The 72,089-nt window shown below is 39.2% G+C and overlaps 1 protein-coding gene across 3 annotated transcripts; it reads right to left on the bottom strand.

Annotated features, from left to right (window-relative positions):
* Window positions 1–50,611: 50,611 nt before the first annotated feature.
* On the bottom strand, window positions 50,612–62,663 carry LOC104612499 (transcriptional activator DEMETER-like). 3 transcript variants are annotated; one of them, XR_016082898.1, is made up of 19 exons: window positions 61,744–62,663; window positions 59,448–61,529; window positions 58,998–59,330; window positions 57,658–57,748; window positions 56,085–57,561; window positions 55,827–55,906; window positions 55,643–55,727; window positions 55,442–55,533; window positions 55,297–55,365; window positions 55,122–55,158; window positions 54,943–55,025; window positions 54,147–54,487; window positions 53,018–53,054; window positions 52,865–52,922; window positions 52,461–52,600; window positions 52,292–52,357; window positions 52,065–52,179; window positions 51,935–51,973; window positions 50,612–51,013 (listed from the first exon to the last, which is right to left on the bottom strand). XR_016082898.1 is itself a non-coding variant. In XM_010279934.3 (19 exons), the coding sequence occupies exons 1-19, from the start codon at window positions 62,270–62,272 to the stop codon at window positions 50,871–50,873; spliced, it is 5,997 nt and encodes a 1,998-aa protein (XP_010278236.1). In that variant the 5' UTR covers window positions 62,273–62,663; the 3' UTR covers window positions 50,612–50,870. The 3 variants fall into 3 exon arrangements, 2 of the variants coding, with proteins under 2 accessions (XP_010278236.1, XP_010278237.1); XM_010279934.3 differs by having other exon boundaries at window positions 54,047–54,487; XM_010279935.3 differs by having other exon boundaries at window positions 54,047–54,487; window positions 59,481–61,529; window positions 61,744–62,597.
* Between the last annotated feature and the right edge of the window lie 9,426 nt (window positions 62,664–72,089).

The raw sequence follows: 72,089 nt of genomic DNA, 5'->3' as shown, positions 1-72,089 counted from the left end.
CTTTAATTTAATACAAAATTATATCTATATAAATGAGTTCATTTTGTAAACGTGACAAATTATTTCAGGCTGAGATTTTTCTTTTCCATGAGAAAATGGTGGGGAGAGAAACTCAGAGATTTCAATTTAACGGCCTAATTCCTTGGTCGTTTAGGTAAGCTCCCTGAAACGATTCAACTTGGAAACCGACTTCCACTTAAAAAAAACCCCAACAACTTTTCCCATCCAAAATTCCCAATTCCTAAATCTTCTACTTTTCTTAATAGATCTAGGTCTACACAGAGTGGTAGGATTGGAATAACTCTGATCGGATAAATAGAATATTCCAATCCATGGACTCATAGGCTTCACGCATCACCAGATTCCGTTTTTACGGCTTTCAAGCAGCATCTGGAACTCCCTTCGTTACACACACTACACGATATGTATATGTGATATGTGTGTCCAGTCCAACACCTCACATCCCTTTCGCTTCCACCCCCGCGCGTAACGCAGGGGACGGATATACATGTGAGTGAGTCGAGTGACAAGCCTAGGAACGCCGAACGCATTACTTCCTCGTGTGGCAGCTAATTCCATTCCCACCAATAATAACTTAACACGTCTGACTTGATCTGGCAGGTAATGACACGTCAGAGATTTAGCAACAGCACGAAAAAATACTAAAAAAGAATACCAATAAAAAAATAATAAAGCAACGGGTTATTAAAAGGCCAAGGCATCGGGTGTCCTCGGGCTTGTCTTTCTCATTAGTATTTCCCTTTTCTCGCGATTGCATTTCTCCCACTCTCTCTATCTGCTTTTCTTCTGCTGTGTTTTTATTGTTTTCTAACCTCTCGATCCCTCGCGATCCGCGAAAATCCTTCGTCGCAGAGCTCGAATGGCGAACAGAGAGGCAGAAGCAGAGAGGTGAAGCTGAAAAAGTTTGGATTTGGGCCAGCAATGGCTTCGTCGTCTCCCTTGTTCAAGCATTCGAATCAGGTAAGCTCTTCAGTCTATTATAAAATCCATGGCCGTTCCACTGCTCAAATGTGCTTGAAAAAGATTATAGATATTATCTCCTCTCGGTCGTCTCTTTCACCCTGCGGATTCTCGAAGGAACCGTCGTTGAATCCTCAATTCCACGATGGATTAGAGCACGAGGCCAACGGTTCCACGGGAAAGACTAGGGCTTTGTTCTCAACCAAGCGGGGGTTTGATATCGATTTAAACCTCAGATTAGGTCCTCCTCCGGAGGGTGTAGAATCCGAGACTCCGACGGACAACAGAGGCTTTAGTGCGTGTAGCGCCGTCGGGGAAGCTATTGATGATGGCAAGACTTGCAGAATCATTGTCGACTGTAATTCTTCGGCGGCTTCCGGTGATGTTTCGACGGTTGATAAGAGCTCCGAAGGTGAATGCGATCCCAAGGAAGCCGGGAATTCGTCGGGAGCTTTTCCGGCGGGGGAAATAAATAGAGATGAACACGATGGACGAGAAGCAGCCGGAGAAGAAACGAAAGAATTTTCGGAGATCACGAATCTCCAAGCTCGAAGCTCGGAAATCGGTAGTAAGCGAGTTCGTGAAGAGACGGAGGATGTAGAACAGCAGAGTGAGATTAAAGCGGAGAAAGCAGACGAAGAAGAAGAGCAAGAAGAACAAGAACAATCACAAGAAAAACGACAGGAAAAAGAAGACGACGAAGAAGCAGAAGGTGAGGACGGAGAAGATAGGAGGTTGTCATGGAAGAGAGAATACAAAAGCGAGGGTTATCTAGGTTTGCTTGTCGAAGCAGCAAGGCTGATTTCCGGCAACTTCGAAGACCACGGACCGGAGCCGGAGAAAACAAGCCAGGACTGTAAGCTCAGGCAAGAAGCCGCAACCGAGATTCGGAGGAGAATGGAAGTCGAAATAGAGACGAAAGAATCAATAGGATGCAGATCAAAACGGAACGGAGAGTGGACGTTGGATTTCTACGAAGGGTTCGAGGACATCTCACCGGTGGTGAGGTCAAAACGAGGGAGGAACCAAGTATTACCGTACAGATACAGAGACTCTGTTCTCGAGCCATGGAAACGTCTCTCCCGACAGAGATCAGCGAGGGTTTCTGCAAGACCGAAGACGAAGTGAAGAATATAGAAACAAATATAAAAATTACTGTTTTCATTCTCGAGATCCCGACCTTCATGCAACCAAGAGAAATCCGCCATTAAAGTAGTAAAAGGACGGAAGCGCGATGGTCGTCTTCTTCGTTTATTAGCAGAGAGCGTCAGAAATAAGGAAATGCAGAAGGTGACAGAGAAGGGAGATATGCGGAGATTTAACTAATACATAATTTGGACATTAATTAATAATTTTTGTGTCGTAAGCCAATGTTCCGTGAATAGAAAGGAAGAAAGATAGGGAAAATAAAAGCGGAGATGAGTTAAGTTCATGATTAGGAGTTGAAGCGTCTGAAGACTGAAATCATGAGTGGAGGAGTGGAGCTGTTTCCATGCTTTCTGCTGCTACCTGCTACTACTGCTGCCGCTGTTGCTGCTTCTGCCTTTTGTCTTTTCGTCCAACGCCAAACGGTACCCGAGACGGTGAGACTTCAAGGTACTCCAATTCCCATAAAACCTTACACTCCATCTCTGTCTTCCTATCATTAATCCTTTCTAGGGTTTAATTAATGTTCATATTTGATATAGAGACGATCGAATTACATAGGAATTAGGGAGCTTTTCTGTTGCGTTGTCCACTTTGGTGTATTATAGATGATGTGCCCCCTCTGTTGGAATTGTGTGGGAAGGGAATGGTCATCTGAAGATGCTAACATTCTTGTACAGAGTCATCGTATTATTATCTGATATCTCATGTTCATTTTAGATGTAAATTCGACTGCTGTAGACCCTTGGATTCTTCCTATTTGTTTCAACTCTCAAGCAATTAACCTCGCTAAACTAATGTACACTAGGTTAGGTTGGAAGAATTGATGACTTTGGATTCTGGAATCGCCCGAGTGAAAACAGTTTAACACGAAACCAACCAATCGCAGAGTCTCAACTTCAACCCCTTTTTTTTTCATTTATTTTAATAAATATAATAATAGTACCTCATTGTTTGTTTTTTCTTTGCCATGGTTTGGTTTGGTTTGGATTGGTGGGTGTGGGAAATGTAAGCTCTTTTTGTTCTAAAATGACCAAAATGCCCTTACCGTTTCGATAAATCTAATAAGGGTTGGTGACATATCATTATAATAGTCTCCAATTCTCCATTCTCTATAAAAAAATAGCCCAATGGGTAGTTTTAGCTTCGTTACTACTTACCGCACGTGCACCATTGGTATTGTAGAGGAATATATATATATATATATATATATTATATATATATATATTATTTTCTTCTTACCTTTTCAATTTTTGTCCTTGGACCTTAAAACTTAAGTCATTTATTAGTGGATTTTCAGCTGTGCATCTTAATCAATTGCTAAGTAAACGAACAGGCCCTAGTTTAGCTGCTTATCTGAAGCAAAGACATCATAGTTTAGGTAAGGTTGCGGATGATGCTGCGATCTCTAATCGCAAGGGGGTGTTTGTTATTCTGTTCTGCTGCTCAGTTGAAGGAAACAGGAAATGAACAAAAAAATAATTCCAGACGAGGGAGGTACTAATCTACACAGTAACACAAAAGTACTCTCAAGTCCCGATTCACACCCGTCGTGACCAAGAAGATTCGAACCGCAGAACCGCTGCATCTGCGTGGACGTACGACAATAATTTACATGATTTGGATTTGGGACGTCTCGGCAAGTTACTTCCTGTGAGTCTGTGACTGCTCTCTCTCATTTTACCAAATTACCCCTCTGTTGTTCTACAGTCTCGCATCTTCTTTCTTGGTTCTTACTTCTTAACTTCTTACCTCTACTCCTACAAACCCATTTACGGTTTTAGCTTTTTAACTTCTTCGTATCCTTTATCCTGTAAGGCAGTAAGGCTGTGATCCGAGAGCGTTCTTTTATAGATAGAATCCCAGAGTATTGAAGACCCTAAAAGGCTAAAACGTACCATCTTTCTGTGTGTTTTATTTTTATGTATTTTTCTTTTTTTTGCCTCTAAATTTAACTTAAATTTGTGTTGTGCCTTTTTTCTCGAAGTTTGGAACCAATGGTGTGTGATATTTGTTTTATTTCGTCCCTGTTCTTTTTTGATGGGCATCGTTATAACCTGTTCACTGGATCATTGATTCATTGTCTATCCACTGTTATAAAATGTTCCATTAACGTCGACCCTGAAAACATTTTATGCCCTTTGGATGGTTTTGGGCTTCCTCGTCACAAGCTCAATAGAACATCATTTTTATTGATCAGTTGAGCCTGAGTAGCACGTGCAAGAAATGCACGTCCAATAGAGGGAAAATAGATAGAATAAGTTTTTTTGGTATGGTGGCCTGGACGTGAAGCCAAAGGCAAGTAAATGAGTAATAATGATAATAGTACATAGCAGGTGCCAACAACGACATAGGTTTGTCTATCTTAGGTCATGTTTGTAGTGGTTATTGCTTAAGTTAAAAATAAGTGTTTAAATAAGTGCTTAAAAATAAGTGTTTATTCGAATAAGTAATTATTTGTATTTGGCATCTAAATTTTTCAAGTGTTTATTTTTTAAGCACTTATTTTATATTGGGTGTTTGGTAGTCTTTTTCTCTAATAAGCACCTAAATAAGCATTTGCAACTATTTTGTCCTTCATTTTCTCTCAAATTTTTAAAATATATCCTTTGAAAGCACTTTTATTAAATTACTTTTATAAAACATTTTTATAAAAGTATTTTTATAAAAACACTTATGAAAATATTTTTATAAAACACTTTATGAAAGAACTTTTACAAAAGTATTTTTACGAAAGCACTTTTATAAAATACTTTTGTGAAAGTACTTTTATGAAAGCACTTTTATAAAATATTTTTACAAAAGTAATTCTGTAATGTGCTTTCATCAGAGTACTTTTGTAAAAGTACTATCATATAAGTGCTTTTGTAAAAGTACTTTCATAAGTGGTATTTTAAAATTCAACTAAGGGTAGTTTTGGAAGAAAAAAATGAATAAGTACATATTGTATATAAGCTTAAAAAAAACTGGAAATTTGGGCTTAAAAAATAAGCCCTTATTTTTAAAATAAGCACTTATTTCGGGCTTATTTCCCAAATACCAATAAATGCTTAATGGCCCAAATAAGCACTCCCAAACATGGCCTTAATGCTGAAATTTTGCATTAGCTTCTCTCTCTTATTTATTTTTTTATCTTCGGCCACTTATCCCTTTATCCCTTTCCCTCTTGCACATGTCTTAAAAAGAAAATGATTGATTTGTTAAAATAGATTCTAAATTAGGCAAGTAAATCCATGCAATACATAGGCATAGGGTTGAACAAAAATTTGATAGAAGGGCTATAGGAAAAAAATTTGTGTATACTACCTATTAACTAATAAAAGTGTTGGAGGGTTAAGAACGATTTTAATAAAAAGGTCATTTAAGGATTGTTTTATAGTGTTTAAGTAATTATGGGATATAAAATTCCAATAAATGATGATAGATAATTAATATCTACATCACAATAAACAAAAAGCAAACTAAAATAATATAAAAGGGTAAAATACAAAAACCTCCCCTAAGGTTTCTAACAATCATAAAAAATCCCTTGGTGTTTCATTTTAACAAAAACCTCCCCTATAGTTTTGAAAAACCTCCACTTATCTCCCTTCCATTATTGTCTCAAGTCATTACCAAGAAAAAAACAATATTGTCTCCATAATAGAGACTTTGAAGTTACAAAATTGCCAATACTAGTTAAGAAATCTTTTAATATAATAAAAATGCTAGATTTGCCCTTTTAGACTTCACTCAATTATAAAGAATTTACAAAATCAAATTACTTTACTCTTTTTAATTTGATCTAGGAAATTTTTTATTTAACAAATAGAAGTTCTTTTTGGAGTATTTTAATAAATCTCCATCTGAATTGATAGATATAGGGGTAAAATGGGTATTTTCAAAAAACTAATGTATTAGGCCAATGTTTTCTGGATGGGACATTGATGAAAGGGAGGTAATTGCAGGGTTTTTCAAAACTACATGGGAGGTTTTTGTTAAAATGAAAATTCAGCGGAGGTTTTTATATTTTATTCTAAAGAAAAGGTGTAGAACATGAGAAAAAGGTCCTTCAAACCTGGACAACCTTTCAAAGGTTGACTTAATCCATCTAAGTCATTTAAGTTGGGTTTAGCAATAGGAGTGGCAACAGGGCGGGTTCAGGGCATGAACCATATTTTCCATCCCCAACCCCATTCCCTGTTGAGGGTAAAAGTTGTCCTCCATCCCTGATCCCCAATGGAAACTGGTTCCCTATGCAAGTTTTTAAATTAAGAATTGTTTAATAAAGAAAAATTCTAAAATATAAATAATATTTTAAATATATTTTGATATATAATATAATATATATAAATAATATCATATACAAATAAAATAAAATAATAACCGGGGTCAGGGCGGGGACTTCATTCCCCATCCCTGACCCTGACCCCAGTTGGGGATCCCTATTAATCCCCATTACCTCCCCTCTTGCCAAAGCAATCCCCATCCCTAATTCGGTTGGATACCCATTAGGGATGGGGAAAACCGGAAAATTGCCATCAGTTTAGCTTAGGTAGGGTTTGGGTTGTCAAAGTTGGGCTTTTAATCTTGCTGCGGATATGGGCTTGAGGTCATGTGTAAGGTTGGGCTTGGGTTGACCCTTGACCAGATCCAATTCGTCTAATTTATCTCCTACTAAGGCTCAAAGTGTTGAGTGTTGATATGATAATATCCGATACATGGTGTATCATATTAGATTTCAAGGTCAAGGTCACTAATACACTATTTTGGCGGAGTTTGGTAATTCAATCTTTGAAACCTTAAAATCGGATGTGATAGGGTCCCTGTCAAAGTATAAATATAAAAAAGGAGTTTCTATCAACAAAAAATTTTGATACACGAATTATGTGTATCAAGAATATTTACACTCTTTTTATATAAAAAAGAATATTTATACTCCGAAGTCCGAACCATGTCTCCTACCTCATTAGAAAGAATTAGGACGGGGCCAAAGAGATTTAAGAGGACAGAAAGAGAGATTCATTGGGGTGAGGGGAGATGTTACAAACATTACCCATTGAGAGAGAACAACATAGAAAACCTTTTTGGGCTCCGAAAAATGTTGCCAGTTGGGGGATTTGTTCCTAAACTCCTTCACTGAATGGTCCCCAATCCATTTCAGAAGTAATTAGAAATAACCAATGGGTGGATTGGAATTTTATTTCCTAAAAATTTTTGCTTGAGATGATCAATAAAATGTCTTGTAATTCACAATTAGGATCATATATCCTTGTAAAAGAATCTTTGCCTTGTTTTGTTTATTCATATCCAAATAAAGACATAATCCTAGGGTGTGCACTGTATCATAGTGTCAAAAACTCAAAATAGGTGTATTGTATTACTATTGAGCTTGAGCTCTAGTACAGTGTATTTGAAATTGTAGGTTTTGGAACTTATCACATCCTTGGCGATGATTTGTGTTGTCGCTCGGATTGGCTGAGCGCAACACAGTCAATCTGTTCCTGAGATTCGGGATAGATTCGAGGGCTTCGGGACTCAGAGGACTTCAAGAGGGTGCCGAAGCCCAGGGCGGGTTGAGGCTCGGAGGGGTGTGCTGAGGCCCAGGGTTGGAGGCCGAGGCAGAGTACCACCTTGAAGACTGAAGAGGCCGAGGACTAGTGGCAGAGGTGGATGATCTCAGAAGGGTTGGTGTCGAAGTTAAGCTGCTTGTTTCAACTCCCAGAGCCTTCGGCTAGTTCAGTTCTTCTAGTTGCCTTCAGCCTTCATCTATCTTAGGTAACACGTCGAACCAATGTCTTATTCTGATTCTGGCCCCGAGTGTTATGAACTTCTCAATCTCTCGGGAGGGAGCTTTCCTCGAACTCCTACTCCACTTAGTTCCAATTTGGGACTGCTAGCAGCCGAGGTGTCCCCTCAGCGGGGGGTGATGGTGCTAAGGGAGAGGGTAGCCTTCGGGGGTGCCAAGGGCAACTGCCAAGGTGATGATCCTCCCTATGAAAGCGCCGCGTCCGTGATGCCGAGGGAGCCAGAGGGGTCTCCTCAGAACGAGGAGGACCCGGTTCCAGAGCTTAATCATGGGGTGGCAGTCGAATACGTTGCCCAAGGGGTGACCTTGGATCACTTGCCACGTTCGGAGTTTGATAGCGTTCTAGACGTGGACCAGGTTAAGTCCTTAGCGAGGCGGTTCCATATACCTCGGTCCTACAAACTTAGGGTGCCCGGCATTGGTGACCGGTTGTGGACCCTTGAGGAAGGGGAGATTTGTGTCTATTAGCACTTTCTAGAGTTCGGCCTTAGGTTTCCCCTTCACCCATTGATTTCGGAGTTGCTAAAGTGGTACAGGATCACCATCAGCCAGCTTGTCCCCAATGTCCTTAGGACCATAATAACCATGTTAGTGTTGTCTCGGCTTCAGGATGTGGAGTTGACGCCAAAGCTGTTTCGTGCCATGTTCGTGTCAAGGAAGCACTCCTCCGAGGTCGGCATGTACTACCTTCAGCCGCAGAGGGAGAATACCATTGATTACCCCTCGTCCATCCATAACTGAAAGGGCAAGTTCTTTTACATTTCTTGCCCTAAAGGTTGGTCGTTCAGGTCAAGGTGGGGGGAGGCTTGTATGACGGTCGAGAGATGTCCCCCTCTACTTTGGGACAAGGAGGCCACTGCCATAGCCCACCTACTCGTGCTAGAGAGGGTTCGGGCCAAGCCCTTGGTGGAGCTGGAGCTCCCTTTGGTGTTCGTGGGGCTCAGCCCTGCCCCCATCTATAGGAGAGGTCTCGTAGTCTCTTAGCATATTCCCCTTCGTCTTCGACTTACCGACTTTTCTTTTGTTTGTTTGCAGAGGTGCCCATGGACGCAAAGAAAATCCTTTTGGAGATCGTCCGCGCGCGAGCGAAAGCCCGAGGTTGCAGTATGTGCGGTGTGCAGACGCCAAGGAGGCCTGTTGAAGAAGTGGCAAGGGGTGAATGGGTGCTTCCCCCCTCTCCCATGGTGGTTCAATAACAAGTCCCACAACAACAAGTCCTTGCCGGTCAAGGGGGCCGAGGGAAGAGGCCGACTGAGGAGAGAAGGAGGAAGATGCTTGCTGACATAGAGCATGGGCCCCCGTTGATGAAACTAGTGCACAAGGAATGCCCCTTCGAGGGCGCAGGGGTGAAGAGACCCGAGGCAAAGGGTGGTCCCATCGGTCCTTCATTCGCCCAAGCATCAGTACAAAACTTAGCCCAAGAGGGAGAGCACCTCACCTGGTTGTTTTGTCCCCGATGGTAGGTCCGAGAGGGGGACTCGATTAGCGAGGAGGGGGTCGGCAAGGCCCTGATGAGTGGGGTGGTCCCTCTGATGGACCGATACAACATGATCCAGATTGACCCCACGCTCATCTGTGACGACGGGCTCACCTACTTGGTTGAGGTACGTTTCCTATCTCATATTTCATTGTTTTCTTGAATTCTGCTTGCTTTACTGACAATACTTGGTGCAAGTCTACCGTCATTTCGTCGGCCTAGGGGACCAAGTGGGGCTCCTCCAACATTGTATCATGAATATCAAGAAGATAAGTGAGAAGCTCCAACTGAGGGTTGGCACAATAGAGAGCAGCCGGGACGAGGCCAAGGCGGCCCTGAAGGAGGAGAAGCAATTCCGGTAATGCTGGAGGACGATCTAAAGTCCTAGCAGGCTCAGCTTGGCCGGACACAAGAGGCCTTGAAGAAGTCCGAGGAGGAGCGGGCTCGCCTCAACGGGGTGGCGCTAGAGGCCCAAAAGCGGGTAGTGGATGCTGAGGTGCAAGTGGTGGAGGCTGTCAAGAACTGGAAGCAGACGAGGGAATACAAGAAGTGTCTCGCCGATTACTGGTCTGCGTCCTACCTCGAGGGCATCGAGGACACTAACAAGACCATCCTGAAGGTGATGCCAGACTTCAAGGTGGACGAGCTGGAGGTGTACCCAGATTCTCCCACTCCGAAAGAGACTGCCTAGGTCCCCGATAGGGCTGTTGATGGTGTCGAGGACTCTGTTGCTTAGCTAGCTTTTTGTTCCTGTTTTTTGTACTTTGTTATCTCTTCTTTTGTATATGCTTGGCCTTTGAGGCCGAAGAAAAACTTTTTGTAAATGCATACTGTCCTAATGAATGAAATGAAGAGCATTTTTTTGTACATAGTGTTCTCTCCCTTTTCTTCTTCTTCTTCTTCTTCTTCTTCTTCTTCTTCTTCTTCTTCTTCTTCTTCTCTCTCTCTCTCTCTCTCTCTCTCTTTTACCGAGGGGTACCTGCTTTAGGTAACTAGGGGAGGAGGTCGAGGTAGAGTTGTGTGACTGAGGTGCAGCTCACCTAGCTTGTTTCCTCCTAAGTGCTTACTTAGACAAGGCCGAGGCGGCCTGCCGAAGTAAGGGGGAGAGGCCGAGGCAACACTATGCGATGGAGGTGCAACTCGCCTGGTATACTTCCTTCCCAAGTACATGCTTCGGTGAGGCTGAGGTGACCCGGCGGTGTGACCGGGGTCTCAGGCCAAGGTGAACCACTGAGTTAGTCACGGTAGCCATCTTTCTTTTATCGCGCTAAGTGTGTGAAACCAGGAGGCCATCTGCCACTGAGGCGGGTGGTGAGGCATGCGATGCCTCAGCCATCCTAGTATACTTACGCTCAGTGAGGTGTTGAAGTTGGGCATTCATTATTGGCCCAAGGGGAGCCATATACCTTGGTGACGGTCCGACACGAGCGCATGGTCATCGGAGGAGGCTGTACACGTCGATCAGTCACGAAGCCGAGGGGTCCTGAGGACTTAGTGAGAACACACACTAGGCATTGAGCCGAAGAGGAGCTTTGCATTATTCATTCATTGTTTGGCCATCAAAGTTTACAATCACTGGTAATACATCCGGAGATTCTCCGAGTTTGATGTCCGAGGGACGGGTCTTCCATCTAAGTGCTCTAGGCGAAAGGTGCTGAGGCCAACGACTTACTTGACTTTGTAGGGACCTTCCCAATTAGGGCCGAGCTTGCCTACACCACGCTCAGGGGCCATGACCTTCCTGAGGACGAGGTCTCCTTCTCGGTGGTGCCTCTCCTTCACCCTCGAGTTGTAGTAGTGGGCCACCCGTTGCTAGTAGGTGGCCACCCTGATTTGCGCATGTTCTCGGGTTTATTCCAGCAAGTCTAGGTTTGCTCTAAGTGCTTCGCTGTTCACGGCTTCGTCATACGCTTCAATACGGAGCACCGACTAGCCAATCTCTGGTGGGATGACTGCTTCTGTCCCGTAGGTTAGGCCGAACGGGGTCTCTCTCTGTGGCCGCTCGAGGTGTGATCCGATATGCCCATAGGACGTTGCTCAATTCGTTAGCCCATAGGCCTTTGGCTCGGTCGAGCCTGGTCTTTTGTCCATCCAAAATAGTCCTGTTAGTAACCTCGACTAGGCCGTTTGTCTGGGGATAACCTACTGAGGAATATTGTTGTTTGATGCCGAAGGAAGCACACCATTCCTGGAACCTAGCGTCGTCAAAATGTTTTCCATTGTCAGTGACTAACATGTGGGGGAGGCCGAAGTGGAAGATGATATTCTTCTAAAAGAAGCTCTGGATTGCTCGAACTGTGATGGTAGCCAAGGGTTCAGCTTCGACCCACTTAGTGAAGTAGTCTACGGCGGCGACGAGGTATTTCCTGCCCCCGTTGCTTGAGGGAAGGGCCGAGGAGGTTCATTCCCCATTTGGCGAAGGGCCAGGGGCTGCTAAGGCCTGAGAGCGTTGTTGCTGGCCGATGGCATAAGGCGGCATGCATCTGGCACTTGTCGCATCTCCATACCAACTCGGTTGCGTCCTTTTGGGGTGTCGACCAAAAATACCCCTGCCTTAGTGCCTTTTGAGCTAGGGTTCGGCCATCGATGTGGTTGTTGTAGATGCCTTCGTGAATTTTTCGAAGTACATACTCACCCTCTTCCAGACGAAGGCATCAGAGGTAGGGTAAGGTGAATGATCTTCTGTAAAATTTTCCCTCGAGCAGAGTGTAATGGGCTGCTTGATGTCAGAGTCTCTTTGCTTCATCCCTGTCGTCGGGCAGTTGCTCAGTTTAGAGGAAGTTGATGATGGGGTCCATCCACGATGGCTCGACTTCCAGTGGTAAGACTTGTGCTTCTTCTATGGATGGCCAAGGTAGCTTTTTCTACGCGGACGATGCAGCCGAGGGTTGCATCCAAGGTGCTTACCAACTTAGAAAGGGCATCAGCTCTTGCATTCTCGATTCGCGGGACTTGATGCAATGAGAAGAGTAGGAAGTGGCGAGCTAGCTCTTGAACTTTGGTGGGGTATTTGGCCATGATTTGTTCTCTGGCCTCATACTCGCCATTGAGTTGGTTCACCACCAGTTGCGAGTCATTGAAGACTTTGATATGCTGGGAGCCAAGTTCCTTAGCGGGTTACAATTCAGCAAGGAGGGCTTCATACTCAGCTTCATTGTTGGATGCCGAGAAGTCAAACCTCAGCACGTACTCTACTACGACATTATCTAGGGTGAGGAGGACGAGGCCTGCTTCACTTCCCTTGGCGTTGGACGACCCATCAATGAAGATCTTCCATATGGGCTAAGCTTCCTTGTCCGGCCTGATTCCCTTCTTTTGCTTCATTTCCTGGGGCTCGGTTGAAGGTGCATTCTACTACAAAATCTGCCAAGGCTTGTGCTTTGATTGCAGGCTTCGACTTGTACTTGATGTCAAACTCAAAGAGCTCAACGGCCCACTTAGTCAAGCGTCCCAAGGTCTCGAGTTTGGTGAGGACAGCTTTAAGGAGCTAGTTTGTCTACTCACTTTCTTCCCTGTTCCAGGCACCTTTTGCTCCGATCAGAGGCAATATCGTTGACAGCTACGACCGACTGGATTGCACTCCATCAATTGGCGCCGTTTGTGGGAATGCTTCTAAAAGCCTCCCTCTAAAACTTTCGTAACACCTTTTTTTTCCAAGAAACCCCAACACCCATGGCTTCTTCCAGCAATGCCGGACGTAGCACGGAGATGAACGCCACCGGGGAACAACTTCATGTTCCCGTGGTGTGCATCTGACAGTTCATCGTCCCCCTTTCGGTGGATGGGATCCCCAGCCTGAATGCGCTACGAACAGTGGCGCCCGTGAATCTTCCCACCATGAACATCCCCCTTCCTCCCTCTGTTGTAACCACCTTTGCTGAACCAACCATTGTTCCCCCGGCAACTAGCCAGAACCAGCATGATGACCTAGTGCATGGCATGCGGGCCATCCAAGCCCAAATGCAGCAGCTTCAACAACATCAAATCAACGAGCAGCAGATGCTGCACCATGTATCCTAATACCACTACCAGCAGCAGTTCCCCCAACTGCCTCAAAGTCTGCCGCAACTCCCACCTTGGCACCCCGCCGTTAGGCGAGCCAAGCCCTCCCCTCAAGGCGGGCGCCCCCACCAGGAGGCTTCCCAAGCTCAGGCCTCCCAGGTTCGGAGCCCCGCCTCGCCACGCACTGGCGGGCCAGGAACCTGATCCATCAAGTCAGCATCACCTCGGCACTCTCAGGACGGGCCCCTGCACATCGAAAACCGGTTCAACGCCTTATCCGTGGACTACCTCCAACAGTCCAGGCCCATCGAGCTTGGGAACACCGCAGCAAGCAGTGCCAACGTCGGCCTTTCCAAGTAGCAGAGACGCCGCCGGCGAAGCCGCCGAACTGCAACCCGCGTCTTGCCCGAGCTCCGAGGTGAAGAAGCGAGCTCAGACGAGGTAAAGGCTGCCCCTATCCTCTCAGTCCCTTCCCCCTGTCATCAGAACTCCTTGCAGTTCCTATGCCCAGAGACTTCAAACTCCCCCCACTCGACAAGTATGATGGGTCCTTTGACCCTAGCGACCATGTCGATGCCTTCCAGTCCCAGATGCACCTGGCTAGGGCCAGCGAGTCCTGTATGTGCGTAGCGTTCACTACCACCTTCAGAGGAGTGACTTGCACCTGGTACAGAAACCGGGCCCCCGGGTCAATAAGGAGCTGGGCCCAATTCGTGTAGGTCTTCACCGCGCACTTCATCACAAGCAAGTGGTGCCCCCGAACCGAAGAGAGCCTCCTCGGCATGGTTCATAAGGAAGGGGAGCCCATCCGCAGCTACATCAAGCGGTTTAACGACGCATGCCTACAGATCCCACGCCTGGACCCCGTAGTTCAGCTCGCGGCGGCCAAGATGGGGGTGACACACAAGGAGTTCAAGTGGCACATAGTGGCCAACCAGCCCACGACCATTGCTGAGTTCCTTAAGCTCGCGGACAAGTTCATGCGAACGGAGGAGGAGATCAACCAAAGGACTGTGGGCAGGTTTGAAAAAAGGAAGAGAGAAGAACTCCCCAATCAAGGAGACCGCCGGAAGGATCCAACTCAAGCGTCGAAACCAAGCCAGCCGTTCCGAGCTCCCATGGCAGGTCGGACAGACTACACGCCCTTGAACACGAAGCGGGCTGAGATCTTGATGACGATCAAAGACGCCCCGTATGTAAAGTGGCCACCTCACCTAAAAGGGAACCCAAACGAGAGGAACAAAAACTTGTACTGCAGTTTCCATAGAGACCATGGTCATAGTACCGAACATTGTAATAATCTCCGTGGCAAGATAGAGGGACTCATCCGTCACGGGTACTTAAGAAATTTTGTACAGCATAATAATAATAATAATAATAATAATAATAATAATAATAATAATAATAATAATAATAATAATAATAATAATAATAAGACAGGTCGACAAGGGGAGCACGGTAAGGATGCTCCCGAGTCCAGCAGCAGACCGGCCGAACAGTCACAAAGATAGCCTTCAGAAGAGAGGCCAGTTCGGGGAACCATCCACATGATAGTGGGAGGTTCGGTAGTAGCGGGTTGTACTTCGGCAGCGGCCCGGGCGTCAGTTCACGAAGCTGCCCGAGAAGAGCAGAATCCTCCGAAGAGGCCGAAGATGGAGGAACCGATTTTCTTCACGAAAGACGATTCGCGAGGGGTCCACTACCCCCACAATGATGCGCTTGTCATAAAACTAAGGATCAACGACTTCGAACTCAGGCGCGTGCTTGTTGATTTAGGCCGCTCGGCGGACATTCTCTTCAAGTCGGCATTTGATCAGCTTCAGTTGCGGAGAAACGAGTTGAAGCCCGCAAACACTCCTCTAGTGGGCTTCAGCAGAGAGGAAGTCAGGCCCCTCGGGAAAGTTACAGTACCTGTGGAAGTCGGCACATGGCCCTGTGCAGTTAGACTCAACCACGATTTCCTGGTGGTCGCGACCCCCTCCCCATACAATGCTATAATAGGGTGGCCAATCACTCATGTCCTACGGGCAGTGATCTCCACCTACTTCTTGGCAATGAAGTTTCCTACAGACTTTGGTGTGGGAGTAGCGTAGGGCGACCAGCTCGAGTCCCGCAAGTGCTATGTTGCCGCCCTGAAGGGAAAAACCAAGGTAGCTGACGACCTCGAACTGGAGCGGCCTACGGAACAAGGTGAAGAACGAGCTACGCCCATAGAAGAAACGGTCACGATCCCAACTTCAGCTGCGGACCCAGCTCGAACGCTACAAATCGGTGCTTCCGTCCAAGAACCTCTACGATCCAAACTGGTAAGTTTCCTACTTCAAAATTTAGATATTTTTGCATGGTCCGTGGCCGATATGCCCGGTATTGACCCCAGCCTTATAACTCACAAACTTAATACCGATCCTGAAGTTAGGCCCGTTAGACAGAAGAAACGCAACCTATCCCAGTGCGATGGAAAGTAGTCGACGAGGAGGTCACAAAGCTTCTCGCAGCCGACTTCGTAAGAGAAGTCCATTACCCGAGCTGGGTAGCCAACCCCGTTCTGGTAAAGAAGGCCAACGGCAAGTGGCGCATGTGCGTCGACTACACCGACCTGAACCGGGCTTGCCCAAAAGACTGCTTTCCACTGCCCAGAATCGACCGCTTGGTAGACACGACCTCGGGGCACGAGTTGCTGAGCTTCTTAGATGCCTATTCGGGCTACAACTAAATCAGAATGGATTCGACCGACGAGGAAAAGACCTCGTTCATCACAGAGTTCGGCCTATACTATTACGAGGTTATGCCCTTCGGATTAAAAAATGTTGGGGCAACCTTTCAAAGGCTTGTGAATAAGCTGTTTCAACCCTTAATTGGCACGAATATAGAGTGCTATGTAGACGACATGGTCGTCAAGACACAGTTCTCGCACGAATTAATACATGATTTGTGTTCTATATTTCCAATCCTGAGACAATTCAACATGAGACTAAATCCGAACAAATGTATCTTCGGTGTCACCTCGAGAAAGTTCCTAGGGCACATCGTTAACCGGCGCGGTATTGAGGCCAACCCGGACAAGATTAAGGCAATCATAGACATGAGACTGCCCCGGAAAATGAAGAAGGTCCAAAGGTTAAATGGCCGCATAGCCGCCCTGGGCCGCTTTATGTCCAAGTCGGCAGACCGCTGCCTGCCTTTCTTTAAAGCAATTAAAGGCAAATGGTTCGAATGGACCCCCGACTACCAGCTCGCGTTCGACGTGCTCAAGAAATACCTCGCTAGTGTGTCGGTCTTAACTAGGCCTGAGGAGGGCGATGTCTTAGAACTGTACCTCTCGGCAAGCGACGAGGTGGTCAGTTCGGTACTAATAAAAGAAGTAGATCGGGTCCAACGACCGATCTATTATGTTAGTAAAATTTTGCAGGGAGCAGAGACGAGATACCCGCAAAAAGAAAGTTGGCGTACGCACTGATAATTGCAGCTCAGAAATTCCGCCCATATTTCCAGGCTCACACTATCTTCGTCTTGACTGACAAACCTCTGAGGCAAGTCTTACTCTAGCCCGAGGTTTCCGGTTGGCTGACGAAGTGGGCCTTCTAGCTCATCGAGTACGACCTCCAGTATAAGCCACGAACTGCTATTAAGGCCCAAGCCTTAGTAGATTTCATCATCGAGTGCACGTTCAGCTCCGAAGTCCCCAGGCCGGTTGAGCCCGAGATCCCCAGTTCGGGTGAGCCCGGAGCTCTCAAGACAATAGAGTCCGAACCCCGTGAGGTAGCAGCTAGGGTGACATCTCTCCTAGTTAGTCCAAACGCGAACTGGGACGAGGAGCCCTGGATCCTTCACGTAGATGGCTCCTCGAACCAACAGGGCAGCGGGGCTGGAAAAGTCCTGCGTGGCCCGGGTGGCATGAAATTGGAATACGCGCTACGCTTTGAGTTCGCGGCATCCAACAACGAGGCGGAGTATGAGGCATTGATAGCCGGGCTGGACCTAGCGCAAGAGGTAAGAGCGAAACACATAGTTATCTGCAGCGATTCCCAGCTTATGGTCAACCAGGTCACAAGCGAATACGAAGCACGCGAGCTAACTATGATCGCCTACTTGGCAAAGGTAAAGGAGGCTCTACTCAACTTCCAGTCTAACTTCATCAAGCAAATCGCAAGCTCAGAGAACACTGAGGCCGATGCCCTGTCCTGGATAGCCAACACCAGTCACAACGCCATGAGAACCGTGTACATAGAGGACTTACCTCGGCCTAGCATTCTCGGGGGGGCAGAGGAGGTCGCTCCTGTCATTGAAGCAAAGTCGAGCTTGATCGACCCAGACGCGAGCTTCTTGATAGACGGGACCCTCCTTGTAGATCGCAATGCAGCCAGAAGGGTGCAGCGCCAGGCAACCAAATATGTCATAATAGACGAACGGTTGTACCGACGATCCTACACGCTCCCCTACCTGCGTTGCTTGTGACCTGCCGAAGCCGAGCTCGTACTCCGTGACACTCATGAAGGTCTATGCGGCGGACACTTGGGGGGTAGGGCCCTCGCCTAGAAGGCACTTCGACAAGGGTACTACTGGCCAACGATGAAGGCAGAGGCCATCGAGCTCGTTAGAAAATGCGACAAGTGCCAGAGGCACGCCAATATCCACCATCAGCCTGTCGCCGACCTCAAGTACCTCACTAGTCCATGGCCCTTTGCACAATGGGGCATCGACCTACTAGGACTGCTCCCACCAACAACAGGTGGGAGGAAGTTCCTAGTAGTAGCGGTGGATTACTTCCCAAAGTGGGTAGAAGCCGAACCTCTCGCGACAATCACAACTCAAAACGTCTAGAACTTCTTTTGGAAGAACATAGTATGCCGCTTCGGGTTACCTCGGGTACTGATCTCCGACAATGGCAAGCAGTTCGAGGACATCAAATTTCAGGAATGGTGCCAAGGTATGGGGATTCGGCAGAATTTCACATCGGTCGTGCACCTGCAAGAAAATGGGCATGCAGAAGTCATGAACAGAGCTATCCTCCGCGGGCTGAAAGCACGACTAGACCGAGCTAAAGGGTTGTGGGCGGACGAGCTACCAAGTGTTCTATGGGCTCACCAAACTACGGAAAAAACCGCCACGGGAGAAACCCCCTTTAACCTCACCTACGGCACTGAAGCGGTAATCCCGACGGAGATCGAAGTACCTACACTGCGGCTAGAAGCATACAACGACCAGACAAACGGAGATGAGCTACGTACCAAGCTCGATGTACTCGACGAGGTAAGAGACCTCGCGTACATCCAAACCACAACTTACCAGCAAAGAGTAGCTCAGTACTACAATGCCAGAGTAAAAAAGCGGAATTTCCGCGTCGACGACCTGGTTCTCCGTAAGATCATGGCACCCGAAACCGGTGTGGGCAAACTTGGACCGAATTGGGAAGGGCCCTACCGAGTAAAGAGAGCGCTCGAAGGAGCATACAAGCTCGAAACCCTAGAGGGCAAGCAAGTACCCCGAGCGTGGAACCTCGTTAACTTGAGACGATACTACCTATAAATCACCAAGCGAAGTGAACTAGGAGTCGCTACCAGAGCCTAAGGGCTAGAATGCCGAGCTAAGGCAATATAGTCACTACCAGAGCCTTAGTCACCTCTTCGGCATGGGCAAGCAAAGGCAAAATGCTAACACCAAGCTGACAGACAAAGTGCTAACAGCGAGCTGATAAGGACGTCGACATCTCATCATCAGAGGCATATGGTCTGTTCGACAATATAGTCAGTTCGGAAAAAAGAGAGGGTGACAGAACAACACTTAACCAAAAGGAGGACATTTCATTATGAAATACTCTATTTACATTCCAAAAAAAAAAAAAACAATAGAAGCGAGCTCACAGGCCCAGAGGTACATCTTCCTCATCCTCGGAAGGCACTTCAACGATACCCGAGGGTCCTGCCTCATCCTCAAAATCCGGTTCACCGTCAGACGCGTTGGCCATCTCCTGAGTAATGCTCGAAGTGGTTATGGCGCTGATGTCGAGCTTGGGGTACGTGTTCCTAATCATCCACCGGCTCAGTTTAAAACCCCTTCTGTACGAGCCCACCATCAGGTCGTCAAAGCGCGGCGAGACGATATAGTCATCAATGGCCTGCTTCTTGGCATCCTCGATGCCTTGATAAAAGATCTTAGTCCTCTCCCTAATATCCTTCTGAAGGTATTCGACCTGATGCTGCAAGTCCAGCCTCAGGTCCGCCATGTGCTTCACCACCGCTCCCATGGCCTCGGTGTCTCTCTGAGACCTCGCCAGCCTGGCCTGTACAGCACGAGAAGCCGCTTCGGCAGCGCGGGAAGCCTCTTCGGCAGTTCGTGCCTGCCTCGAGCTCCTTTCCGCTTGGGCCGCTAAAGCATGGATGTAGGAGTTCACCTGCCAAAAAGAAAAATGACGACAATGTTAAAAGAGTAATAGCGAGAAAGGTAATGACATGGAGCCCGACAAAAAGTCGTTGACTTACCACCATGGCATAAAGAGGCAGCACGCCCGACTACGTGGTTCAAAGGAAGCTCAGCCCACGCCGCGACCTCCTCAGGGTAAACAGCCTCCTTACTTTTTTGAAGAGCGCGGTTCGGCGACAGCATACTCCTAAACTCACCTTGGCCTCCCGAGCCTGAAGGCCCAGCTCGGGTATAAGCAGCCTCGGCGTAAGGAGCCCCTGTATAAGCAGCCTCGGTGCAAGGGGCCCCTGCCACTTCTGGTACTGGAGGGGCCATCTCGGGCCCCTTGGGCGGATCCATTGGTGGAGAACTCAGTACCTCGGGCTCCGCATCTCGGGGCGGTTCGGCACGAGCCCGTTTGGCAACTCGCTTCTTCCTCTTCATGGCATGAAACAGGTTCCCACTGCGAATCTTTTCTGCATTCATAACACCTGCGAAAAGAGCTCGGCATCAGGAAAACGAAAGAACGGAAAGTAAAACAAAGGCAAGCCTCTGAGCAAGGAACCTACCCGGACTCAGGCTGGCCTGGATGAGCTTGGCCTCCGTCAGATAATGGTGGCATTTTAGCCCGAGCCAGGTCCAGTCCCGAAGGCCCTTCGCCGTCTCCCTATATAGTGTAACACCAGGGTCAGGGGCAGCCAACCCCCACCCGGTTTGGAACGGCCACCCCGTTGCACATCGTACCACGAAGTAGTCCCGTTTCCACGCTGGGACCTTGTTGGGAAGATAGTGTAAAAGCTTGAACCCCGAGCGAGGAGACAGGTAGTACGCCCGCCTACGCCCGGGAAGGAGACCCACTTGCTTCTTAAGCATGAGAATAGAAGAGAAGATCTCTAGGTCTAAAGGCAGAATGTGTTCGCAAAAGAGGGAGATAGTCCCAACCAAATTGCGGATAGAATTCGAGTGGAGCTGACCGACGATGATGCCGAAGTGGTTCATAGCCTCGACGATAAGAGGGTGGAAAGGTAGGCGGCCCAGCGATGAGCTGCTCCCGGAATATCACGATCTCATCCGGACCGTGTTCCCAAGGGAAGTCGCCCGAGGGTATAAAGTAAGTATACTCCCCGGGCATGTTGAACTGGGTGATATGGGAGTAAAGCCCCTCAGGCGTCATGATTGAGGACCGAACTTGTCTAACGTCCGGCCTTGACGGGAGGAGGACGCCAGACTACCCGAGGCGACTCGGCTTACGGGTTTGAGCTCTTCCTCGAGCTCTACCTCAGGCTCCGCCTCGGGCTCACTAAGGCTATCGGAGGCTACAGCTCAGTTCGTGGAACCTGCATATGACCCCCTCAAGAAGCTGTCTGAGCTGTCCGAGCTAGACATCGGGAGGAAAGGAAAACCAGGAAGAAAGTACTGACTCACCCGGAAAAAGCTAACAGACTACAGAAGGTTAACGCAAGCTAAAACTTGGACGCGAGCTCAAGAAGCGAACGCATGAGAATGGCGATGGAAAGCGACTGGGGGTCCCCCACTATTTATACCCACAGTGACCGAAAATCAACGACTCTGATCGAGGCAAATCCAACGGCTCACGATCAAGCTGACCGCATGCCTCCTAAGACTGAGACGTGACTGGCCACACGTCTTTGGAAACTGAAGTAGCAACGGCACACGTCTCCCAGCATTGAAGGCAGCAGTGGCGCGTTTTTTGAATTTGAAAATAACGCCCGCTATCACGTCTCCCAACATTTAAAGATGGATTGGCGCGCTTTCTAACTTTTTGGCACTCAAGGAATCCGGGAATCTCCTGGCATACGCACACTTCACGCCATCAGTCAACCGGTTTGAAGTACGGGTCAAATCCACCCATCCCCTCGCGAACTCCCCGCGCTAGTGCAAGACCCTTAGCGCGAGGAGTGGGGGGCAATTGATGGAGGAAGATTTGGCCCGACCTCTTGGCCACCCAACACGTGGAAGCAACCGAGGGTGACCTGGCAGGAGCGACAGTTCGGCACGGCAGTGCGCTCAAGGCGCGAGCTCCGAGAGGAGGAACCAGCGGTTCGAGCTCCCCAAAAGGAGCCCGAACTCTCCCTTTGACCCCGAGCCTTACGGGGAGCGCAAGTGGCAACAACCCGAACTGGCCCACCCCAAGGCAGTTCGGGCCACACTTCTATCCGAACTCAATACTTCACCTCGCATACCACTCCGACACTTCGTCTCCAGGCCGCCGAACTGAACAACTGTACCTGACACCAAAGGAGTCTGTATCTTGAGGCGACGCGCCTGACTGACTTAGGATCTGACGCTTGACAACCGCACTTCAACGGCCACCTGCCACCGCCACCTCCAGTTACAGAGACGGCTCCGACAAAGAGAGTAGTGGCGGTTGTCTGCCCCAGCAGAGGTGATGACACCCGAACTGGCAGAAGTGCAGAGGTAATGATACCCGACCTAATAGGAGCTTGGGAGTGAGTGCGCGAAGTAGTTATAAAAGGCCATCTTCCCCCCAAGAATGGAGGTACGTGATAACTTTGCGCCATCTGGTTTTTTATCTTGCCTTTGAGAAAATACTAACTGAGCTTCGGAACACTCTCACCGGGTTCCTCCCCGGAGTCTACTCGCTTTCTTCCCCGTTTCAGGCACCTTTTGCTCCAGTCAGAGGCAAGATCGTTGACAGGTAGGACCGACCGGATTGCGCTCCATCAATTACGCATCGGATTTAGTTGTGGTTGTCGAGTATTCATTATCATGCGCAGAGTCTCCATGGTTTCTGGTAAGTGTAGAACAACAACTCTCTTGTTATTCGCTGTTCAATGAGTGATGTCACCGTTTCTTTACCGTTGCAGAGTGATGAATCACCGAAACCCCTTGGTTCAACTGGAACCCGAATCTAGTCGCCGGTGTTATCACCTATTTGGGTAAGCACTGGATAGCCTGAAGAAGCTGAAGCTGATTTTTGAAGACTTTCTTTCTCTCTTTCCTCTGTTAGTGACTTAATGTTATGCTTTCTTTCACATTGTCTCCTATTTTTTGATTCTCTATTTATTTACTTGATAGACTAGAATTGATCGATGAGAATTGGTCCATCGTCTCTGACATATTCAGATGGGTTTTGTTTGAAGTTCTCACTTTCAATAAGATGTTAAGTTTCATTTTGAAAATTTAAAGAATGATTGGCAAAATAGTATTTAGGACTACTGAAACAGTAACAATATTAATCAATTTCCTAAATCTTAGGGATAATTTAAGAAATTTGTCCAAAAGAAAATATTATAACATGACATTGATCGTACTATAGGAAACATGATGACACAAGAGTTACCCAATTGCACTCTGTAAGTCCAAATAACTATATATCAAAATAAAAAAAAAAATATTCTATGAGAAGGTTGTGGAGCGTTCTAACCGATGGTGGCTGCAATGGTTTCTCTAACTAATTGCAGCGAAGGTTCATGATCAAATTCAGCTTTCACCAAAGTTGTCAGGCAGGGTTTATGAGTATGGCAATTAGGGCTGTAAACTTATTGAGTTTAGATCAAATCTAGCTGTGTTTGCATATGAAACTTCTAAACCTGCATCAGAATTTTATTATCATGTCGGATTTTTAATCAGACCCAAATATTAATCAAATTAGATGGGGCTAAATCTATATTCAAATATGGGATAATCGAATTTAAAGTTGAATTGAGTGTTGAACTTTCGGAGTCCATTAAAAGCCCTTATTGGCAACAGGCTACCCTCTCCATCCTTTATGGGCCCATTGAATCAAGTATGAAGACGATATATAAGTAGGGGTGTTCATAGTTCAATTTGGAGATGATTTTAGACCAAACCAGTAAATTACAGTTTATAAAATTCTCAGGCCAAACCAAACCATTTTACTATAGAAATCAAACCAGACCAAACTGTAACAGAATAATTTGGTCTGGTATCTAATACGGTTTGGGCCATTCTTTTGGGCTTAAATGAATATATACATACGTAGATACATACATATGTTAATTGATATTAATTAAACTCATCATATAACTTGAGAGAGAGAGAAAGAGGAGATTTAGATTAAAAATACCCTTATATTAAGATTTATGAAAGAAAGAGAATGGAAGGGAGAAGAAAGCGACAAAAAGAATTACAAATAAAAATAAAAGAGAATAGTAATTACTTCTCGTGGTATTATTGTAATATTTTGAAAATATAAAAGTACACACAGCAATGTAAAAAGAGAGTAATGATTACTTTTGGGGGCATTATTGTAATATTTTGAAAACTCAAGGTCATAAGCATTGATAACTTTTTGGATGGCATAATTATAATTTTTTGAACTCAGATTCCATTTCTTAAGTGCAGAGGCTATTCTTAGATTCCATTTGCTAAAAGTTGGTTGCTCCATCCATGTGTGATTCGCTCCCCAAGTTTTTTTTTCAAAGAAAAGGAACCATATAAACATCACGCGTACATCAGCAGCCCCCTTTTACAATTTTTCAAAAAAAGAAGAGGGAGAGAACGCAGGGAGGTTAGTGTTGTTAACAAAAGTTTTCTTGATCCTATTCTACTTTGCAAGATCATGAGCAGGTTTGACTATTCACTCTTTACGTATAACATTTTCATCAAAGATATGATCCGAGAGTTTGAACATCCCAGGTGATGTTTTTATCTGTTCCTTTTAGCTTCAAGAGAGGATCTTTAGCATCCTACAGCAAAAAAGCACTTACACAAAGACCACTTAGATTGCCCGGAGGTTAGGTGATGTTGAAGATCCTACCAAGCATGGTTGTCCTTCTGCAAAGAGAAGAGGAGATCGATAAGAGAACACAAAGAGACCAGTTGATGCAATATGTGTTAGTGTCCCATGAACCATCCACCATAATGATTGGTTGATTCGAGTATAGAACTTCTTGCAGATCCAATGATTTAGTTGGATGTGAAGGAGTTAAAACTTGGGGAATCAGATATTTTGAGTTTATAATAGTTACTTGCTTTCCTAAGGATTATTAGTGGATCTGGTCTTCCATTATTGAAGATAATTTCATTTCTTGTATCCCATAAGCTTTTGAATATTGCAAAGATTTTTGCTAGATAGTTGTATTTTAACAATCTATCCTTGATGTGGTTATTATACTGCCACCACCATTCAAGAATATCACCTTGATCAGAACAAAGAAAAGCCTTTGGCACGAGACCGAATTGGGCTTGCACCCAAACAACACGAGCTAAAGGGCATTCCAACAAAAGATGATTTTGAGTTTCTGGAGATGAATTGCAGAATGTACAACAGATATCCTCTTTCCTTCTGCAGCACCATATGGTAGTTTTAGTTTTGACTGCACTGTGAAGAAACTTCCACAAAGAGCTGACATCTATGAGAGCCATAGAGTTGCCCAGATCCTGGACCTTGGGTGGCAGTGGCAATTTTTCACCCAACCCACTGAACCCACCCGGCCCGCCCATTTAAATGGGTTGGGTTGTGGATAACCTTTGGGTTAACCATTGTAGACATAAGTATTAATTCTTAGCCTTTTTTTTTAATTTTCTTCATTTGAATTAAATAATTTATAATTAATCCATTAATTTTCTATTAATTATTGACTAAATTTAGTTTTGTCTTGAATCAACACACTTCACCCAACATAAATCCATGTCAATTTGACCCGAGTCCGGACCTGTTCAATGCGGCCTGACACGATCCAGCATATACCGATCTGGGTCGACCCAAATCCAAAATATATGCCGGACGAGATGGTTCGGAACCGCTTGCTTTGACCGGTTTGGGTCGTCCGACCCAACCAGTACTAACACAGCCCAACCCGAATCCGAACTGACCCATTTTACTTACATTGACCCACTTTGGGTCAGTCGGTTCAGTCCCAAACCCGTGCACAAACCTAATATGGGCCGGTCCAAGTAAATCCACCATTGACTGAACCAGTTCGGTCCGGCCTGACCGAATTGATCTAGATTTAAATGGTTCAACCACCCTTTATGTGATTAACTCAAAGATAACCCAATTAGATAGTTCAAGTTGGTCTGATCGGTTCAAACTTAAGTGGTTCGGTCAAACCCGAAATCCGAACACAATCAAATGGCTTCGCCGCTTGTATAAAAATAACATGCATATAATGTGATTTGAACCTTCACCACTTGTGTAAATAGTAACTACTATTACCACCAAGCTATGCCCAACTTATTTGTTAAGAGAGAATTTATTTTTTAAGTCCATAAGTATAAGATTAATGGGTTTGGGCGGGTTGGATTGGGTTAAAACGGGTTTGGGTTAAACCCAACCCATTTATTTTTATATAATTGGATCATTAATGGGTTGGGTTGAAGCTCAACCCAAACCAAACCCAACGCAACCCGCCCAATTGCCACCGCTACCTAGACCATTTAGTGGCACTTTGAAGATTTGGGAGGTGAATTAGAATAAGAGCATGGTAAGCAAAGTTTACGGAGAGCTCCCCATTCTTTGAACATTTCCAAAGCAACTTGTCTTTTTGTGGAGTTGAGCTGAGGGGTATACTAAGAATAGCTTCTACACTATCGTCATCAAACAACTGGTATAAATAATCTACATTCCATGAATTCATGTCAGTGATAAGATCACATACCTTTAACCAAAGAGCATGTTGATCTAAATTCCTTTGAATGGGTATGTGATTCACCATCAATGGAATCCAAGGATCCATACAAGCTGAAATTTTCTCCCCATTCCCTCCAAAAGAAATTTGATTTCTGTTCGTCTTTTAACTTAATGATGCTCTTCCACCACCATGAGTCCGAGGCCTTTGCTTTCAAGTCAAAGAAATATTTACCCTTCACATATCTAGCTTCGATTTGCTGAGCCCACAAGTTGTCATTGCCGTTGAAAAGTCTCCAAACTGATTTTAGAAGGACAACATTATTCATGGGGAGAATCGTCTTAGACCAAGACCACCAATGGCTTTAGGGGAGAAAATGATGTTCCATTTCAAGTTACAGCCACTAGCATTACTCGTGCTACCGTGCCACCAGAAGTTCTTTGAAGTCTATCCAATTTCTTGTAGAGGGCGATAGGGTTTTGCCTGCCATATGTCCATCCTGTTTAACACTTTCTCTGCTAAATTCTTATGAGTTTACATTTTTCCTCCTTCTAGATCTGCTAGCCAGGTCCCCAAGTATCTGGTGTTGTAGTAGATGATTTTCATGCCCAGAGTTTTGCTTAGTAGTTTTTAGTGGATTGTGTGTGTGTGTGTGTTTTTGCTGAACATAACACCTGACTTGGCATAATTGATGTGTTGACTTGAGATGTCTTCAAATAATCTAAGAGCAGACTTGATGTTGAGGAAAGACACTGGATCCGCCTTACAAAAGATGAAGCAATCATTGACAAATAAAAGATGAGTAATTGGATCAACATCTTTTGCAAGTTCTGTCCCAAGCAATCTTTTGGATCTTTCCTCCCTGTTCAACAAAACCGAGAGAGTATGCATGCCAATAATGAAAAGGTAATGCGAGATAGGATCCCGTTGCCTTAAACCTCTTTTAGTGGTGAAAATTTCTCGAGTAGTTCCATTGAGCTTAACAGAAAAGGAAGTCGTGGAGATGCACTACTAGATTAGTTCACACCAACTACCAGGAAAAACCATTCTCTTCATGGTTTCTATAATAAAGCTCCAACCCATCTTATCAAAAGCTTTGGCCATATCAAAAGTTTTTGCAAGAATAATATTGTCTGTGATACTTCTGACTTTAACAAAAGCTGCTTGATTTTGCTGAATTAAGGAATGAAGTAGTGGTCTCAACCTATTTGCCAGGACCTTGGCTAGGATTTTATAAATCACATTATTTAAGCTAATGGGCCTGAAATGCTCAGCTTTCTCCAGACCTCTCTTTTTTGGAATAAAAATGAGGTTAATATGATTTAATTGTTTTAAGAGTCTCTTGTTGTGGAAGACATTTTGAATCATGGAGGTGATATCATCTCCTACTAAATGCCAATAGTGCTGGAAGAAGAAAGCAATGAAGCCATATGGGCCAGGGGCTTTGTGGGTATGCATCTGGAATAGGGCTTGTCTGACTTCCTCTTTTTGTGGTAGAATTAAGAGACTTTGACTCTCTTCCAAAGAGATTTTATTAAACTATAAATCATCCAGGAGTGAAGGATCAAAAAATTCCTCGACATTTGATTTACTTAGGAAGTGGTTTTTTAGTAAGCTTGCTATGTTATATCTGCACCAAAAATCCAATTACCATGATTGTGCCTCTAGGTCGGCAAGATGTGACAAGTCACTCGAGCCAGATTGCTCTGATAGAAGTTGCTCTTCTAACTTAAGAACGGTTCTGCTGATGTTGCCAAAGGTGTCTCTATTCCAAGATTGGAGCTGCTTTTTCAAAGTTTTCAGCCTGCTTGCTATAGAGAACACTCTAGATCTAGGAATTTCCAAGTACCAGTAACAATGTTATCACAATCCTTGTGGTTGACCCACATAGGGAGGAAGTAAAAATGTTTTTTCCCCACTAAAGGAACAGGGTTGGTGTCATAATTGGTGAGTGATCTGAGTTAATAGCTTGTAGCACTGATAATTTCACTTCAGCATACCAGTTGAGTTAATTCTAAGTTGGCCAGCCCACGGTCCAGTCTTTCGTGAACACCCTTGCGACCCGACTGTTTCTTTGACCAAGTATAGTAGGGACCCAAGCACCCAAGTTTCGAAAGAGCAAAGAAGTCAATGAGGTTTTGAGGTGATGAGATAGGCGAGCCCGATGATTGGGTTCCTCATAATCATCAAGGTGAACCATACCATTGAGGTGTCCGAGAAGGATCCAAGGCGCACCCAGGAGATGCGTTTTGGTATTGATAATATTTTCCCTGTCATCATGGTTTGGAGTAGCATATAGAAATAGAATTGACCAGCTAGTACTTGGAGGGTTCGATTGTATGGATAGCTCTATATATCTTTGTGTGGCATCGGAGACACATATTGAGAGATTATCCATCCAGGCACAGAGAAGACCACCACTTAGACCTCTAGAGCTCACAGATTTGAAGTTATAGTACCTAAGATTTTTACTGTATTTGGAGGCTTCTTCATCATTCATTTTCATTTCAAAAATAAGAGGATATCCAGGCTTGGAGATTTACACCACCTTTTGATTGTTCTACGAAGCTCCTTACTCTTACCACCCCTCACATTCTAAGCAAAAATTTTCATATTGATAAAAAAAAAGCAACACCACACACCGAGTAATCCAAAGAAGTGAAGTGAATATGCATTAAATTGAAAATAGTGAATAACAAAGAATATAAAATAGCAAATACCTGAAATACAAATGCGGTTATTGAGGCAACCTGCTGCCGCTGTGTTGAAAGACCATCCCACTTTTCAATCCAAGATGAATCTTCAAGCTTAGGTAATGGGTCTAATCCCTTCAGAAGAAAATCTGGGCTCTGTTTTTGCGGGGTTGAGTGTCCCAGCGTTGCAGGAGTAGGGTTGATCGAGCTAGAGTTGATGAGAATGACCACTTGATATAGTAGGAATAGTGTTTTTCAAAGCAGATATCCAGCTTTTCAAAACATTTACATTTTGTTTTGGAGTTTTTGAGGGACTAGCAGGAGCATTGATGACCTTTTCTTGAATTATCTGACAAGCTTTTCGAGCCCAGGTGATCCTTTAGAGTAGATTCATGTTCGAAAGGTCGTCCCCTTCTTTTTTCACTCCAATGGCCGAATTAATTATGCCAAATCCTCCCGTAGCAATTGAATAGATTTGTACCTGTGAGTCCTGGATGCTTGCTGACATGCCAGATGAGGGTTGCATCTCGAGGACAATAATATCGTTTTGGGCTTTTTGGCTTTTTACCGAGTTGAAATGTTGCTCGACTTGGATTGCTTCCTCTTCGACGACTCATTGGGGTCACTAGAGATTGCTTTCTGCAATCGTTCTTTGCCTTTACTGGATAATCTTGCCACCGGCGTGGACCCTTCAGTCATACGTTGGCGTTTTTCAAGCAGTTCATCTTCTGAGTCTTCCTCTGAACTTTGGTCATGCCTGACGATTTGGAGTTGTTTACAGGAGCTTGCAGACGCTGGAGTTTTTCTAACACCAGATATCTAAGAGGTTTTTCTAGCTTGTTTTTTGCCCGCAGCTAGTCACCTGGAGTGTCTAGTTTGCGTTCTTCAAACTCCTTCAGAAGTTCAATTAGTGGAGTGGTTCTTGGGACTTTCTTGCACTTCTTCCATGAGTGACCCACTAAGCCACAGCCAGTGCAGAGTTTTGTTAAATTCTCATATGCGAATCTTCTCCATACTAGGTTATTATTGTTGTTTAGAAAGAAGCCTCTGAAAAGAGTACGCCTGAGATCAATTTCCACATGCAAACGAACCATACTACCTCTAGTTGGTTTACCCGGTTCTAAGACTTCGTTATCTTTCAAAACTTTCCCCACAGCACTTGCGAAGAGTTTGCAGTGGTGATCTGAGATGTAGCTATGGGGGATGTTATGAATTTGCACCCAAAGTTTTTGGTGCCAAATCTTTACTTTCTCACCTGTATTACCATCATTCTCTTACCATTTTCCCAACGACCTCGGTGGCTTCCTGAACCGATGCTACATTTATTTCAAGATGGGATCCTGCCAAGGTAGCATGCTGAGCCAACTCCTCTCCTAGTTCAGAGATCCGTTGGTCCATAAAGGATTGAGCCTGCTAACTTGATGATTGTTCTGTTGTTTGCAAAGTATCAGCCATTAAAGATGAGGGATGGTTCTCAGACTGAGCAGCAGCAGCAGAGTGCGATATTAGTGAAGATACATTAATGGAGGGAACAACAGCAGAGTGCGAGCGGTTTTCCCCAAGTCTCTTAAGTATGAAGTACTTAGACATTGCTAGCAAACTTTACTCCAAATGGAGGGGCGACCTTAACTAACTTAAAATTTTGTTAGAGTAACTCAAATGATTCTAAGAAAATAGGGGAGGATGTAAGTACGTAACCCACCTTGCCTCGAACCTACAGGGTTAACTTTGGCTGTTGGGGCCCAATGGCATAGGCTGTTGAGACAGATTCTGGGCTGGGCATGTTTTGGGTAGTTCACCTATTCATTGGCATGCTTTTGTTTTTAGTCAAAATAAATTAAGATGTAATTACTAATTTACTCATTCTCAGGGTAACGTGACATTCCCATAAATTCTCTCAAGAGACCACTGCCTTGTTGCCACTTTTTGGCCCCACCCAATACAAAAACAACAAAACATTAATCAATACAAAGTGTGGGAAGATTAAGGCTAAAAACCATGAAGAGCCCTCATCAATGACTTTATTCACCAAGAAGTCAGAACAACTATTCCCTCCCCACAAAGTGTGAAAGAAAGGAACATTCGTAGGGCCTATTCATTTTCTCTGACGTTTGACATATAAAAGTGCAATAATTACATTAAGAGGTATATTGGTATTGTTGAACTTTTCTTTCCTCTAAACTCTAAAATTAGAGAGTGTTCTAAATTCTAAATTATAAATTCTAAAAATTTTCAAATGTCCATTTTAACCCCATATATGAGAATTTTTGTTTGTCTATGTAATTCAATAAAAATAATAATAAAAATTATTATAATGATTAATAATTAATTATAATATTTATTATTATTTAATAATTGATAATAATTATTAATTCATAATTACTAATTACTAATTAATGATTAACATTTAATTAATAATTAATTTATAACTAATACTAATTATTATAATAATTAATTAAAATTAAAAGTTACAATAATTCGTATTCATTAACAAATCATTGAAATTCATTAATAATAATTATTACTAGTGAATAATTAATTATTAATTATTGTTAATTAGTAATTAATAATTCATTGTAATAATAATAATTTATTAATTAAAAAATTATTTATTATTATAATACTAATTATTATCCTAACTGAATAAAAACAAAAAAATAATAATTATGACTTAATAATTATTATTATTAATTAATTATTAATTTTTCATAATTCAATAAATGAATTTAATATTAATTATTGTTAATTACTAATAATATTTAACAATTAATTATTAATTAATACTAAAGAATATAATAGTTAATAGTTAATTAAGAACTAATAATTAATAATTACATTGAAATAAATTTTATTTATAAATAATACTAATTATTATAATAATTAATTAATAGTAATTAATAATTAACAATTATGATTCTTAATAATAATAATAATAATAATAATAATAATAATAACAATAATAATAATAATAATAATAATGATGATGATGATGATGATGATGATGATGACGATGATGATGATGATGATGATAATTAATAATTAATAATATTTGTTATTGCATATGAGGCCCTTGAGTTATAAGGAAGGATAAGTGTTTTGTGTTTTGGGGGTACCATTGAAAAACAGAAAATATAATATTCCCCTTTAAGAGATAAGAGATAATAAGAAACAAACTGGCCCATAGACTTATTGATACCTTATTATTTTCTAATGTGAATGAACCCTCTAATTTTTGTCTATAGATTTTTCGCATCATGACAAAAGGAAGGTTTGAGAAGTAATCTTGATCTTGGTTCAAGTCAATAGACCAGAAAAGTAGAACAACTCCTTGAACTCAAAGGAAAAGAAAAGATAAGAGGGAAGGAAGATAAAAGGAGAGAGGGCATGTTTTGAAAATTTAAAGAATAGTTAAGGGCAAAAGAGTCATTTTCTCTAACTTAATGGCCGGACTTAATGGGAATCAAATTTTCAAAACTTCAAGGATACTTTAAGTAGGTTTTAAAACCTTAGGGGTAGTTATAAGTAATTAACCTGTTAACTCTACTTAAAATGCTTTGTTTGTTAGATTTATTTGATTTGTCGACCGAGTCCAACTACATTGCATAAATGAATATTTGTAGCATGTTGAATCTCTATATCAACCAATCACCTTAAAGATACCATGTGGTCTATTTTCTTTTCATTGGTTCATATTTCACAGTGTATTTATCAATCACATTAAAGACTTTTAAAATGTTAAAAATATCAATCGAAATGTCTCACTTTATCATTGGTTCACGTTTTTGCTTTACGATACAACTTTTGCACCGTAACATTTGCTTTCGATTTATTGGTGCTTTATTTAAGGTTTTTCTCATCCTTAATGGTGATGGGTTTGAAGACATAAGCTTTTTTTTTTTTTTTTTTATGTTTCTTCAAACAGAGGAAAGTTTGTTTTGTTCTTGGGGATTTTTTTTTATTAAAGAGAGATTTCATGGCTTCCTACTATATTGTTTTTGAGATTTTCAAGTGGGTTTGGAGTCGTTTGTTTTCTTTTTTATTTCTAGCTGCAATGCAAAATTAGATTTTTTTTAAACAACCCATATTGTATTTTTGCTAGCACAGGTTTGAAGCTCTAATGAAGTAACAAGAGGAGAGAGGAGTGAGTAAACAATGTACTACTCGTGTGCTTCATATGCTAAGTTCAGATTTGTGAGAAGACATTTATCAGGTGTGGCTCCATCTAATGTAATATTTCCTCAAGAAAATTTCTATTATAATTGTTTTAGATCACATGCCAATTAATTGAATCTAATTAGATATAATTCTGAATATCTGTAACATTGTGACATTGAATTTCAATATGAACTTTATAGATCTGTCAGATATGAAATTGAATTGGATATTGAACATGTTTTGTCGAATAAAATTTAGATAATACCCCAATTAATTAATTAATCTGAAGTTTCCCTCTCTTAATAAATTCCCTCCCTCTCTCATTGCTTACAAATAGACTAGGTTTTAGTACTCCATTAAACTATTTTCCTTTTGTCTTTAGATACCCTTTTCAATATCATTTGGCTTCAAAAATCTTCAATATCATCGTCTCTCAAAATCCACACTTCCTCTCTTGGATACTTAACGCAAAGTTGAAAAAATAGAAAAAGAATATTGATGGGATTCGTGCTTACTTAGACCTAGACCTGGTAAAAAGTTGATCCAACCCACGAATCTGACTTGACCCAACCTGAAAAAATGGGGCTAGGGTCTCATATCTAGTTACCTGAATTTGAGAATGACCCGGCATGATCCAACAAAAAAAAAAATGGATTGGATTGGGTTGGCTCACAGGTCAACCTGCTAACCCAATTGTTCAGTCTAATTAGGACTCTTTATGTATTGTTAGAAGTTTTCACTCACAAATCTTTAGTCTTTACTCTTTATTGTTTATCATTTGATTTTTTTTTTGAATTTTCAAGTTTTTTCTTTTAAGTTTGGAATTTTAAGGTTAATTTATTTTATTTTGGCATTTTTCATGTTTTTCTTTATTTTTAGGGTTGACCCAAATTGACCTGTGGGTCAACCCTAGCTCGAACATTTAGGGTTAGGGTTTAGCATATGCAAAGCTAGGGATGACAGTTTTCCCCATCCTCATTGGGTACCCTACTTCCCCGACTCGATGGTGTTGGGGATGGGGAATGAAGTCCCCACCCTGCCTTGACCCCGATTATATATATATTAAATATTATTCACATTAAATATATATTATATTATATTATTTATTTATATATGACATTATTTATATTTTACAATTTTATTTTAAGTAAATTTATTTTTCAAAAAATACTGTTAATTAACAAATTTTGGGGATTCGAGTCCCCGCGGGGGACACTTTTATCCTCAATGGAGATTGGGGTCGGGGATGGGAAATATGATCCTCACTCTGAACCCACCCTGTTGCCATTCCTATGCTAACCCAACCCAAAATTGACCCAAAAATGTCTTTACCCAACCCACTTGACCCAATTTCCAGGTTAGCTTAGACCCATCATTGTCAATGTAGGCTAGTTGTCAATGCTTGTTTACATCCCATTGTCTCTAATCATAAAAACTTAAGAGATGAAGGAGCTGCCTCCTATGGGAGGACACTAAAATGGACAGTAAGAGGTTAGACAAGCAAATTATGAATTAGAAGGCCCGATTGGGAGGGCTTCAACCTTAATTGAGCTGCGTTGATTAACTTTGAGGAGGCTATCAAAACTAGTTTCACCGGAAAGTCGATTTTTTAGCTCACTGTTTCTGTTTTTGGGCTTTCTGGTTTTTTCACCAAACATAGCTTTATGAATTTCCATATGGGGTTTACCTTGCAACTCAAAGGTACTATGTGAAAACAACACAAAAGAGGGACATGCAAGTTGTAAACTAGGGCATATGTGAAAATTGTTAATGTGAGTCATAAACTAGGGTTAAAATAACAATTGCAAACTGAAAAGTAGAGGACTAGGTTCAAATAGTAAAGAAGAAAGGAGAGTAATGAGATACAAATACAGTCTCTAAGTTGTAGTTATTTTGAACGTGAATGAAATAGGTAAAAATAATGAATGATAAAACAATAATAAATTGTCAACATTAGAAGTTGTTACTCACTTCACTAGCTAGCTTGATGGTTTATGGCTCACATAACTGCCTAACAACTTACCTAACAAAAATTCTTCCATATCAAGAAAAATCAAAACATGAAATATCTTTTCCAAGAAAGATTGAGAAGGCAGTTACATAATGAGGAACTTTATTTAGAAAGGACATCCATCACCACATAATTTTAGGGATGAGAATTACTCGGTTGAAACTGAAAAACTGAACCTAAAATTTTGGTTTTGATTTTCAGAATTAATAATTCAATTAACCGAAAAAGAAATTAATTAATTAACCAAATTTCATATATAAAATAAAATTTGACTTTACCCGAAATAACCAAAAACCTTTGAAAATTTCAATTTTGGTTATTTAGGTTTTCCTTAATACCGAATGTCTTTTTAAGCCAAAAAGGCAAATTTCATTCATCATTTCAACTGATTACATCTCACTTCTGATTAAAGACCCCAGAAAGTGAGGAATTGTAGACCAGATCATTGACCTATTTTGTTTAACAGCAAACTAGGCCAGCCCATGGACTGCTCTATTACATGTACGAGATGTATAATGTAGCTCATAAGAAACAAAATTATGAAGTAAAGCATGGGAATCCTTAATGATATTGAGAATTCTCTAGGGGGGATCTAGGTTCAAATTAAGTGTTTCTATGACCCTTTTTGCATTGCTTTCCAAAATATATAACATGGCCAACAGACATGGTTAGAGCCAACTTGAGTCCTTCCAGTATACCTGAGGCTTCTACTTCTTCAGTAGTCTGACAATAATACTTTAGAGACCACCCCACTATGAAATTTCCCTTTTCATTTCCTATAATCATGCCCAAACGAGCCCGTAATTGAGTAGTCCACATGACGGTGACCAACTTGTAATGGGGGTCACCGACTTGTGTTCTTGATGGTGACCATCAAGATGGTTGTCCATACTCATACAGTCTGTTAGCCAGAAGGTAAGAGCTGTTGAGTTATGGGAGTCTGGTTTCATACAAAGTGGAGAAGTGAACCATATTGGTTGAACCAAGGGGCAATGAAATAGAAGGTGGTCAATGTTCTCTGGATCCTAATTACAGAGTTTGCAAGTTGGGTCTATAGATGTAGCTCTTTTAGCCATCTCTTCACTAACAGGAACAACACCCATGATACATCTCCATACAAACATCTTGATACATGGTATGATATATTTCATCTTCCGAAAGGTCTTCCAAGTAAGAGAACTATATGGGGTGTGAAAGTCTACACAATTGGGTGTCATCACCAACATTTCTATTCATTGATAGCTTGATGTGTGTAATCAGGGAGACTACTTCATCATCAAAGTGTGTAATAAGACTACCATGGTTCCAAGAATGATGAGTGTGATTAAATAGCATGGGCCATGGCTACTCGATCGGCTACAATAAGAGAGGCTCCAAGTATCTGGTTTCTCGATCCTCCAAAGACCCATGGGTCATTAAATATATCGACTTTCCACCCGTTGGAGATTACCCACATGCAGCCCTTGATCAGATCCTCTGCAACTTTCCAGAAGAATTTGTTATGAAGATATTTCTGTTTCAGAATTTTGACCCAAAGAGCATTTTCTTCACTTAAAAAACGCCATGTCAACTTCATTAGTGAAGCTGTATTCATAAGTGATGGTTGGTGTAAACCTAGACCTCCACTTTCCATGGGACAAAAGAAGGAATTCCAAGCTTTGAGATAGCACATTTTCTGAAAATTTAAGTGCTTTACAGATAGAGTAGTGAGGCATAGCAACTATGGACAGGTGATACAAAGGAATAGATGCAAGTGTTGTCTTCCCAGCATGAGATAGCACATTTTCCTTCCCACTTTTAATTTTGAGCCAACCTTGTCCAAAATAAAGTTCCACAAAGAGTGACGTCTATAGTTATCCAACAATGGTCTGCCCAAATATTTGTCTTCTTTTTTCATCTCACTGACTCCCAGCATATTCAGGATCTCTAACTTGGTGGAATCCATAGTTTAGGACTGGACTATATGAAGGATTTCTGAAAATTTACTGTTTGTCGTCCTGACCAGCTACAGAAGTGGTCTAAAATAGACTGTAGCGTATTCACTTCATGTAATTCATCCTCACTTAATTAGAATGATAAGATCATCTACAAAAACTAGTGCATGGTTCATCCTTTCTTGGGAGTTGCATAATTTAAAGCCTTTGAGATCACCGTTGTTCAAAGCTTGAGTCAACATTCTTTTTGGTAGAATAAGAGGATATTGGGTGCGGAGTCAACATTACCCAAGGTTCAAAATTTCGGGGGTGTGATTGGTTATCAAGTCGTGCCAGGTTCTTCATGCTTTGTTATGGCCCCGTTCGTTTTTCGGTAAGTTATTTACCCGGGTAAATGCAGTTGTCTGGGTAAGTTTTTTTCTTGTGTAACACTTACCTGGGTAAGTGTATTTACCCATATTCTTTTATTTGTCATGTAAATAAGGCAATGACCATTTTAGCCATAAAAACCCATTATTAAAAAGGGTATTTTTTGTCTCATTCAAGTGTTGGCTACTTTCCCCTATGTGGGAAAGTTATTTTCCCATCTAGGAGATGGGTATCACTTACCCCAGAAAATAAACTTTCCCTAGTCCCCACATAAATTTGACAAAAGAACATATGATTCTTTGTCAATGGGAACCAAAATCCCATTGACCAACTTTCCCCTCTCTTAAAATCCGAAAAAAGAACACAAGTTATGACAACCTTGGAGAGAGAGAGTATTTGAGCATTTTAGGATCTTAGAAGATAGCTGGTTATCTTTCTGGCCCATCAAGCTATATGTTTTCTGTTAATATTATTGGCCGATGAAGGACTCGAGCTAGCTTCGTCCCTGCTAAAATTCAGAGATTCAGTTTCGTCCAAATCCAAATTAACAGCAGGAGAAGTATCAGTGGATACATTAACTTGATCAATGGGGGACAGATAAAAGGATTCTGAAAGGGACTTGCCTGATTTGGCAAGTTCGAATTCGAGGGAATCAGATAGGAGCTCGCTTTCCGTTCGAGACTGCTTGAACCAGTGGCTGAGTTATGTCAATTTGGACCCAGATGCGAGCTAATTTGCTCCACTTAACAATATCCTTGTTGTCTGGTTCATAGGGTTTGTCGACTGCTGCTACCACTTTTTTGACTGCCTTTATATTGAGATATTCCATCGGGAAGCTTGTTAATTGAATCCAGAAATCAGCCATAGTGAGTGCAAAATCTTTTGATCTCATATCAGCTTCACCCTTTTGTATGACTATAACATCGTTCTCAAAGAGCCATGGGTCCTTTGTCAAACACTTGATCCATATCTCAAAACTGCTCAGAAACTAGAATTATAGGAGCTGGATGTAAACTCCAAGATAAGAGAGCTTGGTATTTTCCAAGCCTTCGAGAGCATCTCTTTTAGTTTTGCTTGTGTTTGATCGACCTAAACACAAAACTACGCCTCCACTCAGTACTTGGTAGAACATCCTCTGCACATGCTTCTATTGACTCAGTTTTACGTGGTAAGAGTAACGTTGAAAGTTCACGCAGAATATATATGTTTTGTTCTGTCTCTGTCTCCGCCATTAGATGATATGCAAAACCTAGATTGGAGCGAGTGTTCAAAGTTCAAACACACCATAATAGTCAAAGAGTCCAAAATATAAATGCCACAAAAAGTAACCAATCACATTAAATACCTCATTTGGTCTATTTATTCATTTGTTCATGGTAAAGACTTTTAAGATGTAACTATGGCATCTCATTCTATCCCTAGTTTACTTTTTTGCGTCATATAATTTTTACCAATGTTTAAAAATTGACCCATAATTAGAATTGTTTTGGCACCAGTTTTTTTATTGACAGTTTGATCATTCAGTTTGAATGGATAATCTGTTTTAATTAAAAATAATTAAAATTAAAAAGGCATGGATCAAAGGGTTTATGATTCATTGTCTGGGTCAATGGGTCATTGACCAATTCAACGCTTTTTAGTTAAAAACAGGTTTTGGATAAAATGAAATCAATTACCTAAACAGTTCCTTATCCGAATGGTCCGACCATCCGGGTCAATGGAGATTTGAAAACACTGATTTCTACACCATAAATTTTTCCATTAATCAATCATGGCCTCATGGGTGTAAATTTTCTAATTACAAATCTCAATACTCAACATATTACAGGCAGCAAGTTATGTAGCGTTAAATCAAATTCTATTTCCCAAACCCAAGACAAATATGTGGGGGAAGTGGTTTCAACGTGAGGCCAAGCAGTTTAACATTATATAATAAACTTAAAAAGATGAAGATAAAGAAAGAAAAAAAAAAGGTAAAAAAATGAAGTGGCAACCAATTCAGGAGGGATTTTGATTGGTCAAAGTGTTTCTTGTATCTTGTCTTTCCAACGTATATATACATCAGACAGGATTTCTTAAAAAGTGTGTCCAGCTGCACATTAGGAAACATCGTAAAAGCATGGCAGCTGCTATGGTTTGCCTTCAAGTTCATTCATTCATTTGGTCAACAAGTCTCCCTCTCTAGTCTCTATGGAAGAGATGGTTTTTTACTTCTTTTTATAATTATGAGATTCTATAGACGAATGTGCCTTAAATCAATTCACTGGTCTGAAGATCTTTCGTCATAACCAACCCCTAAAGCATCTCGTCCACATTGATGATTGTTTCCACTTTTCCAAAGCTGACGAGGACCCTTTACTTACTGCTGCTAAAACATATGTGATTTTTTGTTTTGAAAGGTATTGATAGGGAGCCCATTTTGGTGGTGCATATCAAGTTGCTCAGAGCTGGTGGGGTTAGCTACTTCAGGAGTTCTTCCTCCTTCATCCTATTAGGTTATGTTTGATTTGAAGGAAAAAGTAGGGAAGGGAAGGGATGATGTTGATGGATCCTTCTCCCTTATATCCTTAGGGATGATGAGGGGCATATCTGTCTTTCTGGAAGTTTTAGAGTGGTGGCTCCTTCTCCTCTGCTGACTGAAAGCTTGGCCCTCAAGCAGGGCTTGCTAGAAGCTCATAGATGGGCCCACATTTGCTACGACAGTGTCGTAGCCCTGCGCTGAAACAATTCGATTAAAGCCTTCGATTTGCTGTCATGACCCACGTGATTTCTTGGTAGAGCCACCATAGTAGATCTAAGGTCATGATTTTCTGTTTTACGCTGTGCTACAACAGTGTCATAACAAAAGTGAACTCAACTCTCCTGTATATGGGTGGAAAAGGACTCATTGGAGTGAGTTAGTTAATCTGGTTCTCTCTTCCAATCTAGATACCTTGCATACTGCCCACCCTATCCTCTTTGACATCTGCCATTTTCAGCAGTTTTTTTTTTTCTCTTTGAAATTGGATTAATGGAGCAATGAAATTTTCTACGTTAGTGGGGCCCATGAATTTATTATTAGAGTTGAATATTATCATTGGTTCTACAGCCTTTGAACAGCCGTTGCATTAAGCTGTTCATGCTATTGCAGGTTGGGCTTTGTCTCATTCCCCTGTGTTGGCATGGGTCCTTTGATACTCCTACTTGGCTGTCTTCGGTTAGCTTCCCATGATGCCAGTAATGAAAGTTCATCCGTTCATGCCCTTTTGAATAATATCTACTCTCATATTGGACCAACCTACATACACCACATTTGCATTAGACATGTGGGTTCCAATGGACACTGACACTCAATCGTTCAGGTGACAATGAATACTAGGTTGTTCGGATTGGCTATGCTTATGGTTAGGGGTGTCAATTGACCGGTTTTGGATTGGATCCAAATCAATTCAAAGCTTATTAAATCGGATTTGGACAGCCCATTATATTTATTGGGTTGGGCCAATCCAAAAGAAAGAGGTTTATATTATTATCGGTCTGAGTAAGACCGAAACCAAATCCCCAATAGTTTGATCATGACACCAAACCCTACCAATTTGAAACCCTTCGAAACCGAAGCCATTTGAAAGAAACCTTCAAAGGCTCAAAGCTCAAAACCCCCGTTCGAGATTTGAAGGCTAAAAATCTCATTTGAACGTTCAAATTTGTAACTATGGAAATCTAGAAGATTGAAACCAGGGTTCTCTCGCTCTCCAACAACCCTTCCCTTCGACGACTCTTCTCTCTGTCGTACATTCTGTTGGTTCGAGTGGTTAAGTGTTGGTGGGCTTATTTTATCTTTTATGTTTAAGTTCTTTAGTTTGTTATGAGCCTTTAGTTATTGGGCCTAAACCTGTTTTATTTTATTTTATTATGCCTAGGTGTCCCATCACTAATAAGGGGCATTCTAGTCTATTCATGTAACATCTTATTGTGAATATATATATATATAGCTTCTAGGGCCGGCTGAGAACAGATTGCCGCCCATTCTCAAACTTCTCTTCTCTTTTCTTCTTCTTCCTCTTCTATTATTGTATTTTAGCAAATATCAAAGCTCCATTCGACCTGATTGATCATAAACAACAGAAAGGTCTGTGTCTAGGATTTCTCTTTGGTGTAGGGCCCAAGGAGAGGTTTTTCCCAACAGTTTATGCTCTACTAGTGGTTCTACAGTAGTTAGTAGCCATTTGGCTATTAGAGAGATTTGTGTAGAATAGATATAGGAAGAAGGACTGAGTGAACAGTCTTAGTTATTGTCTAGAAGTTAGAACAAATCACAGGGGTGGTCACAACCAAGGTTTGACTTCCAGAAGTGGTGTTTTTATTACCATAGAAGCGGCTCTCAGCCCAGACTTGGTTATAAAGAACGTTTCAGTACAGTTACAGAGGGTATTTCCAGCAGTAACAGCTCCGGTAAGTCTGAAATCTTGTTCTTCTCGTTGAGTTTACAGATGTGGTTACTATAAGAAGAAGAATATGTCTTCAATATTAGGAGAAATGATCTCTAAGGACAACTAGGCTAGTGGGAGGTCTTCAAACCTAGAAAACCCAAATCTGCATAGTTTGCAGATCACAAGTGTGTTATTAGATGAATACAACTTTAGATAATGGTCTACTTCAGCCAAGCTTTTCATTATTTCCCGATAACTTATGGGTTATATAGATGGACAAAAGTAGGAACCTAAAGAGGATGATTCTAGTTACTCAACCTGGCGTAAGGAGAATACTAATGTTATGTCCTGGCTGCTTGCCTCAATGACTCCAAGAGTAGCTAGGATTGTTCAGCACTTCCCTACAACCACTAAGATTTGGTAGAAAGTGTCTAAAACCTATGGACAATGGAAAAACAATGCAAAAATATATAGGCTAACCCAATATATTGTTGGATTTAGACAAGGGGATATATCTGTTGCAACTCACTTTGCAACTTTAGAAGGACTATAGGAAGAACTAGATCACCACCTTGTACTTGATTGGGAAAATACAAGAGATAAGGAGAGGCATGATAAACAAATTGAAGAATGTAGAGCTTTTAAGTTCTTGGTTGGCCTAGACCCAATGTATGAGAGCATAAGATCCCAAATTTTGGGAAGGGATGAACTTCCAAATTTACATCATGTTTACTATCTTGTAAGGAATGAAGAGGTTAGAAGGAAAGAGATGCAAATTGACATTCAAGTACTGCCTGTTGAGCATTCAGCCTTGATTTCTTCAACCCAAAAGGGGGGCACGCATTTAGACAAGAGGCATCTCAAGTGCTCTCATTGTGAAGGTGACAGACATTTGAAAGACAAGTCTCAAAAGAGTCAAACAACAAGTGGAAATGTTGTCATAAGTAACAATGGTGAAAGCCCAAAGAAAACACCTACAGTTGCAACTCCTCCAATGGGACAGACCACTAATTCCCACACATCAGGGTCCTTTGATTTCACTGTTGATGAGGTAGAAATTCTTAGTCGAGCCATTGCTCGTCTAAGGAACAATTCCCTTGCTTCCCCCTCTCTTGCCAAATCAAGTATTGTCTCGACTCACATTGTGACAATTCCTATAGTGTCTAATTCTTGGATTATTGATTTTAGTGCTATTGACCACATGACACATATGTATTCTTTATTTTCTTCTTATCATTTGATGTCTAACCAAGATAAGATGAGAGTTGTTGATGGTTCCTTCTCCACCATCTTTGGGAATGGGGAGGTTAACCTAAGTAAAGATCTCTCTTTTAATTATGTTCTACATGTTCCCAATCTTGCTTCCAACCTCTTATATGTTTCTAACCTTATAAAAAATTTAAACTATAGCATAACATTCTTTCCTACTCATTGTGTCTTTTAGGATAGATTGACAAATATAATGATTGGGAGCGGTCATGAGTCTGGAGGTCTTTATTATTTTGATGCAGATATCAGTTTAGCCTTACAATCATCTACTTTTAGTGGTTGGGATTATGAGGAGTCTGTAGCTAGGTTACATTTGTAGTATGCTAGACTAGGTCATTTACCTTTTTCTTCAATGCAAGGATTGTTTCCTGAGTTATTCAAGTGTGTTTTGAGTTAGAGTTTGGTTTGTGAAGTGTGTTAATTGTCAAAACAATGTAGAAGTCTTTATCCAATTTCTAGTAATGAAATTTAAGTTCCTTCTGATTTAGCTCATTCTAATGTATGGGGCCCTTCACCTCTTATTTCCATAGATGACTTTCATTACTTTATCAGATTTATTGATTACTATTAATGATGCACATGGATCTACTTGTTAAAAGGGTGTGATGAAGTACAATGGATAACCATGGAATTTTGTAAAATGATTGAAACTCAGTTTGACAAGAAAATTAAGCAATTCCGTTCAGATATACTATTGAATATTTTTAAACCTCCTTGAATCTATTCATGGAGGATGCATGCATGTTACATCAGTTATTTTGTGCTAGTACCCCCTCAATAAAATAGGGTTGCTGAGCACAAAAATAGACATTTATTGGAGACAACTCGAGCCTTATTATTTCAGCACAAGGTTCCCAAGCACTATTGGTCTCAAGCAGTCCTTACAACATCATATCTAATAAATCGAATGCCATCTAGGGTATTAGGTATGAGAACTCTTTTTTTTTGTCCTTTGTCCTAACCTTCCAGATTTTCCTCTTCCTCCTAGAGTCTTTGGTTGTGTGTGTTTTGTTCATTTTAATGATCATAAGAAAACTAAGTTGGATCCTATGGCTACAAAATGAGTCTTTGTAGGGTACTCTCCCACACAAAACGTTATAAGTGCTATAGTCCAGTTACCAAGAAAATATGTCACCAATGATGGGGTATTTTTCGAGTCTCAGTCCTATTTTCAATCCTTTAGGAATCCTCTTCAGGGAGAGACTAGTAGGGTGGAAGAGGATTCTTCTTCTCCCTCATTTTTTGTGCCTCTTTTAGCCTCGGACCTTTCATCTTCTCCTCTTGATCCCCCTAGTTTTAGTTGCCTAGGTGAATCTAGTGAGACTCCCACTAAACCTATTATTGCTCTTGACTACATAGGTGAATCTAGTGGGGCTCCTACTAAACCTATTACTACTTCTAGTGTTGAGGTTGTGATTGATAACACTAATAAGCAACAAAAAGATATGAGAATTCCCTATAGAAGAAGGAAAAAAGATCCTCCAGCTTATGGCAACAACCAATTAGACTCAGATCAATCTGTATCAATGGTTCCGGGTAACCCTATCACTCATACTTCTAATTTGGATCTTCCCATTGCTCTTTGTAAGCCTATCCATTTTTGTACTACTCGACACCCCTTTGCTAAATACGTTTTTTATTCATGTTTATCTCCTCGTCTTTGTGTCTACTCTTTCCTCTATTCATGTTCTTGCTAGGTACTCAGAGGCAAATCTAACCCAAGATGGAGAGAGGCTATGACGGAGGAAATGAAAGCCTTAATGAAGGCTAGGACTTGGGAATTAGTTGATCTACCATAAGGGAAGAGTATTGTGGAATATAAGTGGGTGTTCACTATGAAAGCACAAGGAAGATGAGTCCATTGAAAGATACAAGGCCAGGCTAGTGGCAAAAGGATTTACTCAAAAGGAAGGGATTGACTACAATGAGACTTTTGCTCCAATTGCAAAGCTTAACACAATCCAAGTTCTATTGTCATTAGCTGCAAATTTTTCATGGGAGATACATCAGTTGGACGTGAAGAATGCTTTCCTGAATTGTGGTCTACATGAGGAGGTATTCATGAATCTTCTACCTAGTTATGATTTTCATGAGAATGTATGTAGGCTAAGGAAAGCATTATATGAACTTAAGCAATATCCTTAAGATTGGTTTGAAATGCTCTATGGGGCCATGAAGAAAGTGGGATACACTCAGAGTGGTGTAGATCATACCTTGTTCATAAGAAAATAGGATAGCAGGCTTACAACACTTATAGTCTATGTGAATGATATGGTGATTACAGGGAATGATCCGGAAGAGATAAAAAGACTGAAAGAGTTCTTGGCATCTGAATTTGAGATCAAAGATTTAGGCCATCTGAGATACTTTCTTGAAATTGAAGCTGCAAGGTCACAAGAGGGCATTTATATACGTCAAAAAAAGTATGTCTTTGATCTTCCAGAGGAGACAGGTATGATGGGGAGTAGACCAACAGATACTCCAATAAAGCAGAATCATTATTTCCAAGAATCGGTTGGAAAGGACTACCTTGATAAAGAAAGATACCAAAAGTTGGTAGGAAAATTGATACATCTATCTCTTACCCAACCTGATATAGCTTATGTAGTGCATGTTGTCAACCAGTTCATGCACTCTCCAAAGATTCCTCATATGAAAGCAGTTGAAATGATTCTTAAGTATTTGAAGACATGTCCAAGGAAAGGAATTTGGTTCAAAAAGCAAAATAAAATTAAAATTGAAGCGTATACTACTTCCGAATATTGTACATTTGTTGGAGGGAATTTGATTACTTGGCGAAGTAAAAATCAAAATGTGCTCACAAGATCAAGTGCAGAAGCTGAATATCTGGCTATGGCACATGGTGTTGCAGAACTATTGTGGCTTAAAACCCTCCTTAGTGAGCTTGAGATGAAGGTTGATGATCCTCTCAAGTAGTATTATGACAACAAGGCTACCATCAACATTGCAAATAACCTCGTACAACATGATAGGACTAAGCATATTGAGATTAACCGACACTTTATAAGAGAGAATTGTCTCGGGTGAACTTTGCATTCCTTAACTCCCTCGGAGTTGCAAGTTGCTGATGTTTTGACAAAAGGACTATCTTCAATGAAGTTCCTAGTCTTACTTGGCAAGCTAAACATGATTGACATCCATGCTTAGCTTGAGGGGGAGTGTTGGTCCGAGTGGTTAAGTGTTGGTGGACTTATTTTATCTTTTATGTTTAAGTTCTTTAATCTGTTATGGTCCTTTAGTTATTGGGCCTAAACTTACTTTATTTTATTTTATTTTATTATGCCTAGGTGTACCATCACTAATCAGGGGCATTTTAGTCTATTCATGTTAAATATATATATATATATATATATATATATATATATAATAGCCTTTAGGGCCGGTTGAGAACAGATTGCTGCCCATTCTCAAACTTCTTCTCTTCTTTTCACTTCTCTTCTTCCTCTTCTACTGTTGTATTTCAGCAAACACATTCTATCTAGAAAACGATTTCTCGTTTTCAGTGGTTCTTTCCTATCAAGCGGAAATAGTTAGCTTAAGAGGTAATTGTTTGGTTTTCCTTATAGCATTGGCATCTTCCTATTTGAATTTTCTTGTGGGCTCCTGGAGAAGAAGTTTACTTCCTGTTTATAGCAGAAGTGAACTTTTCCTTGACTACTATACCAGTGGCTTGACTGTCATCCATTAATCAGAGCTCGGTTTTGGAGGGGAAAAGGATGGTAGGGATGTGTAGGGGGAGTAGTGAGACTATGGAAAATGGTACAGAGTTCCTTTCTTTTTTTTGTCTTTTTAAATTATATATTGTTCATGGTGGTGGGGGTGGGGTGGGGTAAGGTTCACATTCACCTCTTCTTTGTTTTCTTTTTCATTTGTTTCCTTCTTTTATTGTATTCAAAGTTTGGACCCACTAATATATGGATGCTGATTTGTTATCTCTTAATTTTTTGAGTTTTCTTTTTCGGCCATCTAGAGCAATGCTTGATTGTGGAGGAGATGGGATGAATTAAATCTTTGGATTTTGATACAGAACTTGCTTCAATCTCTATTTGTGTTCTAGGGGTGATGTTGTTGTTGAGCATGGAATTGGTCTCTTTTATCATTTTGGTCGTCTCTTGCTCTTACATGGTTGTCCTTTGCATTATCAATCAATACATTTATTGAGATAAGGTTTCCTCAATAGTTTAATAGATTTTTACAAGCTTATCTTAATCCATTACACTTTTAAGTAAAAGAACAATGAATTGGACCAGTTCAATCCAGTCCATGTTGCCTTTAACTGTCATTCACAGGACTCATGTAGTCAACCCCTTATAAATAGGACATGGTTAGATGATGATAGTCTTGAAAAATAAAAAGTCATGGTTATTTGGCTTTGATATTCATAAGTAAATCCTGTAATCTGCCAGGCTTGTTAAGAAATGCAGAACTTGAAGAAATAAGTGCTCCTTAAGCATGCTATTTTTCTTCATTAGTCTAAAGTTGTTCATGGACTTCCTTGTTGCATGATTCATTGATTGCTGATTTAATGATTTTGTAGGATTTAAGGTTTTTTTTTCTTTTTTGACATGAAGTGCAAGTTGTAGCTGCTCTCATCTTAAGGTACCCTTTGTTTATTATATTGCAAAATGCTCCTTTTGAAGTTATTGAAGATTATTAATTACAACTTTAGAGATCAGGGAACCATCCATTGCTGTAAAGTACCGAAAAAGATCCTTTAGCTGTAAGGGGTTCAATAAATCCAGTAAATCTGAGTTTTGATTTAGTAAATCCTATTTTTAAAACCGATTAAATGAGAAGGCACACTTATCCTCTGTGTTTTTACAAGGATATACATTGATTTATCTTCTATAGGGTCCATGAATGGTAAAGAGTTAGATTGAATTAGTTGCAGGAATGGACCTAAGCTCTTAAGAGCTCTTTGGTTTAACAAACCAAGACTTGTATCATAACTTTCTCCAATTTTGGGATCAGACTCCAAGAATCTTATGAGAACAAAAGAATGCAGCTCAACAAATAGAATACTGCCCTTTTTAACAAAACATTTTCATTTCAAAACATAAAAATGTACAACCAAAAGGACCAATATAATGACTTTATAGTGAATCTGGTAAATCTTAAATTTGTAAGAGGAAATGACTGTATGATTTCTCAGAATCCTCTACTTCAAGATGAATGTTTCTTCACTTTTTTAGCTCAACGCATGAGCAGCAGTACTGAAGAGTCCCAAGATCCAGAACGAAAACCTTGTACGTATGGACCTTAAGATCTGCCAACTAGAAGCTTAGAATGGAGTTGGCAACATTACTTGGCAGTTTTCATATAACAGTCCCATAGGAAAAAACAAATCTAATGAAAAGCCTTGTTGTCAAGATCAGAAAATTCCAATGAAAATGTAATCAGACCAATAGTTGTGGAGGTTATTAATACCACTTGGTGAACTAAGGACGAGGCTACAGACCAATGAAATTGGCTCATGAGATTAGGGAAATAAATTCTTCTAATAATGGAAACTTTTGGTTGATTTACTGTTAAAAAATGGGGTGGCAACCTTACCATTGAAAGCTTTATAGGTTTTACTCAATATTTAGTTAACTCAGCTGGACAATGGTGGGATTTTGATGAACTATCCTTTTTGTATTTTTTAGGTACTGGTTGACAGCGCATATGTAGGTGAAATTTTGCAGAAAAGAACTTTCTGAGATCAAGAAGATTGATAGTCTTTGATGAAGAAGATTAATTTATAGAAAAAACAAATTAAAAAAAAAAACATTTTGTGAAGAAACTTTGATTTTTAATGCTTTAGATTTTCATCATCTTAATATATTTTTGTAATTTTTTATATGTTCTGTTTTTTATATTTCATTCGGTTTGGATTGAATTCAATCCAGTCCATTTACATTTTAATGGATTGGATTGGATTTGGTTTGTATTAGATTGGGTCCAGTCCATTTGTAAATAGATTCACATTGGATTGGATCGGGTTAGACCAAATCCAGTCCAATTGACACCCCTGCTTATGGTGCCATCACGGTGATAACAGTGAAATAACCAAGTCCACATCTATTGCTAAATAGATGTTCTCTATGTGATCTCTGTTGGAATTCTATACATTCGCTTCTGCCCCACACACATAGCCCTAAGTTATGTTTGGTGAAAAAATCTGACCCAAATCGGCTGTCTGTTGGCAAGTTGAAGAATTGTCTATTATGAGATGGGTTTTCCTGAAAGTAAAAATCTTGCAAACAACCTCCAGTTGTCTCGGAGATGTCCGGCTGGATGCCTAGCTCTCAGGTTGTTTGCATGATTTTCCAGGCTCGCCTACCTGAACCTTTTTGAATTTGAGAAAAAAGCCTATAGGCGATGGATACCCAGAAAAATAAACTTTCTCTGGTCCCCACATAAATTTGAGAAAAAAAACATGAGATTTTTGGTCAATGGGAACCAAAATCCCATTGACCAACTTTCCCCCCTTTCAAAATCCAAAAAAAGAACGCCCCCTAAGTGTCCATTTGGGACTTGAAAGGGATTTCACCCAATGATTTTTTGGATTACAAAAAAGCCTATAGGCGATGTTTGGTAAAAACCTGGAGAACCAAATTTAGCATTGTACAGCCATTAGGCAGCTCTCCAGGCATGCCTCTCCCATAGTTTCTTCAAAGCAGCCGAACCAAAACATTTGCTATGAACCTAAGCTCCTCCAAACATTCTTTTGGCTTTTTTGGTATTAACAGTTGAACACTACGACTTTGTTTTAGTTGTTTTGCGGAATCTAAAAACAAGGAATAAAAGATCGGAGAAAACCAAATGCAGACTTCAGAGCCAATACAAACATGCAATCAGGGTATTTAGAAATTAAAGCAGGGAAGGAAAAATATATAGTGGGTTGCGTTATGTCCATGTGACTTAGGTCTTGCGTCTTGCCCACCCACCACATGACTGGGCCCAAATATATGTGGAAATGGTGCTTCCATTCCACAAACTCAATCAAAAGCATGGGTGTTCTCCTCAATCAAACCCAAAATACTTGTAAAAACACAGTTCCAAGAACATGTTTACCAAACCTAAAAACAATAGACATCTACATTGATAACACTCCCATAACCATAAACCATCAATGGTAAAATCTTGGCTCATGAGCATGAGAACATGGGTTCAATTTTAAGAGAAACTGCCAACTGAATTTCCACCCACCCCAGATAGCCAGGATCAGCCTTCAGTTTGTCCCTTTCAGATACTATGAATCTCCAGAGGTGTTGAAGAAAAGCCATACTTGTTTATAAACGGTTGGAGGTATGATGGAGGTGAAGGATTTTGTTTTTCTATAACTTAAGAGTTGACATATAAACAAGATTATCAGAATTTCCTATGTGTACACAAACTGGAAGAATGGCTCGATTCTGAGCATGAAATGAAATAATTATAGAAGGTAATCATGTATAGACTAATCCTTGCCATGGGGTTTTACATATTGATTCCTATTTAATCCCGTCCAGCAAACTGAAATTAGTAGCAGTTGATAAACATTTCTCATGTTAGGGGAGATGCCATTTGATGTACAGTTGTATGTTAGCTAACAATCTCTTCTTAAAACAGAGATCCTGGTTGGGTTCCTGTTTGCCTTGTTTTTGCATCATGGCATTACCTTTCATTTGGTTGTGTTTTTTCTTGGCCTGCTGTTTGTGCTTTTGTCTTGGGCAACTTACTTGCTGGAGAGTGAAATCTCAATTGGAGTGGGCGTGGCACCCGTGTTCTCTGGTCAAATCCTCTTACACAGACAAATCCTGCAAATAATTCCAGGAATATTAAGCAAAGAATGCACAGCAATGCACTAAAATGCACTAAAGTTTTCTTCAGGATGCCAATTGACCAAAATTACTTGCAAAGTTTTGACAGGTGCATGCCAGTCTATCATGCTTGCCTTTCCTGAAAGTATTTTGTATTCTTGTTGCGACTTTGTAAAAGGATTATGCTCCCAGTGTAGTTTCAAACACAATTATGGCTTTAATTTTTTTTTTCTTTTTTTCTAATTGTAGCTTTAAGTATATACTGTTTTTAAGACTTGTAGCCAAAAGTAATGTGTGAACAGAGAGAGCCAAAAGAAATGCAGTCTGTTGATCATTTCATGAGTTGGAACAACCGGTTGACCTCATTCCTTTCAATGGGTTCCATTCGTTCCATGTATATTTGTTATATAAGACCTTAGAATTTTATTTTTTGTTTGTTTTGATAGATAAATCGTACAAATCTTTGTGATGTGGCTTGACTGGCAAGACAAAGAAAGGAAAAAAAAAAAGTCAACTTCCACACCCCCTTGAGATCCTGAAAAATTGGACAAATTTCTTTTATTTTGAACACATACAAGATTTGCTACTACAGAGAGGACGATCACCTTTATCAATAAAAAACTTTTATTTTAATTTTGAGCTGTTATTGTGCAGCCTAGTGCATTGACTGAAGTCTGCTTTTCTTTGAATGCTAATGCCCTATGAGAGCAGTGAGAACATCAATCTATCATATAAATGGAACTTCCTTTAGAAGTAGATATCTCTAGTCATTTGGTCAGAACCCTTGCATTTTCTTTTAAATCTATTTCTGAGTCTGGACATATGTGCACATCTTGTTCATATTTTATACAGTACAGAGGAAAGATGATTGCAGTAATTGCATTGAGCCAATGCTGGCTTTAAGGACATGGTTCATACCTCTCCAGAAGCAGTTCTGAATTTCCTCTTGTGATAGACCTAGAAAGCAAGTATCATTTTGGAAGTTAGTCATTTCTATAAGTGAACTATATAATTAGGGAATCGAGGCCTTCCCTGTTATTTTGTTTACCTCTAAATATTGTTGGTATAGATGTCCCAAAATAAACTATCCGTCTACGCAGATTCCATAACCATGCCCGAGGAACATCAATCGGGTTAAGACTAGAATCATGGTCGGCAAACACCTGCATTGGATGATAATTTATTATAGTACCCATTAAGATTTCAATAGAAACAAAAAACAACTGAGGCATAGAAATAATTTCAGTAACAAGATCCTAATAAAATAACTTTTACCTCATTAACTTGAAAGTATGTGCCATTCAGTGGAAAACTCCCTCTCATTGCTGTTCTGCAGGGTATCTGTTCAGGGGTTTTATAAATATCAATTCATTATCTAAAGTGGCTCAGTTGGATTCATTTTCCACAATAGGTATCATGTGCACATGAGCATTATTGTTCTTACCAATAGTGTCCCTCGGACAGTTTGGGAATTTTCTTCTCGTTTGCTATTGCAACGAAAGCATGTTTTCTCATTACAAAAGTTTCCTAATCCTTGGGAGCTACAGTTGTCCTTTGGTGGCTCAATGGATTCTGCAGTTTCACCTGATATTGAATATCGGTTGTTGTTAACCAACAATATTGATAACTTTTTTTACAGAAAATAGCTTGTGTCAATCTATTAAAAAATAATTCCTTTTCTAATGACGTTGAATCTGCAAACTACAGCACTGGCACCACATTGTCATAACATACTTAAAAGTGCATGGATTATTTCACCATTTCAGATGCATGGCTGTTGGACCAGCATGGCTATTTATGGTGGATAAATGTCCAAGTACTACATTGGATTGCTGATATTAGTCTTACCTGGTGTCCATATGGCAAGAAGGTATGGACATGGATCATCATGTTCTCTTCTGTCCACCTGTAAAATTCAGAATGCATGATAATCAACAAATTATTTTGGTTGTATAATATCCAATAAAAATTGCAAGGATAGAATTTAGAGAAATGACTAACCCCTAATAGAAGCTGATGCGAATCTGGAAGTTCATAACTGCAGTAAAGGAGAAAAGCAGTTAGCTCACATGGTGCAGGAATTAGGTTGTTGCTATAACATAGTAACTATATTTATTTATAAATAATAAATAAACTTTTTTTAAATATCAATTTTATTGCTAAACCTTACCTGTTTGTCAACAATGATATCAGACATCTTACTAAGACAGTAAGACCTGATTTTTGTTCTTTTTTTTTCTGACTTAATTATTTGAAATTATGCCTACAGGCTACAGGCATATTGAAGTAGGGGCACCCAATAAAATGTTTAAAATGTAATTCAGGTTCCTTATTATTCTCCAAAAAAAAAAATTGGAAACGTTAATGTAGGCCCAAAAACATTTTAGGTTCTTGGGAGGGATGGACTGGATTCTTGCACAAAGAATCCATGTTAGGTTCAGATATCATATCTTTCCCATATCATAGTCGAACCCTTTGCACAAAGAAGCCATTCTCATATATGAACCTGCATTCTTGCACTTGTCAGCACAACATTTTACCATCATATATACATACATGTCATAATTCTTTGTGGCCTAAATTTTGTATGGTAATAGTTCTTTATTGTTTGTTTTTAGCAAAGCTTTACATTTAAGTAATAACTCTTTTGATAAATGAGTGTGCCCCCTTTTAGTAATTGTAACCAAATTCTAAAAGAAAAAACTGCCTTCTAATTTATTCTACTTATGAATCAAAAGGTGAACAAGTTATCAACTGGTTCCTTTAGAACCAATTCACATGGCCAAGTAATTTAGTACCCCCCCCCCCCAACAAGATAAAATTTCTAGTTCACATCCATGTATGGTGTCAACATTTTGGGGCATTGATCCAGGCCAACCTGAGACAAAGCAAGTTCAGTGGACCATTCATTCACATGTACTGATCTATTAATGCAGATTTTATCCAACCTAAATTTTCAAAGCTTTACCAGAATAAGCAAGATGGCTATCAGTCCCTCATGTGAACATGGAAAGATGCCTCCCAACTTACACTTGGTGCTCTGTTCGAAGCCTGTTTATGTTCTTCAGCTTGGTTACAGGAATAGAAGCAGCTTCTGGAGTCAAGGCAACTAAAGCCTTTGACATATCACCTTCCTGCAGTTCCATTTTGTTCTCTTCTATGTATTTCTGCAAGTTGAGCTTGAACTCTTCAATATTGAGTTTGATAACTGGAATTTCATCAGGATCCTCAGAAAAAGCATCCTCAATATCACTTTCTGTTATTTCTTTACATTCACGTTCTGGTGTTGCTGGTACTTCAATGATGGGTTCACAATTGTGGGTTTCAGAGGTTGCTCCTGAGACTGGGCTTGGCACTGGTGGAGGTAGTAGCACTGGATGGGTACGCACATGTGGAGTTTGATCAGCTACAATGGGCGCAGTTGAACTTACCAGACCCTTCTCTTCTGGCATTGGCAGGGCAAGCCGTGCACTGCATCCAACAAATTCTATCAGTCATCTAGTGCATGAAAAATATGGCATGCATTTAATATTGTTGTCATCATTTTTGTCCCCATCTCTCTATCTCTCTAGGTAGAATTGCAAGGTCAAAGATCAACTTGATTTAAAGATCATACTTATTTATCTGATCATTTACATTTATGTATGACATGATCTATTTATCTCTAAAATAATGCAATAGCTCACTCAATTGTATAATCACCTGATTGGTTACATTATGATATAAGATCTGTTGTTGAGAATTTAGTTGGTTTAGATCCTTTGTGTGAATGATAGGATCCCAGTCTGTGTATGGGGGAAGCAGGTCAGCAGTCTGTTGTCAGAGGGAACAGAAGGAATCTGATCCTGGGTCTGGAGTACTTGGTCATGCCTATGCCTATTGTATGCTGTTAAACATTTAATCTATTCACAAGTGTTGGACAGAACCTTGCAAATGCACTTGCAAAGTGTTTGCATTCTGTTCTCATTGGGCACGCATTGCAATTTGGCTTGCTTTTTGTACAGAAAACCTGAATAAAACAAATCATGGCAGTCACTTCAATCTGCTTGAATTACTAGTGGAGAGGAGAAAATGCATCGGCCTTCTTTGAAATGGCATATTATACCTTTCCGAATGTAATCATTTGATAGTGTAACTCATACCTGTAAAGACATCAGACATTAAATTAATAATAGCTTTCCCTTATAAGGAATGAGGCTTTAGGTTCTTGTAACCTTGCTGGTTTATGTAATTTATATATGGAAAAATGAAGCTTTTAGTGAAAGGTAAATAGTAGTTACAAGGTCCGCTGATCAAGTTTGCACAACCGTGGCCAAAGATACTTCTGAATTGTCTCTAGCACTGGGTACCTGTGCCCTAGAAGATTAGCCCATTCATGTGATGGGAAATTTCAGCATTATTAACTGGTATTCATATAACACTTACAGCTCTAGAAGATGCAACTGAAGCGAGTCAGGCAGTGGTTGGAGTGGAACCCATCCAAGTCGTACAGCTATCCGGCCAACATTTGTGTCAACCTAAGGAGCAAAAGGAAAGAATGACCTTTATGTGGCTATTCTAGAACCCATCCAAGTGCTAGTTTTTTATCTACTTTATTATAAAAACACTTTCCAACTTAAACCTTACCGGAAAAGCAAGATGATGAAGTGTCAAAAGGCGTACACACTCCACACTTTTCAACCCCAATCCTCGAACGCTCAAGAGGTACTCCCTACAAGTAATAAGCATTTTAAAAAAACCACAATTGACTAATCTGTAACCTAATTGAATTTATGAAGTTATGTTTCCAAGGAGGATGCCTTGGACTTACTTGGCTTTATCAGGGGGAATATCCCTTAACCACTCAAGATCAATGCCTTCATGTTCTCTAACCAGTCGATTGAGGAAATCCTGCAAAAATTACGTTGACTATGGTTAGCTTAGCTCTTGTAAGGGCTTGTTACATTTAATAAAAAGTTTTCACCCTGGTGGGTTCACCTGAAGAAAATAATCTTTCCATTATAGTTATTTCTGTTATTTCTTCTTTTTGAGACATGTGGGTCATTTAAATAGAATGGAATTAACTTACTTTGATTCTCTCTGCAAGCCTATTGTTCATTCCTCGTTCTTTGATGGTATCAGCAATCTCTTTAACATCTGCACATCTCACTGCTTCCCAGTCCAGCGAGTCCATCATATCACTACTTCTTTCTCTTTTTCCACTTTTGGCATAAGCCTCCCTTCTTAGATTATCCCAGTCAAATTCATTACTTTTTTCTGCCTCAACTTTTCCTCTCTTCTGTTTCATGGTATCCTTAGTTATCCCAGCAGGCATTTGCTCTAGAAAATTAGATTTTACCACCTCCATGTCTATGGGTTTTTGTTTACCTATTAAACATGTGCTTTCCATAACGTCTAAAGCATCTCCAGAACTATTCTGCCTTTCAGTAAGTACATCAAGTTTTTTAGTTTCTGCAATTGGAACGCCTTTTGGATGAGAATTCTCTATCCTCTCTTCTTGTTGATGTCTGCTAGAATGTGGATCTTTTTTGCTGCAGGCTTCTGATGGTGAGCTACATAATTGGTTCACTGTGTCAGTGTGATTGCTTGAAGAAGCACTTGAATCAGCTCTTTGTGCTGTCTCACCACTTGATGTTTCATTTTGTTTAATGATCATTTCACTTACAGTATCTGGAACTGGTCCAGGTCCCTTCACCATGCAGTCTTCTTTTGACTCAGAAATTTCTGATAAAGTTGAAGGCAAGGAAGATCTGATTTCTTCTCCTAACACCTCAAGACTATCAACTTCTAGAACACCCAACTCTGGTATCATGTGCAAATTGTCTTTACTAGAAGGAATGATGGGTACTTGTGCATGGGGGTCAAGGTAATTGGATGGGAAAATCGATTCCAATGAGTCTTCCAAACTATCTAATATGTTATCACTTTCATAGTTATAAAATTCCAAAAATTTGGTGGTTTCTGACATCTGTAGAAGCTCTGTGAACGAAGTTCTAGCGTTAAAACTCTTAGATTTGTGTCCTGTTGCCAGATCTTCTTCTTCTGAGTTGGACTCTGGGAATGATTTGATCCTCTCAGTGATCTGAAAAATGGAAGAGTCTACAGAGTTTTGAGATGAAACAACATCCTCCTTCTCTCTTCTATCTTCCACTTCTGCAAAATCCTGAAATTCTGTCCTTGTGGTTATGCTATCTGTTCTGTTCTCTGGTGATTCGTGGAACATTTCTAGTAAACTGTCCTGAACAACAGTCAGTCTGCTATTTGAGTTGTCAGTGGGGCTGCTATTTAACACATTGCTTTCAAATGATTCATTGCTGTTTGCCATTTCCCTTTCTTCCATGTGCTCTGCATCATGAAGTATCATGGACTCTTGATCACAGACTGGTCGGTTTGACATCTTTTCATTCCATTTGATTGTGTCATCTAAGTCTGGTATGCACACATCTGGCTCTTCAATTAATATGTCCATTCCATCTTCTTGATATGCTTCGTGGTTATTTGTTGCCCGAAGTGGAAATCGTGCAGCCAGGGCCATGAAGGCAGAGCTGCAAAAAAAGAAAGAAATGAGAGATCAATTCCAATTTTTTTTACATTATTTCCATGGAGGAAATTTTGTTCTAATATCTATTTTCAGAGCTTACCTAGACAGATGGTCAGATACATTCTGAGTAAGAAAGACACCAATCACAGAGTCCACAACTGATCCCTTCCACTGTGAGAAGCGTCTATCCCCTGTTAAGTGTATCACTTTACTGTTAGTAAATACATGTAGATTGTGGAAGCCCCAACGTCTACTAGCAAGCAGTATCTAGGAATGTCTAATAAGTCATGAAATGGCTGATTGGGAATTTTGTTGCTATTGGTTCCTCGATATTGAAAATAGCATCTTGTGGGTGTATGCTAGAAATTCAACACTTACATTTATCACTCACAAGCTTGTGGTTTGTCAAGGGATTCTACTTTCTTGGAAGAAGGTTTTAGTGTTTCATTTCCCTTAGTTGAAGCTATGGCTCCATTTGGGAAGAGTGCAAATACAAATGTTGTCATTTTCATGAACCTTGCAAATTTGTAATTGCACTCTTCCCAAATGGAGCCTACAGAACATAAAATGAGAGGTACGTCAACTCTTCCCCCCCCCCCTCCCCCAAATCTGATTGAATTCAGCCTTTTTCTATTTTTGTAGCATGCACATGAACCATATGTGCCATCTGCCATGCTTGAAGCATGTAAAAAGTGTGCATCACTCTTGGGGTATATGCATTTTTTCATGACTTGAGAGGTGGAGAATACACTTCATGTGATTCTGATTCTTCATAGAGATGCCTCAGGGGGTTTTGGGAAAATGTTACCTCAAGGTATGCCTAAGGGTGTGTGCTCTAAATGCCTTTGGACACATTATTGTTGTGTTGTTTTTCTCCTTTTTGATTTCTTAACCTTTGATTTTCTTGTTTGATGTTTGGTTTTTAACACTCATGGGATTTATTTTTGTAATTTCATATGTTTACTTTCAATGCTCTCACACTGTAGGAGGATCCAAGTAAATTTCATTGTTGGTTATTGACTCAAGTTTAACTGTTTTTTTCTTGGAATGGGAAGTTTGGCTTTACTTAAGTTCTAGTATCATATATGAAGGTTATGAAGTAAAGTTGCCTTTAGATGCTATCTTAATATTAGGAAGTCACTGAATTTTTTTATATGACCATCCTGGTATGGGGTATTTCATTATATATTTCCTCTTATTCATCTTCTAATTGCTATTATCTGGTTTACTTTCCTCTTATTCATCTTCTAATTGCTGATACTCAGTCTCTTCATTTACTAGTTGAGGCTATTGATGCTAAATGTCCATCTATTTGATTTCAACTTGGCTGCCCCAAAATACTGTTACAGGAGATATATCAATGATGAAGGTTGCTCATCCCCATTACTTTGTATATGTTAGAAAGTTTGTCAAGCAAATATTTTGTTGGACATGTTGTACCTTGAAGAGTATGCATGCGCTGAATGAAGGAGGCTGCCCTTCCGTGGAATATTGTCCTTTCTTTGTCCCACCACTTTTTCTTATCCTCATCCATTTCATCAATGCCTTCACTGCCTTCCTTCCCCATCAGAAGATTCCATACTCTATTTGTTTCTGGGTCAAGGTCAACTTTGGGCCGCAGTTTCCGCCTTGGTCCTTCAAAGGAAACTATTCTGCCATCTCCAATGTAAGGAATTAGTGCATTTTGCTCTTTCCCTGCATTTCTATTGGTGCTGATGGTCAGATGCTTTAATCTGTAAACAAGTTCGTCTATTGAAATCATATAAGGCCAACCTGCATCAAATGTGAAATAAAAGTTGTTACTTCTGATTTGATGATTGTGAAATGAATTGCCTTGAAGAAGATTGGGTTTTTTGAAGATTCTATTTTGTGAATGGATATCTGTACTACCTATTGATTTGGTCAGAGACTCATAGAAAGAACCTTTCTGTTTTTGGAGCTGCCATGCATTTGTACTGGAGAACAACTTTAAATTGATATGAGAGGATCTCTTAGCCCGCTTCTTGGTAATGATCTTTGGATAGTTATCTGAAGCGAGGGCTTCCAGGCAGGACTGAGGTGCATGGAAAGTATCAGATCTTTGTCTGTTGCCTGATATTGGAGTTCTGGGGTGGCTTTGTGGCAGTTGGGTACACTGAGCAATTGCAGCTAAGGAGGCCAAATCACGGACCCGATAAGGACGATTTGATCTCTTCTTCTTAGTCTTTGCTATGAAGCCAAAAGTCAACATAAACTGGGAAGTTTGCAGATCATCAATGGCAGTCCCCTGTGGTGCATCTGTGTGCCAAAGTAATTCTTTGGAGACATTTTGCATTGGGTGATGGTGCTGTGCAGAAGTAGAAGTTACATAGACATCTTGTATGGATTTATTAACCCCATTCTTCGGCCTCCATGTGCCATCAATACCAGAAAGTCGGGTGCCCAGTCTTCCATAGTAGGTTTGTTTTGCTTGGTTGCAACTGTCTTCTAAAGAAGCCGCAGAAGCTGAAGTGCTAAATATGGCATTCCGTGATTTCTTAGTCCTCTTTTTCTTGTAAATTTCAGGAAAGTACATGCAAGGACTGCTTTTGCTTTGGAGTTCATTTCCTTGATGTATACTTTGGTATGCTTTGAACGAATTGTACTGGACACCAGTTAGATTCATGGAGCAGAGATGTGTTCCATCTACAGAGTGAGAATGCCCCCTCTTTGATCCCCTTGTTTGTGTGGTCTCAGCAACTGGTACATGGACACTACTATCAGGATGACTACTACTTTTTGGTATCAATTGTGGACCACTCTGTAGTATTATTGGTGCAGCACCTTCATTGTTCACAGAAGCAATTCCAGTATTTAAGGCCAAATTACCTGTTCTGTCCACATGGGCATGCTGATGCATAAGATGTTGATGGTCATTTTCTCCATTATTTTGGCATGCAATTGTTGTCCCTATTTGATTCCTATTCCTTGCAAGTACCTTCAAATTTCTCCTTTTCAGGTCTTTCCTTTGAGATACTGGGGTTGTGGGGGCTGGAATTTCAGGCAGTGAAATGTAGTCTTTGATCAGTTGATTCATGGAACAGTTAAGGTCGTATGCAATTCCTCCTGCTGTGTTGTGTACTGTGACTTCAATACCTTGCCCAAGCTGCACGGTGGATCTTGTTCTAGAGCCACTATTAATTCCAGTGCATAAATCTTGCTCTTGAGATTCTGAGTTCAAATTTAGATCCCACATGTATGCTGAGTTGTCCCTTCTATGCGGCAGTCCTTCCTGATGACCGAATGATGTTCCTGGCGTTTCAACTCTTGTTTGGTCATCTAAGTTGAAGTCCAGAGCACGCTTGCAAGACCTCACAGCACGCTCAACTGATGGATCATTAGTCTTCTCGAGTACTGCTGCTGGAGGGGTGTCTGAGGCTCTGAGGCCTTTCTTTCTTACATACTTCCTCTTCCCAGAAGGGTTTTCTTTTGCACTTGTCTGCTTGGGAGTAACTGACTTTCGAGGCCTTTTGGGTTTGCCTTCTACAACGACCTTGGGCCTGATCTTTTTCCTTTTTGGCTTCTGCTGTGGTGTCTTGTTCAGGTCAAGGTGGTGGTCATCTCCATTTGCTGGATTCTGATTTTCCACAATGACATGGTCACCTCCCTTGACACGATTATGATTCTCCTCAGTTCTGTGGTTATTCTCGCCAGCCAAAGAAGTAAAGGACGCATCAACCATGGGCTCTGGAAGTTTTTCACCGGCAAGCTCAAGCTCGGCATAGTTACCCTCATTTAGTTTGCTCAGCTCGTGCTTCTCTTTTCCCTCATTTGATCTTTCTTCTACTGAGATATTGGCTATTTCAGAAAGCTGATGATTCTCAACTCTCTTTCCCTTCTCTGGTGTTATTGGTACGAACTGGAAGGATGTAGCTCCATCCATGACATTATCGGTTACAGATTTGGGCAAGGCGTTAAGATCATAGGTAGGACGATGAGAAACAGGAAACCCATCTGTAGAATTTACAGCATTACATTCTTATAATCAGAAAAAAGAAAAAAAAAACAAAAACAGAAAAAAAAAAGCAAGTGCAAAAGAACTCAACTACATTCTTTCTGGATAGAAAAGAATTTTGATCAACTGGAAGGAAAGCCTCTGAAGCAAATAAAGCACCAGCAAATTTGTTCTTTTGGCGTAGTAAAAGAAGAAGAGAAACGGGTTACTCACTGTGGGGTGGTATTTGCAGGAAGCCTTGGTTCTCAAGCAACAAGCGAGCAGAGTTGGATGATCCTTGTCCAATATTGGAATACTCAGTGGGGAAAAAGAAGCTGTCTACCACATTGTTGTTCCCCCACTGAGGAACAGCTGCCGAAGACGGGGTTGTGGAAGCAAAGAGGTCTCCAAAAAGACTACTGTTCCAGCATGCAGAGGCGTCTGTGAAAGCCTGTGTGTGAGTGCCAGCCATGTTAATAGATCCTCTGTTATTCCCAGCCAAAGCAGCTTCCCAATTGTCAAGTGCTATGCTGTGATCTACCAACAGCACAGAATCATGAAATCTAACTGCCTCATTTGAAGTTGGAGTCCCCTGGAGGAGTTCAGGAGGGTCGCTCTGCGTCTCTAGTTGGCTCCCTTCTCTGTTGACGGGAACCGGCTGCGGTCTTGTAGGAACGGGTCTTGCAGGGGTAACCGGAATCCAGGAGCCCTGTATCTGCTGCTCTTTACCTCCTGGAATCGAAACCCCGCTGATGAAGTCCATCACCCTCGTCAAAAATCAAAATTTACTATTTTTCTGCCGCCTCTGCTACCCAACTGGTCTCAAACAAAACTGCTCCTGAAATCTTGCCTGGAAGCTCTGATTTTCTTCCCTGAAATTGAATTTCCACTAAATTGCCGATTTCTCCTTAAACCCTTCTCCACTTCAAACTCCATTATCCAAATAAATCCTGCCAAAACTCCCAAAACAATTGCCTGTCAACATTCATGTCTCCACAACAGAAACAGCAAAGCAGAGCATACTTATTCCAGATTTTCTCAGAAGCCCAGAAAAACAACAGGACAAAAAGAAAACGAAGACAAAAACCAATCTTTTTTTAAGTGGAAAGAGAAGTCTAAAAGGGAGAGAAGCCACATTGAAACCACCCTAGAGAGCTAAAAAGATCCCCCCGTGCGAGCTCTCATACTGGTTGCTAAGCACGGAAAAACAAAAAAAAAAACACCCAATAATTGGAAAATAATAAAATGCACTTAAATCCCAATAAATCCAGATATTGGTTGAGAAAATGTCTCTAACAATCAGAGACAAGTGTCTCATGTGGATGTTAATTTCAACCATTTAGAGAGATTTGTGGACAGTTTTATGTATTGGTATCCAAAGTAATCTAAAGTACACTTTGAACTACTGAAAACATATTTCACTTTGATTATTAACAATTTTAGTTATGATATAACATTACTTCCACTTGCGCTGTTGAAGAAGTTTAGGCCCTCTGTTCTAACTTTGCACACATTCCTGAATTATCACCGCTACCATTAAGGTCTTTCTGTGGTATCAAAGCCTACTTCAAAGCTCGTGTGGCATGGTGGAGAGAAAATACAAAGCAATCTGATTTGTAAAGTGAATTTTTATGTTGTTTTCTCTCCAAATCAGGTGTTATGGTTTCACTCCCATTTTTATTCTTTTTCTGAAATCTATGATTGAGTTGTTCATTCACTTTGATTGAATTATTTTAATTGAAATAGTAATTTAATATTTTAAAATATAAAATAATTATTTACTCTTATGTATTTCTTTTATTTGAGCACGAATATCTACTAATATCCTTTTATTTTTTTAATCGGCCAAAACTTTGTAATAGCACCTAGATTTCATATACCTGATTGAGTTGTACACGTTCGTTGTCTTTAAATCTGTATTTTTCTTTGATTACAAAAACCATTCATTTAAAGCAATCCCAATCTTTCAGTGATTGAGATTTGGTTTTTAATAAGTTATTAAATAAGTATTGATGAGGATAATTTTAGTGGTTATTTTTTAAAATTACTGTGAAAGATAAATTTGGACTGATATTGGTTAATATCTAAAATGGATTATTTTATTTCCTCTTATTTCGGGAAATTATTCTCCTGATTATATAAAAGAAAAATTACTATAATCTCCTGAGTATTTCTTCTATCGTGTGATCATCCATCCCGGATGAGCTCCTTCAATTAGAAACCGAATAACAGGAGATTGGACGAGAGACGGAATGAGAGAAAGAGAAAACAGAGAGAAATAGTTTACATGTCCAGAAAAAGAAAAGTTATCAACTTTTGTTTTACGTACACTGAGGAGAGAGAAAGAAATCTCAGTGGAGGTTGAGATGTAGAGGGAGTGAGACAGAGGAGACTACAAAACGCGGTGTGAAGGAGAAGAAAACACGTGATCAAAACAGACTGATAACTTGTCGACGGGGTGTTTACACTTGTTACGCACTTACGCTTTCCTCAGAGAAGAGGAACGTAGGAGCTGCTTTTCCATTACGGAACCTAAGCTTTTACTGAATTGACTGATACGTCCTTTCTTTTTTTCTATTTCTTATTTTATTTTAAATTTTCGTTTTTCTGTTATTTTCCATAGTCTGTGGAAATTTGTGCAACCGAAGAACGGAGTCTGTGGAAATAATATGACCGTTGGATTACGAATCCAATCTGTTACATGATTAGTTGATTACATCTCCTTAAACCTATTGTTAAATGGGTAGCTGCTACCCATACCCGATTATCAATGGTGTCTAACTGTCTACAAGAATAAATGGAAATTATTTTTTCAGGGTGTTTGCGGCAACGGGAGAATTAAGGGCATTTAATGGTGGAAAATCTTCTGGGCTGGGCCCACAAAATTGGGCGATTCAGATAATAAATGGAAGTATCCATTTGCAAAGGATGAGGAGACCATGTAAATAAAATAAAGAAGGAAAAAGAAAAGAAAGAAGACTCAAATAAATTTTAACAACTCAAATCACTGAATCAGGTTAAATTGTTCTAGGATTTTTTTTTTCAAACTCATCCCAACCTGTGGATTTTGTTTATTTTTTATTTCTTTCAATTTCAACTTTACTTTTATTCCCACTTTCAATTTTAGCCCTAACCCTAAATTCCTAATCCCAGGCATGTCCATACCTTGTTTCCACTAACAACCATTTACATAACTAAATTAAATGTAAAAAACAAAGGAAGCATAATCTATTTTAGCTTTTTTAATGAATTATTAGTATTATTATTATTATTATTATTATTATTATTATTATTATTATTATTATTATTATTATTATTATTATTAATTATTATTATTATTATTATGTCACTAATTAAAGCGTGTTAACCTTATGAAATAGCGTAGTAACAAGAAAAAAGAAATCTATGTACAAGGTTCTAAATATTGATAGGGGCATATCGGGCAGTATCGGTACTTTTTTTATTTTTTTTTAAAACCGGTTCAGGGGACAGTTTAAGGCTCCTCCACCCCCTAAATCGGTTAAAACCCCGATACACCCTCTATAGGGATGTATCGAGGTGCTCCTGATACGATACATATTGGCCGATACGGGCCAATAAGTGTCGATACTTTAGTCGATATATATATATATATATATATATATTAAAACAAAGCGGTCAAGAATTTTTCTCCTTTTTTTGAATTTTTTGTTTTTTTTTTGTTCCATGTCATTTTTGAAACAACAAATGAGATGCAATTTCCCAATAACCTAAATAATCTCTCCCCCTAAAATTTATCCTAAACTACCTCCCCCACTTTCTCCAGAAATATCTCTAATTCCTATTTATCTTCTAAATTATCTCTAAATCCTATTTATCTCCACAATTATCTTTAATTTAGTAGAGAGTTTATCTCCTAAATTATCTATAATTCCTATTTAGTAGATAATTTCTAACAAAATTATACAATAACTTTAAAATATTTATTAAAAACACAAAATAAAAATTTATATTTTTACAAAATATATCACGAAATTATGTACTAAAAATTTAAATTATCTTTTTCTGGATTATCAATTTAAATGCTTTTCAAATATTTAATAATACGTAATAGCTTTAAATAAATAAAATTCAAATAACAAAAAATTTAAAATTTTAATAAAATATTCAAATATTTAAATAACTAAATATTTATCATAACTATAATTTAAATAGTTAAAATAACAAAATTATCTAATAAATAATTTTATATTTTTACAAAATATATAATGAAATTATGTACTAACAATTTAAATTATGTTTTTTTTCATAATCAGATTAAATGTCTCTCAAACATTTAAATAATATGTAATAGATATAAATAAATAAAATTCAAATAACAAAAAAAATTAAATATTTTATTGATTATTTAAATATTTAAATAACTAGATATTTATCATAACTAGATTTTAAATAGTTAAATAACGAAATTATGTAATAAATTTAAAACAATTCTTTAAAGCAGAAAATTAATCATAAAATAATATTGAAATTAACAATAATTTAATATATTACCAAATTAATAATGAAATTATGTAAAAATAGTATAAATTATGATTTTATGGATAATTAAATTCCATAAATAACTAATATTCTAAATTTTAAATATTGTATATATTATTTAAGTATTTAAATAATTGGGTATTTTAAATAACAAAATATTTAACATAACTAGATTTTAAATAGTTAAAAAAAAAGAAATTATGTAATAAATTTAAAAAAATTCTAAAAAGTATATATATCAAGTAATAATTCGAGAAAATAACTTTCAAAAAAAATTAATATTTATTAATAATAATTTTAAACTCTTAATCTGTATTTATTATATAATTATATATACTAAAATTAATATTTATTGTATTTCAGTAATTATTGTTTTTGTCATAAATGTATTTTCAATGATTATGTATAAATTTATTTTGTTTTTCTATTTAATAGAAAACTTTCAATAATTATTGGAGATTAAACTACTATTAGCGAAATTTTTAAATTTAATTTACTGTACTTATTGTATTTATTGTATTTTTGTTATAACTTATTGATTAATATTTATTAGAGATTAAACTATTATTTGAGATTATACTATTTATTGACTAAGTTAATATATTTTTAGTATTTATTGTATTTTTTCATTATCAATATATTTTCAATAATTATGTATTTTTGCTATAAATTTTCAATAATTATTGGAGACTAAACTATTGTTATTTATCAAAGATGAGACTATTAATTTAATTGAAATTATGAGTGTTGGGGAGTTGGTCAAGTTGGGGAGTTGGTCAGCTGAAACCGATTGACCTTTTGTAAAAACTGACCCACTCAAGTTGTATCGGTTTGGGTCGATTTTTTGGTTTGGTTAGTCGGTTCAAAAGATTTAAACTTAAAAATTTAATTTAATTTTATAAATTATAGTGTAATTATTAAAAAAATAAATTTAAAAATTAGATTTATGATATAAACATTTTAGACTAAGAAATATGGGAAATTTCCCACTTAAAATTATATTTAAAATATAAAATATTAATATATACCCATGGTCAGGTCATTCGATTTTGGTTGATTTATAAATGGCCAAAGTGAAATTAATCCAACTTAGTCAAATTGGGAAATTTTTGAACCAAAGCTGACTTAAAATACTAGAAAACCGACCAACTCGGGTCGAGCTGATCGAGTTGGTCGGTTTCATCAGTTTGATGAATAAACCTAACTGAAATAAATTAATGTTATTTTTGTATTATAAAAAATTTATTAAATGTAGCATATAAAATATGAATAATTATTAATTATTTAAAAAGTTGAAAATATAAAACAATTGTTACCCTTAAGATATTCTATTAGGGTCATTTACTAGAACACATCTTATAGTTTTACATATTTACTTAAACCTACCTTATAGTTTCCATTTTATTAAAACATCCCATATATTTTACAGCTTATTTATTTAATCAACCTTTCATTAAGGAGTGTTTGTTTTTCTATTAGGCCCATGATTTTTTATTCCAAAAATGCCCTTAATATTTTTTTTTGTACAGAAAATAAAATTAACCAAATATAGCCAATAGAATGGTTGCCCATGTCTTATAAAGGGCAAAAATGGTATTTTACTTTTATTTTCTTTTGATTAAATTTATGTAAATGAACATTAGGGTCAACACTATCATTTTCCACTATCATCTAATGGATGATTGATTAAATCCATTGCAAATTATAAGTGGTGTTTTAGTAAAATTTTAACTATAGGGTAGATTTTAGTAAATCCATGAAACTATGAAGGGTATTTTAGTAAATGGCTCCTTCTATTATTTAGCTTTCATTTAATAAATCTCGTGCATCACACGGGTCCCCGCTAGTATATATTAAAACAAGGAAGTCTAGAAATTTTCCCTTTTTAAATTTTTAATCCATGTCATTTTCAAAACTATCAACTAAAAACTCTACTTTCCCCAAAAGAATGTTCCTAAAATCTCTCTCTCTCTCCCCCACACACACGTTCCAATAACTTAAAGGGTAAAATACAAAAACCTCTCTTGAAGTTTTTGACAATCATAAAAACCTCCCCTATAGTTTTACTTTATCAAAAAAACTCCCTTAGATTTTTAAATAATTCAACAAAAACTCCCTGTCGTCAATGACCATGATGAAAAATGTTAAATCGATTAATCATTTTCCCAAATACCTATTTTACCTTTTTAAAATTTATTTGCATCTATTTTTATCAAAGCACCCCTGTTGGAATGTTATCCTTTTTTTTCTCTCCAGTCAACCTCTTTCTTCTTCAACATCAAAACCCTAATTCGGATAAGCTCTTAGTATTTATGATTAGAACATAAAAGAAGCTCTGTTTGTAGTCCTCCACTTTCAACAACCAAGGTTCATGTCTGAACTCGACATCCAGATTTCTACTACCTTAGTTCCTTAGTAGAGGAAAATACTAAGCACTCGGGAGTTGGGGCAAAGGAGTATGTGCATGTGTGTAGAGGACCAGTAGTTCAACGAGAGATTTTCTTCATTCGGCGGTTTTTCCTTTTGTGTTTCTAAATGTTCTCACTTGGAAGACAGGGTCGTTGTCTGTTGCCTTCACCTATGAGTACTCAAAGAACCCAAAAGAAAAAAGAAAAAAAAAAACCCTTGTTTCTCATTTTTTTTGTTTTAATTTTTCTTTTTTTCCTGATTTATTGCTCTCTTGAGTATTAACAACTCAAATTTTCTTTGCCTACTAATGGCTGGGTTTCATGAAAAGAAAATTCATATTTCTTCATCATATATTTCATGATTGATGGGCATCATTCTGTTCAAGTATCTCTCTATTTTAATTGATGATTTGGATATTATAATGAACTATTCTTTTATTTCTCTTTTGGGAGGAGGAAGGCTGGTTCTAACATGATTTTCTGTCCTCTGCTGATTTGGTTGTTTCTAGAAATCTATTTTTGTTAATAGATCTTATCAAAAATAGTTTTTTTCCCAACCTACAGCCGTAAGAAAAAAACTGATCTCTTTTCATCATGAATTGTTTCATTGTAAGGGCGCCCTCATGGTAATCATGTTTGAAGATGCCTCATTGAACTTGAAGAGGGATTCCTCAAGAAGGTTTTAGTTTTGATGGGTATCAAGAAGCTAGCTAAGTTTTAGTTTTGATCTCTCTTTTCTTCTCCTCCCTCCTCACTGCCCCTACAGAACACCAAACTGCGAACTGCCACCGGAACCACCACTGTGTGGGGGAGGTTTGGTGTCGTCTTCCAACAAAAACATGAAATTAATCCAGCTCTCTCTTTTTACCCCAAGAACATGAAATTAATCCAGTTGTATTCCAACAGTGGTTGTGACAGTAGTGTTGTATTGGCAGTGAAGATTCAGGCTGTATGGGGGCAATTTAGTGTTGTATAGGGACGGTGATGAGGAAAGAGAAGAATAAAGAGAGATGAATAATGCATTTCGTGTTGTGCAGGGACGGTCATGTCTTCTCCACCATCCCTGTTCTCAGTAACAACTCCCCTCTTGGCTTTTGCTTACATGGTTTTGATCAATGTTGATGTAAAAAACACAAAACCAAAATGTAAGATACGAAACACAAGTACTTTAGATGGTGGAGTTCAAGGAGCAAGGGTATTATTTCAGTAAAAATAGATGCAAATAAATTTGTAATAGGGTATAATAGGTATTTGGGAAAAATGATTAATCGATTTAACATTTTTTTTGAGGGTCATTGATGGAAGTGAGGTTTTTATCAAATTATTTAAAAATCCAGGGGAGGTTTTTGCAAAAATGAAACTATAGGGGAGGTTTTTATGATTGTCAGAAACATCAGGGTAGGTTTTTGTATTTTACCCTAACCTAAATAATCTAATATCCTAAAATTTCTCCTAAAAAACCTTACCCACTATACCCTTATTTATCTTCTACCCCACTTTTTATCTACATGATACATCTATCTAAAGAATGTTTGAATTAAAAATTTTAAGAATAATTTAAATATTCTAACAAAATTATATAATAACTTTAAAATATTTATTTAAAAATCCAAAAAATAATTATAATCAATTTAATAATATTCATATTATTAATAATTATATATTTTTACAAAATTCATCACGCGATTATGTACAAACAATATAAATAATGATTTTCTGGATTGTTCAATCTAAATGTTATTCAAATAATAAAAAGTTAACATTAAAAATGAAATATTATTTAAATATTTCAATAACTAAATATCTTAAATAACAAAATATTAAAATTAATATTTTAAATAAATTAATAATATATTTTAAATAGTTACTGAATAACTTTAAATTATAATAAATGGATCAAGATTTTAAATATTTAGTTAAATAACTAAATATTTTAAATAATGAAATACTTAACATAACTAGATTTAAATAGTTAAAATAAAAAAAAATTGTGTATTAATAGTTCTATAATTTTATGGATTATTAAACTCAACAAATAATTAATATTTTAAATTTTAAATAATGATATTATTTCAATAAATAAATAATATTGTAAATAACTAATTTTACTTATGCCAATTAATAATTCTAGAAAATAACTTTCAAAAAATATTGTTTATTGATAAAAATTTTAAAAACTTAATCTTTATGTATTATATTATCTATACAACAATTAATATTTATTGTATTTTAGTAATTATTTATTGTTTTTGTGATAAATATATTTTCGATAATTATGTATAAATCTATTTTTGTTTTGTTATTTAATAAAAAATTTTCAATAATTATTGGAGTTTAAAATACTATTATTTATCTTTTAAAATTTAATTTATTGTGTATTTTCGTTATAAATTTTTAATAATTATTGGAGATTAAACTATTGTTCATGGGTTGGTTCGGTTTAATTGTAGGTTGTTTAGCCTACCAAATCGACCTGGTCAAGTTGGGGGGTTGATCACTTAGGTTATATTGATTTGTGTTAAAAAAATAAATTTATCATATAAACTATTTTAGCCTAAGAAATATATCTATATGGTTGGGTCATTCAATTTTAGTCAGTTTACAAATGGCCAAAGCGAAGCTTGTCCAACCTAGTGAGGTTAGAAAATTATTGAACCAAAGCTGACTGAAAATACTAGAAATTGGGTTGGTTAATTTCATTAATTTGATTCAGAAGGGCAACGAGCGGGTGCGGGGACAAGAAGCCTCTCCCCATCCACGCCCCTATCCCCATCCACGCTAATAGGGGCAGAGTTATCCCCATCTCTATCTCCACAAGGTTCGCCACTCCTACTGATTCTTTATAATGTCAACCATTATGCTCTAGTTTTTTATTTTATTTAAAAATAAAAATAAAATAATTAAAATTTACAATCCTATTAGAAAAAAGATTCAACCATATTTTTAAAAATATTAACATATAAACGTATTTGTGCATATATACATATATATTAGCGGGGATCCCATGGGGTGAGGATTAGGGTCCACGTGGGGCAGGGAGTGCTTTCCCCATCCCGCACCATCCCTGCCAACAGGGATAAAAATTTTCCATCTCCATCCCCAAGGGGGGGAAATCATCCCCATCCCTGCCCCATTCGAGGCAGATCCTCACATGGATCAAGGAAATAGAGAAAATTGCCATCCTTGAGTTTGATAAACAACCATATCTAAAATTAATTATTATTATTTTTGTATTATAAAAAATATTTAAAGTAGTATATAAATTATAATGATTATTAATTATTATATAAAACAATTGTATACTCTTACATGTTTCTATTGTTTATCTTTAACTTAACAAATCTCATGCATCGCACGAGTCCCCGCTAGTTTAATATAATAATATGTAAGAAAAAAACACACATAAATCAACAACTAAAGAATATAATAATATTATAATAATATGTGAATTATAATATTATGTAAAAAATCACACAAAACAGAATATATTGCCAAGATTACTTGTAAATTTTGAAATAACATTTGTAACAAAAAAAAAAGATATGTAAAACAGATTCTAGTAAAATATAATAAAGAAAAAATCATAGACAAGAATATAATAAATTTTGGAATAGTATAATATGCTTTGTTGATCATGCTTCTTTTGGATTT

The sequence above is a fragment of the Nelumbo nucifera genome, chromosome 2 (genome assembly GCF_055504915.1).
Source record: "Nelumbo nucifera cultivar China Antique chromosome 2, China Antique-T2T, whole genome shotgun sequence".
NCBI lineage: Eukaryota > Viridiplantae > Streptophyta > Magnoliopsida > Proteales > Nelumbonaceae > Nelumbo > Nelumbo nucifera.
Note: the sequence above shows the minus strand (reverse complement) of the source record. Positions and strands in the feature narration are given on the sequence as shown.

What these genes read in the sequence shown, in the direction of transcription:
- LOC104612499 (XM_010279934.3), bottom strand. Translation starts at nt 62,272, where the DNA reads ATGGACTTCATCAGCGGGGTTTCGATTCCAGGAGGTAAAGAGCAGCAG. An exon ending in CTTCGAACAGAGCACCAAGT is followed by an intron (nt 53,055 to 54,046) that starts GTAAGTTGGGAG and finishes CCTTTACTGCAG; the next exon opens with TTATGAACTTCCAGATTCGC. An exon ending in CGCATCAGCTTCTATTAGGG is followed by an intron (nt 52,923 to 53,017) that starts GTTAGTCATTTC and finishes TGAATTTTACAG; the next exon opens with GTGGACAGAAGAGAACATGA.